At 39.9% G+C, this 72,089-nt stretch overlaps 1 protein-coding gene across 1 annotated transcript; it reads left to right on the forward strand.

Annotated features, from left to right (window-relative positions):
* The first annotated feature begins 10,011 nt into the window (after positions 1–10,011).
* PLOD2 (procollagen-lysine,2-oxoglutarate 5-dioxygenase 2) lies at positions 10,012–58,474 on the forward strand. The gene is made up of 20 exons (XM_085069495.1): positions 10,012–10,355; positions 24,617–24,708; positions 26,138–26,274; positions 31,809–31,972; positions 33,128–33,240; positions 35,169–35,232; positions 36,018–36,115; positions 37,901–38,002; positions 40,954–41,079; positions 42,661–42,782; positions 49,284–49,388; positions 49,651–49,776; positions 50,932–51,073; positions 52,269–52,331; positions 53,689–53,802; positions 54,185–54,250; positions 54,747–54,851; positions 55,708–55,854; positions 56,099–56,224; positions 57,264–58,474. The coding sequence occupies exons 1-20, from the start codon at positions 10,265–10,267 to the stop codon at positions 57,417–57,419; spliced, it is 2,259 nt and encodes a 752-aa protein (XP_084925621.1). The 5' UTR covers positions 10,012–10,264; the 3' UTR covers positions 57,420–58,474.
* Positions 58,475–72,089: the final 13,615 nt, after the last annotated feature.

The raw sequence follows: 72,089 nt of genomic DNA on the forward strand, positions 1-72,089 counted from the left end.
ACATCTGTTTTCCTCTACAATACAAAGAGGGAAAAAGCAAAAGAATGACCTAATTTAGTCACTGAGATGAATGGTGTGACAGGAGAGTGTTCCTGAAAACACACATAAAATGTAAATCCTTCTTTCCTGTGAGTGCCTGGGCAGCAGTTGGCTTCTGTGACTCACTTACCAGAAATTCCATGGGAAAAAGGTTAGGCTTTCTCTGAGATTAAAAGAACAAGAGTAAATGATATAAACGGTGATTGTAAAGCAAATTCCTGTCTGATATCCCCTGTCTGCACTATATGAAAAGCAAACACAGCCAGTAAAGTTTTGATTGCTGCAGTAGGTTCCCTGTCTTTGGAGAGGTGAAGAGGACAGACTCCACAAACAGAGCTGCTAGGCTTTGAAGGTCGACTGGAGAGTGCTGATCCCTTTCAGAAGAGAAAAGGAGTGCATCCCATCTGAGACTCCTGGTGTGCTGACTGAAAACCATGGACTTTCCACCAGCAGCTTTTTCCTCGCTCCAGTCGGTCACTGGTCTGACGTGGAATAAGCTCCAGTGGAGTCACAGCCAAAACATCTTCCCCAACTGGATGCAGGGAGAAAGAGTCAGAGTGGAAAAAGTGTGTGTGGATGGCCTACGTGCAGCTGAGTTCCAATCCACAGTCTGTTTATGGAAGCTTAGATCCAGCTACATCATCAGCTGTCTCAGTTACAGTCCTCGAGCACAGGGTGAATAAAAAGCTAGAATTATGTTTGAGGACTAGAGAATTGTTTGTAATAATTCAACAGAACAAATGCATATTGGTATACAGCAATCTGGGCTGCTCATGAACAGCAGAAGGAAGATCTGAAGAGCAGGATTAAATGGCCTACTCTCACTGAAACAACAAGAATCTTCATTTTTTTCTGATACTCATTTGGAAAGAGACACATGAGGTATCAAGAACAGAAAGAAGTTGCCACTGAGATTTTGCAGAAGCCTGACTTCAATGGTGTATGAATTTTCTCGAATATCTGTGATTTAGAGGGGAATTTTTTCTGCCTTTATGCTGTCTTTGTTATGCCTTGGAAACTGTGCTCTTTCTGGCTTTGTTATCTACTTTGAGGATGGTCCAATTTAAAGGTTATATTTTGTTTCGGAAGTGAGTGATTTCTATTCTTTAGGCTGAACAGCTGGGGAGGTTATCACTATTAACTCTTGGGGGTGAACCTTTAAACTGGGTAACATGAATAGCCTGTGGCAATAATAATACCTCACAATAGCTTTATACAGTGATTTGAGGAGTCCTGAAGGCTCAGTAAATATTTAATAACAGTCTCAACATCGTCATTCAGATTGCTAGCCCCCTGCTAGCCAAGGTGGTGCTCTGTAGGCTTTTGCAGACTGTCAGCACAATACTGTGCACAATGTATCTGACACTGCTCTGGAGTCAAACAATACCCAATTTACCAAACTGATAGCAATCATAAAATCCAATTAATAATAATCTACTAGGATTATTTAATGTTCCTGCTGAGGAAGGATCATTTCCAAGATAGAAATACTTTCTATCTTAGAAAAACTTCTGTCAAGAAGCATCTTGAAAATGAGAAGATATGAAAGGGAAATTCTATGACAATGACTGATGTAAAGGTAATCTTTTTGTTTATAATTTGTATAAAATATCTCTTGTTAGAAAGAATTTAGTCTCTTAACACAAACGTTTATGTCATTTTTCCAAGCAGAGTAACAAGAGTAGATTACTGACCTTTTCTTTCCTCAATCATGTGTACAAATCCTACTCTAGGAGCCTGAATGCAAGTAATAATCAATATTCTCACTGCATGTGGGGAGCATTATAGCTGTGAGTTCTGCAGCCGTATTTTCAGCTAAATTCTAAATTGTAGCAGGCAGAATGTAAGCACAATGGGTCAGCCACATTAATAAGACTTTCCTGTGTGTAAGGGTTTTGCAGAGGTGATAATTTGCCAGATAGCTGCCTGCCAGACTTGGATATAGGGACTATAGGTTTTTCCTTATTTCATTCTGGGTATATAAAAAATATTGTTCATGTATAATGTCTCAAAGCAAGCATAGCCTTACACTGGTACAGGGATACAAGGAAAGAGAATTTGTGTCAACCCTTTTTCTCTGCTCGGACAACAATTTGGCTTTTTTCTGGCCATTCAGGAGGAGTGTCTTGGGGATGTGTGCTCTGTGCCTACCAGGTGTCCCTGCTCCTTTAGGCACCCTGGAACAGAGGCTGCCTGCACAGTTTATCTGAGGATACTGTTCAGTTGAATATTATAATTTTCATTCTTTTAAACCCTACAAAAGTGATTTTGGCTACAGCATTATACACAACACATAACCTCTTGATGGAGTGCAGAAAGACTGAGGAAGAGAGAAAAGCAGGAGAAGACTGGGACCCAGGCTCATCAGCATGTGGTGTTTAGTTTATTTGGCCACTTTCTTAATTCTGCCTGGAATTTTTTGTGTGGTCATTCACAGTGCTGGGGCACTGTGGTGCTACCTCTGACTCCTGCTATTTATCCATCACAATTTTCTCCCCACTCTGGAGGATGTTGCTGCCTCCTTCCAATACACAGAGTAAGTTTGTTTAATATTCTTTAAATAGGAAGGTATTTCTTTCCATCACATTCCCTAATGCAGAATCAATCTGTATGTTGCCTTGAACAGTACAGGCTTTGGATTATCTGAAAATGAAGAAGTCAGATAACCTCTGAGGTTACCCTCCTGAAGCCCAGACTACAGGACCAAATGTACTGCCAATGTCAGGTTTTGCCAGCCTTGACAAGTCATCAGAATTATTTTAGACTTCATCTTCCTGACCATCCAAACTAAATAAGCACAGATTGCAGTCTCTGAATTCAAAGTAGCCATCCTCCTGCCTTCTGTTGAGTAATGTGCTAAAAAATAATTAAATTTCAAAATCTTTTGTAAAGAGCTCTCTTGAGGTTCTGTTGGAAGTTCTCAATTTATTCCAGTCATTCCATGAACAGTAGACAGGTGAGTTGTCTTGAATTCAGAGTGGATAACATTCATCAAAACTATGCTGCTGTTCACAGTTCGCCTCCTCTGTGCCCCTTTCCATGTAAGCTGAGAACAGTGAGGCTCCAAACCTTAAAAAAGGATGTGTGTTTTTGCTCCCTGGCCTAAAAAATACAATTGAGAAGAAGCATTCAGACTGGGTGTATTTCCCTTTCAGAGTACACAGCCTGTAACCTAAACCTTATTTATTCCTTTGGTAGCTCCACACAATGCAAGATGGGAGAAGAGGATAAGAAAAAACCCTCAAAGGTGTAAAGCTCCTAAATGTTTCTAAGTTTGAAAGCACACTCCCCTACTGATTGAGTCATGAGGTTTTCTTGCTTCCTTGCTGGTGCCAGGGACACTGCTCACAACCTCAGCTTTCCTGGTAACTGCACTTAAGTGTGCATTTAAATATTCTATTTTTATTCTCCTTGTTTTTATTGGCTGCCACCTTTTTTCCCTGTAAAAGGTTTTTTTGTCAAGAGGCAAAATAGCTGGGTATTGAAAAGCCATATAATATTTTGACCAGCCACTAAATTAAGAAAAATCTGTGGTTCTTAGCTTTCCCTCACCTTTCCTAAGGCTGCTCTTTCACAAACTGCTGGCTGAAAAGTGGGAGCTGAAAGGCTCTGTGCAAGGGGGACTTTGCAGCAGCAAAATAATGGCCAGTCCATCTCCTTTCTTTCTCTCTTGAATCCAGTGCTCCAGAAATGCTGCCAGAAGTTGTTTTGGGGCCAGCTGGGATTCCTCATTTAGAGCATACAGGAAGTAGGAATAAGACTAATTTAACGGCAGTTTTGTTATAAATCAAACTAAATTACTAAAAAAACCTACCTGTCAAAATTAGGACAGCAGTTTCTATTTACCTTAAACAAGTCAGCTGGAGAAAATGAGATCATTGTGGACAGAGAGAACAGACATAAAACTCCCAGAGCAGGGGAAGGAAAAGAAATTTTGACCAAAACCATTTCAGTAACAGAGGGTATGAAATCTGATGTCTTCCCATAGGGGAATACTTGGGGGACATGCTTCTCTGCTCCAGCGGTTTCCCCAAATTGCCACTCTAGAACTCTCCTCTGGTCTTCTGAAATCCCAGAAAGAGTTGGCTTTAGGGGAACTATTGTGAAACACATTGTGAGCTCCCCTCCCCTATTGGTCACACTTCAGCCTGCTCCATACCACAGGCTGACTCCAGAGGAACACTTTTCCAATGATGGGCTGTTAACAGACAGCTCCAGAAAATTTCTTAAAGGCATTTTTTCTACTAGTTTCTATTAATCCCACACAGCAAATGTTTAAAATAATTTTTATTTTTGCCAGTTTTCTTGAATGTTGCTTCCTTTTGTATTATATTCTTTTCTGTATCCCCAAACTATAACAAAAGCAACACTTTAAATTAGTCATGTTGATTAATTATGCATTTCAACATCTCTCATTTGAGGTTCTGGGAAGAATTTTATAGTTTATTGGGTGATGGGAGTGAAATCTTTACAAGATCAGCCATGATCAGCAGGGATTACTCTGCAGGATTTAATTCTCAGTTTCTTTGCCTATATAAATCACCCAAAAATGAATGCAATGGAAGTGAAAAATGGGGATCAGACCTTTGTGTCCACCAGAAGCAGTAATAGAGGTCTAATGTGTCTGGCTAAGGCCAGATCAGTAGGATTTATACTCTGATAGTGCTCACTGACTTCTGTAGCACAGGATAGACCTTTGAGGCAGAGCAATAAATGCTAAAGGACGGACCACAGACAAAAATTTAGCACAGATTTTCATGGGTACTCTTGTTTTGCTGCTCCCATCTCAGCACAAGAATGCAACTCTCCTTGTAATTTCAAAGCCACTCGTTCAATCTTTTTGAGTAATTATGGGATGACAGCCGATTATACCCTGGAAATGCTTGCTAGCCCTATTAATCTTTTGCTCATATGGGCTCTTTATAGCTATAATTATAAATGAGTGAACGAAACGGAGTAATTTCTGATTGGGTGGTTTGGGAAAGAAACCAAAAGGTTCCCTCAGTGCTCATCAGTGAAAGGTGCTGAGCATCCCCTGAAATCAGCAGGGCCTCAGCATCCTGGGGAGCATTCAGCACCTCCCGGCCACAGCTGGATCCCACCCAGAATAACAGCTCTGGGGAGCAACCCAGAGACATGTCCTCATTGGAGCTGAGGGTAAATTAAAGGGAGGCAACCAAAGAGAAACTATTTTCAGACAGTGAGACTAGAGTGTCAGTGCCATTTAGCCCAATTCTTTGGAAATAAATTGTCTATGCGAGATTTCTTATTAGGGCTGAAGTACTTAGGAGGTCCCATTACAGACTGGCATACACATACTGAGCCTGACAGTGTCATGCACATTTTAATGCCATTTATTGCCAGATGGTCTTTCACATCCATATTGATGTTTTTTTTAAACAACACAATTAATTTTTGTTTAATTCTAGTGTTTTGTTGGTTTGTAATCAAATTTAAACCAGTTCAGGTATCTAAACTAAATATATCTGAAGAAGGCTTTTTCCTATGACTGGCAAGGGATTTTTTTTTTCCCATTAATTTCAAATATCAATTTCTATTAGTATTATTCTATAACAGCAAACATCTGTTTTCAGCTACCCCCAATTCATGTAAAATACTGATATGTGTTGAATTTGTAATTCAAAAGTAGTATTTTCTTTCTAGAAATTACACAGGGTAAATAATTTAACTGGAAAAATAGGTATGATATACTCTCTCAAAGGTCTTTTACTAATCTAGTCTCAAAAATGAACTCATGTAACTACTTTGATTAATAAATTAGACCCATGATATAAGACAAAAAGCCCAAACCTTTTGTTTTATTTTATAGTTTGTATCCACTTTATCCAGGCAGTGAAATCACGGCTATGGAATTGCTGCTGCAACACAACAAGAGGACAAACTTTATGGAAGAAGAAAGACCTTTGAGAGGAAAAGCAAGAGGAGAGAAATTAATTTGTTCTTTATAACAAATGACTAATGACTGCTGCTATTGAAAAATACATGGGGAATAACTGGCTTTTGCCAAGAAAGAAACTCTATTATCTGTTAGAAAATAATGATCTTATACAAATAATTAATAAATAGAAATAATGATCACACAGAAAAATATGATCTTTATTTAGGTAAGGGACTTGGGATCCTTGCATGATGATTTTATTTTATTCTTGGAATACTCCTGCTAGGGAATTGTTGAAAATCTCTTCTGTCACGTGGCTTTCCACAGACCAATCTTTTTGTTTTTCTTTTGTTTTAATTCCTGTATAATGAATAATTTCAGTATTACTAGATTAGGGAAGGAAGTTCATGTGGTTCTCCATTTTAGCATTTGTGGACAAGATATTCTAGTGGGTCTCCAGAATAAAAGATTGGCTTTTGAGGTCTGGATGCAAGGTGAGAAGAGTTCAAGGACAGGCAGAGCACAGCAACTGCACAGACTGTTTTTTTTAAGGACAGTGGGATGAAGAGTAGTTAGAGGATGTGAACAAGGTCTCCTGAGAAGTTTCTGTGGTTTAGAAGGCTTTCTGTGACAGGACCTCCCTCCCTGTGACTGCAGTGGTGCCCTGGTACTGCAGTGAACTATCTTTGTTTCCATTCTACGTGGCACCAGCTACATGCATGCTGAAATGTAAAATTGGTGGTGGTTTGGGGAAGATGGAAGTTTCTAACCCCATGATAATTTCCTCCAGGCAATTAGGAGACAGGGGAAAGGAGGTATGGAGAGGCAGACACAGACAGGGAGTTACTGAGACCATAAAATAACTAAATATGTAGACAGAACTACTAAGGGAATCAAGATTAGAAACAATTCAGGAAGCCATTTTCTTCTGCAGAAGTCCTGTAGAATTTTGCCCAAATACCTGCCAGCTGAATTTGAGCTATTATTGCTGAGCTGTTGAAAATGTGCAGGGTCTGAAAAAAAATCAATTTGGTAACTGATTATGAGGCTAGGAAAGCACTTTTCAGAATTACTTTTGGAAGTGAGGACTGCTTGCAGTGGCTCCCATTCTTGTCTTCCTCACTGTTGCTGTAGTTTTAGGAAAGTCCTTGGGCTCCCATGTTCAAAGCACCACAACTAAAACTCTCTGCCCTCCTCCACATCTGCTTAACAAAACTGATTCATCTCTTATGAGGAAATTGCCTTGTTGGAGAGGAAAGAGAAAAAAAGGCTCAATAAAGTCAAAAAACAAAGGAACAAAGAGTGGCAATAGCAAGAATGTGAGCCTGTTTCTTAGGACATCTGTAGGAATTGCTTCAGGAGTTAACTTCTGCAGCATAACAGGCATTCTTGGACAGGTCATTACACACTGCCTATGTTATTCTTTAAAATTATTTTGGTTTGAGGGTAAGTTTCAGTGTTGCAGATATTACAACAGTAATTGAGTACTGAAGCAGCTTGCAAAAGCATCAGGAGAGCTGAAGACCCTGCTAACCACCAGCTGCCAGTTCAGGCCTTGGAGATGGTATTTGTGCACAAAAGTAGTATTTCCAACCCAAGTGTCTGTGAAGACAGGGCAAGACAGAGCCCCTGGGCACTGCACAGCTGGCACAGCTCAGTTCTGCAGTTTCACAAGCATTTTCCTTCCCATCAGCCAATGTCCGAGTGAAGCCTCTGGGGGTAGGAGATGTCTTGACCACATCTGTCACTTTGAAAGCAGTGTTTTGGGTAGCTTTCAGCTCTCTTGTCTCTCTGGGGACAAAGCTTGCATTTTCTAAGAACAGGCTAAAATTGAAATTAGCCTTCAAGAGACCATGTTAAATGACAAGAAAATGCATATATGTCTAGTCCAAGTCTGGGCTTGTATTTAAAGGTATGAGCTCTGTTTATATCACAGCTCTCTCAACTCATTTTCCTCCTCCTTTAGAAATCTGTCTTTGCCAGCTATTTCCTTTCCTTTCACTGTTGCATATTTACAGAGTTCTTTCACCAATTCTTTTCATTCTTCCCTGCTACTGTTTACTTGTACATTTTGATAACAAAATGCCTCTTAGGATTCCTCTTGGATGCTCTCTCCTCTTTATGCCTATTGGTTTCCACCTAACAGTGGTGTTCCAGGACCTGTGCATTTTCTCTGGTGAAAGTAGCTGTTTATGACTGTGATTTCCCAGAGCACTGTGTGTGTACGTGACAGTCAACCACTGATTTTACTCTCAATTCTTGGGGCTGAAGCTTTGTCTGATTCCTGTTCCATCCCTGGGAGCCATGACATCATCTCCATGGTATTCTGCAATTATACCCAATGGTCCTGTTTTCTTCCTCTCAGACTTTATTGAAGAAATCTGCAGTTTCTTTCAGGGTTGATGGTACTACGTGTGTTCTACATGTCTTTTGTGATTTATTCTCTGTGAGGTTTTAGGTTTTTTTTCAGCTTTGCAATTACACTTTCTTTCAGTCTCTCAGTACAAGTGTTACAATTCAGCTGTTCTGGATCTGAGGTGAGGTTTGATCTGTTGAGAACCTCTTTTGAAATCCTTGTTTAAACTCTTTTCTACCTTAAAACTACAGCTGTGATATATTAGCTATTTTTTTCCATCCTCATTTTCCATAAGCCAAATTTCTTGAACTTGCTCATTAGAAATCAAACCTGAAGATGGATGTACCTTCAGTATCACCCCAGTAATGGCACTGCTTGCCTTCAGCTGATGTGGTGAGCTGCTCAGCAGCAGTGGTGCTTGTTCTTGGGGGAGTGAGCAGAGGCTGTTCATGGATGTGTGCATTAATGTGGTCACACTGTCTGCATTCAAAACATATTTGCCCTCTGGTGACTCTCTGCATGCCTGGGAGAGAGGTGGGAGGAAAAAGTACACCATGAGTAATTGTCCAAGAACTGGAGGCTCTTTTTTGTTTCTCCATCAAGTGCATGATTACATTTTTAGTTCTCAACTGCTGCTTTCATGGGCCTCTATGTTGCAGGAGCTCCTTCAGACCAAGGACCCAGTCTTTTATTTGGTTTGCTCTCCATCCCTGCTGTGTGTGCTGTCTGATCCAGAAAGAATGAGCTCTCCCAATTAACCATAAAACCATCTGGGAGCATAATGCAGGCTCTGACTTCTGCTCTGGGTTCCAAAGAACAGCACACAATTCTTAGATCTGTAGTAGACCAGGTCAAGTTTTTCCTTTCTTTCCCCCTTTTTTTGCTTCTCTGTGGCTCCAGAACAGAACATCTGTTAAGCCCATAGAGACATTTAGGATAAAAAATGAGGTGTCTATTTGATGGTTATATACACGGATCTCAAATACATGAATCTTACTTTCACCACTAATTTTTGTTTTGGATTATGCCTTTGGTCTTCAAATAATATTTCCAAGGTATAAATCCACAATGATCCCAATAAGTTGACATCTGCTTTTATAATTTTATGTCACTTTTAAACATTTATGGTATTATTTTAATATACTTTGTATCACAATAAGAAAAGGCGTGAAGGTGGGTCAGTATGCCTCCTTTATCATCACTGTGCTTGCCTTCAGCGATTTTTCGGGCTACTCTTTATTGTTAAAAATGTAGTAATCTCGTGTGTTTTGATTCGACAAACGAACCGAGTCGGCTGAACGCTGAGGTGATGGAGTGCTTGACAGCGTGTCCTCGAGCAGAGCGGACGGGCAGTGCGCTCCCGATGCCATCAGGGCACGCAGGCAGAGGGTCGCGTCGTTTCATTAGCTCACGGAGCAGCGACTTCAGGTGCTCACAACCTCCCGAGCAAAACCACATTTTTGGGAAGACGTTTATCGGGCCAGAATGGCCAATGAAAGCATTGGGCAAGTGTCCGGCGGGGCAGGAAGACTCGTTAGCGCTGACACCAGCGCGGCTCTCACGGACGGACGAGAGCACAGCGCTGCCGAGCCGCTCCCCCCGCAGCCGCGCCTGTGCAGCGCCGCACCCGCGGCTGGCCGAGGCGGGGCTTGGCCGCTGGGCTGCTGGGCTGCTGGGCTGCTTGGCCGCTCGCCCCTCCCCGGCGGCACCGTGCGCCCGCAGCCGCTCCTGTTGCGCCGCCGGTGCCCTCGCAGCGCCGGCCCGCCCTGCTCCGTCCCTCCGCCTATAAAGCCCGGCGCGGGGGGCGCGCCCGCGGCTCTGCCCGCCGCTTGGGAGGAGGAGGAGCGCTGTCCGGCGGCCGCGCTGCCCAGGCGCCCCTCTCCCTTCTCCCCTCTCGCTGTGCACGGCCGCCCCTTTCCCCGCTGCCGGGGGCTGTCGGCGCGGGCAGGCCGGCGGTGCGGAGGGCGAAGATGGCGTGGAGCTGCGCCCGGTGGCTGCCGCTGCTGTCGCTGCTGGCCCTGGCGCTGCGGGCGGCAGCGGAGCGGCGCCACGGCCCCGCAGGTGAGCGCGGAGCGGGGATGGGATGGGATGGGCTGGGCTGGGATGGGATGGGATGCGGCGGCCGTGCCCGCGGGAGGTGTGCGCGGCGGCGGGGATGCGCTGCTGGCCGGGCGGCATCGGCCGCTTTGTGTCTGCCGGCTCGGCAACATCCGCCGGGAAGGGAGCGCTGGGACCCGCCGCTTGGCCGGGTTATCTATCTATCTGTCTGTCTGTCTGTCTCCCCCCGGCCCGCCCCTGCCCCGCACGGTAGCGCGGAGCGGCGCTGGGGAAGGAAGGGGTTGCGGCGCCGGCCGGGCAGCGCTCCGCAGCTTGCCGCCGGAGGAACCGCTCGGCTGAAAGTGTCCTAACCCGCACAGGAGTTCACAGATGCCTAATCCCACTGCGGGGGGAGGAAAATAAAGGGAAAGAAAAATGATTCCTTAAAGGGACTTGAGACTCCTGAAATGTCTCGTTGCCCGCTCCCCTCCCTTTTCCTTCCGTCTCCGCGAGACAAGGTGTTGATGAACATATTTTTCCAGTGCTGGGAAAAGCAATAACATCAGTCACTGCTTCTCTGGACTTGAGCAACCACTGCTGAGGTTTCCTACTTAGTGCAAAAGTCAGCTGGACTCTCCAATGCCCCTTCCCGTCCCGCAGAGCCTCCTTGCCTTTCACTCATGCTCTCTAGTGGCTTTTGCTTCAAAGAACCAGGAGGTAGAAAGAATTTTTATCTTCAGCATTAAAATAAGAAATGTATACAGGAAATTCCCTTAGAGAGAGGTGTCCAAGCACGTGTATGTCCAACAATATGCCAAAAAAATCTTTTTTCTCTAATACTGTTTAGAGTCTGTACTTCTGATTTCTATTCTAGACGTACAAAGGTATTTCATCCCACTAGATTATTACCACATGAAATCCAAAATAGTTTCATTTCTTGGCTTGTTTTCTTAAGCGTGTAATCAAGTTATTTTTAATGTCTAGCCTAATTTTCTTCTTGGGTGCACAAGGAGGATTCTTTGTTTGAGCAGCAAGTTTTGTCAGCAGGTTCTAACTTTGATATGAAAACTACTGATTTGGGTGATAAGTAGTGTAAAAAGTTAAGATAATTTTTAAAAAATTGTGTTGAAGAATACCAGACTCCACTCAATGAACTTCTAATTTCCAGTTTTCTTAATACTTTGCTACTTGTGGTCGTTCAGAGGATTTCTCTGAAGGCTCTGGTGTGGTTGCTGTGTGTTGGTGGGGTGTGAGTGTTATCCTTCAGCCTTTGCTGCCCCTCAGAGTGCATTGCACCCCCAGGGACAGTTCTGAGTAAAAAGTTGAGCTCCTGTATCCTGTTTTCAGGGCGGTGAGATTGTTATGTCAAATTTCTCTGGAAATCAGTTATGGCAAGCAGTTGTTTTCACAAACACATCTATCTATGCAAACAATGGGTTTTTTTAACTGTGAACTTGAAATGTGGGCTCTTGGTGTAAACTAATAGCTGGCATGGTAAGGATCTTTCTTTAATCCTGCTGCTTTTCAACTGTGTGCAAAGCACAGTCCCTATTCCAGACAGCACTGTATGATTCAGCAACCCAAAAATAGACTGCTCTGTCTATATCAATAATAAAAATGGTGCTACACAAATTACAGTGCAAGAAAGCACTGATAGTTTTATATATAGATGTTCACACAGGAGGACCTTAATTCTTTTGAATTTAGACATGAGTATCCTGAATTGTAGAAATCTCTAGTGTACTGAGACCACTCTGAGAGTAGTTTCTTGACCTCAGACACTGCCTGCTGTTTTAACCAGTTTTAACCCTTAAATGTCTTCCCCGAGTCTATGCTGTATTACTTGAAGAGGGGCAGACCTTATGGTGCCTCTATTTCTAGAAATCTGTTTTTTAATTTCTGGTCTCTTGATACTTCATACAATGTGGTGTAAATCAGCAGGGGAAGACACAATTTACGTGTCAGTTTTTAACGCGGTCCATTAGTGTTGCTTACTTGAGACAAAAAACTCTTAACAAGACTGTCTGGAACTGACTGCTGAGCTGCATCTTTATTTCTTAACAAGACTTTACTCAGAAAGCCTTGGAAAAGTAATGGCAGGAGAGCTGCCTGTTGCAGCCTGGCTACAGGGAGCAATCAGTGCAGCCCTGTGGCAGACTGTGTTTGCAGAAATCCCTCTGCGCTCCTTGCTTGGCCGCAGGTTTATGTTTCAGGCAGTCACAGAGAAGAGCACTGTTGAGCTCTGGAACACTGGCTCCTGTGTGGTGAAGATGCAAAAGTTTCTGTGTTAAAACATCAGCGCTGAAATATTTCCATTGCAGTCCATTTGCTGCTTGCGGATTGCTTATTGTGACACACGGAAAGTCAGTTGAAGTGACATTTGTCATTGTGTGAGAGGCAGACACTCTTGGCAGCAGATGGAAATGATGTTCTCACCTAGGGTGTTTTAGCAATCAGCTGCTTGCATGGGAAATGACTTTTCAGCCTTTCAGTCTGTTCCCCAGGGCGGCTGTGGGGACTTGGCCAGAGCTGCCCAGGTTGGAATGGTGCCGTCAGGCAGGGTGTGAGGTGAGCCCCATGGTTTGCTGCTGTCCGTGTGTGCTGCAGGGTGGGAAGGGTGGCTGGGAGGCCCCAGCAGCGTGGGTGGCTTTCCAGAGCAGCTGTACTGGGAGCTGTGGTGCTCTGCTGGCTGTGCAGTGCTCCAAGCTGCTGGGCTGTCCTCCACCCCAGTGTCCCCAATGTGCTGGTCACAGATGCTTCAAGCAGTCATTGCTGGCTGGGCTAGCTCTGCAAGGATTGCTTTGAGATACAGCATGTCTGCTGCCATTTCTGTTAATTTGGGCTCAGCCTAAATGGTCTGAGTGACGGCGATCAATAGGCCTTTCCTTCTGGGTTGCCTGTGGTGCCCAAACAAGAAAATTTAGTCATTCAACCATCCTGACATACTTATTAGGAGTACTGACAGACTCTGCATGCATGGTGGAGGGGATGCTGGAAGCACAGCACTCTGTGCCTGCCTCCATCTCTCTGCCCAGTTTTCTGTCTCTTGCCTCTTTGCTGCTGGTACCTCTGTCCCCTCTTGTCACCACAGTACCTAACACTGTACATAAACCTGGGTTTGGAAAAACCTCCTCTGGATCTCTTGGGAGCTTTGTGCCCTATTTTTGAGGACTGTATGAAAAAGCTGCCACCTGCGTCTTAGAGGAGAAGGGTAAAAGCTGAGTGTGATGAACCCAGAGCTGACCCTGCAGGAGAGAGCACTTGGGCTATGTGTGTGCACATCATGCATGTACCATCAGTGTGCAGCACTTGGATGGGAATTACCTACTCTTGGAGATATCTTTAGCCTCCAGCTTTGAAATAAATAGTGAATGACAAATGAAACAGTGTGTACTGAGGGTGTGAGTGCTTGGAAGTTGGTTGAAAGTAAGCAAACATTGCTGTAGAGGTGCAGAGCATCAAAGTTGTGCTTTCCCTGGAAAAGTTGTATATTTCCCTGGAAAATAGTCATCCTTGAAGACACCCAAGGTTTGCAGTCTGAATTCTGAGCAGCACTTGATTTAGAGGCTGTACAATGCCGGGCTCTGTGGCAAAATGAAAAAAATAAAAATTCTAGATGTGTTTTGTCAGGCTTTTCTTTCTTTCCATAGGTGGAGGGAATAATTAAGCTGTGGAAGTACAATGCAGGGTTGGATGTGACATTACTCTATGACATACAGTGGGTTTACTGTAGCTTTGACTGTAATATGCATTTCTAATTAAAGCAAGGAGAAGTAAAACAGTTGTGACCTTTATCATCAATGTTGGATGCTGTAAATTGCAGTGAAAACGCACAGTGGAATGACCACTGTGTTTATCTGAGCCAGGGGGGATTTGTGTGAAATATATTTCTGTCAAGGATCTAAACTAGCATTATTTCTCAGGGTTTTCTTTAGCTTGGTGGCATAATCTAGAGAATCATTGTTTATGTGCAAGTTTTTAGCTTTTTTCCTCACTGCTGCTTCCTTAAGCACAAGTGACTTTGTCTTTTAATGGGGAAGTGTTTATCTGTTGAATTAGCACTATTACACTGTTTAACCAAAAGCAGTATTTTTCCATTTGTGTAGAGCTGCCAGTCTGAATTACAAATTACTTGACATGCTGCTCAAGTGAGTTCCCTTGTCATGGGGAGTAAGTATGGTTGCAGTAAGGGCATTTTAGTTTTCACTTATAATGTTAATTTTTTTTATAGTTTTTGAGGGATCAGTTACAAACAAGTTGGAAAGTGAAGAGTGTTTTTGATCTCTCTTAATTTAAGCAGTAGCAGCACAAAACATGACTTGCCCAAATGGATTAGTGGCAGGTTTGTGTCTCGTGTGGTAATGTCATAGCTCTAGAGAATAAACGACACTTAACTATCAAGGAATACATGTTTGCAAGCACAGCCTGACACCACAAGTAGCTTTAGGATTAGCAGAACTGTTTCTAGATTGTTTCCTTAAGGCCAATTCAGTTTTAAAAATACATATTATAGTGGTGATAAGGAAACTATGCACATAAAGTTGCAGTTGTTTCCCAGGTATCTATTCTTGTAATGAAAGAGCAAGTATGTTTTTAAGACTGCAGTATTTGTAATTAATGCAAACAAACTGAAAGGAAACAAAGACAAATGACAAGCCTATTTTTGTTTAGCATTTTTTTAAGTGCCATTACTCTGAGAATTAATTCTGTACCTGTGGGTCTGTGTTAGTGTGCTGAATGAGCCCATTCTTGCTGCAATCAGCTGTGCATAAACTAGTCAACATCTGATAGCATTGCTCTTTTAATTTCTTTACCTTTTTTTCAAAAACAGTAAAAATAGATAATTTAGGTTTTTAGTTCACATTAAACTTTAATACGGTGTCTTTGTAAGCAGTTTATTTAATTCCATTTTATGTCACTGTAAAGCCACTGTATATGTGTTGGATCAGAACCAGGCCCATAACTTTAATGCCTGAAGCTTCTGGGTGAAATGTATGATGTTAAAAGCATCTTTAAAAATACATCATACATTGTAGGTCATGGTGTCTTGTCACAAAAAGACAGAAGTTTTTGTTTCATGATTTGAAGGACTGAGTTGTACAGGACAGGGCACAAGTGTGGAGTTTAAATTTCTTGTTCACACAGAAAGGGGAACTTTGGAAAGTATGGGTCTTTTTTTTATTTCTGGGGTAGTGTCACTTGTGTTTGCGTGAAGAATTTTACATGTCCAGTGTTTGGACACAGGGCCAGCTGTAGGGCAGCTTTTTCAAATGAACCCACTGATCCGGGTGGTAGCATCTGCTTACAGCATGAGCCACAGGGCAGGCACGAAGGACAGCTGGGGGGCTGCAGGATGGCCCCAGTTCCAGCTTCAATTTCTCTCTTTTTTTTTTTTTTTTAAGACTAGTCTAAGGAGAAACCATTATCAAAAATATTAACTGCTGAGTTTCATTGGTGGATTGATTAGCTGTCAAAAAATGGACTTTAACAGTGCCTGGTGCTGTGTGTGACCGCTTCTGTTTGAACAGCTGGATTTGTTAAACAACAGCCCAAGAAGAAGCATGCTCTTCTCCAGATACATATTTATGAGAGAGACAAGAGAGGGCAAGGCTGCAGAGAGGCAGAAGCTGAGTAAACTTTCTCACTTAGGCAGCTGATGGTAATTGTGTGCTGCTCTCAGCTGCACAGCCCCGATGACAGTTTATAGCAGGGCTGTCCAAGCTGTGCGTTCAAGCGAGACACTGCCTGTGCCATGGCTCCATCCTCTCCACTCTCAAGATTTTTGTGGTTTGATTTCTATCTGGGCACCAATAAACAGCTGTAACTTGATCTGTTCCCCACTTGTCAGGAAGTTAGGCAGCTAGGAGTTCCTTCATGCAAGGCAATGATGTCATTTACAAACAGTCGATTTTAATTTTTTTCTTAGTTAGGGAACTAAGAAACATGTCTTATCTTTGCTTTACTACAGAATAACTGGCTCAGTACATAGGGTCTCATCCAAGTCCTCTGAAGCTGATGGAAAAACACTTTACCGCTGCTTGTATTTGGCTTTGTTCAACTATCAAAACAAGGAAATATGGCATTAGAGTACAGACCTGAGCACTGGCCAGCACTGCACTCAGGCTGACGTGCGTGATTGATGAGTGCACATATAGCTCTTAATGAGCTCTTGTTGACTGTATGCTCAATACTACTAAATTAAAAGAAAGTAAGTTAAGGGCTGAGACATAATTGGCTTTCAAATGTTTCCTGAAATGAGTTGTATATTGGGAGTAACTGCTAATCTTTGAAAGTGTGTGCAGGTGTGGATAAACATATGTAGTCTGTGGGTCAGGAGTTTTTATTTCATTGGTTTTGAACTGGCTCTATCCAACATTTGATCATTTCAATGTAACTGTTTTAGATGCTGTACCAGTGTGACATCAGAAACAATGTGATAAAAGACAGCAGTGAGCAGCAGCTCAGCACACTTGCCATTTGAGTCAGTCTGCATGGAAGAGGGAAATGCCTGTTCACACCACTGCATGCTGTGAATTAAAGCCTGAGGGAATTTCAGTTTGTTGGCAAAAAAAAAGAATTTTAGTGTTCTGTCCAGAGGCTGTGTTAGCTAGTGCTAATCTAACATAGATTCTGTACTGTGAGAAAATTCAGAGCAGCTCTTGCTTAGTGTTAGGATGTGTTTCTGCTAACTCAGCTTCTTTCCTTTGGAACACATGAGAAGAGGCAGAACCCTGTAGCAGGGAGCATGTACGTGGCTGAGGAAGTTTCAACAGTACCAGCTGTTTGAAAGTAACTGAAAGTGGGAAGTGATACCTTTTGTATTTCTTTCCCTAGAGAGCTCCTGAAAGCTTCCTGCCTTTATTAGGTCTGTTCCCTGGCTTGGGAGAGTGTTGGCAGGTTTGATAGCAGTAGCTATTGCTCTGTAACTTCAGCAAGGTTTACAAATAACGGGGAAGAGCATGGGAAGGATTATCCATGGACAGCCCATGCATTGAGTGATCCTGATAACCATAAGTGCCAATTGTGGTTATAAAGTGTTTGCAACAGCTTCAAGGCAGAATAATTTTTTTTTTTTCTGCAGGTTGAACCAATATAAAATCAGGTGGTAGCTGAGGCAATAGCTGTCTACCTGTATTAGTTCTGCAATAACTTTAGAGTATCAAAAGTAAGATTTCTACAAATCTGTTAGTAGCTGGCCAAGAAGAATCGCGTAAGTTTTCGGAAATTACGTAAATAATGTTTGTGTTACTCCCTGTATTTTGCAGTAAGACATGTACGTATTGAAGTGCAGTGGTTAAAGGGAGGTTTGTCAAACAGAGAAAAACAGATCAAACTTTCAGAAGAGATCTGTACAGGAAGATCTGCTTCAAATAGTGGCTTTTAAAGGCATTGATTCTTAGAAAACCATCTCTCTCACACAAGAATTGTATTGGTAGAGAAAATCAGTATGTACTATGTGTTTGGCAATCCATGGCTGCTCTTAAATGCTATCTGTTGATTCTAATTGCATCTTTTATTTTAAATTCTATCACCTTCTGATCTTTCATGAGTTTTTCAAGCATATTTTGTTTCCCATCCAAGGAGAGTTTTTAGCATCAATCAAACCATGCTATTGAACTGCAGAGAATCTATCTTATGATGTGATCATGGCTATGGTTAGTGGCACTTTGATACCAGTCTGCTTCTCTGGGAAGCAGTGAGGTCTGGGATGAGAGGAGGCATGCAGCAGTGCAGAGCGGAAGATGACTGTATTATGTAAAAATCAGATTAAAAAAACTTCAGGACTCCCAAGTATGAAGTAGTATTGTTTTATGCCCCAGTCATCTTTCCCTCCTGCAGTGTAATGCACATTTATTTCCTGAGAAAAGAAGATGACCATGTTTGCTATTTCAGCACATTGTTGTGTTTCTAAAGAATCCTAGGGGGAAAATAAACAGCTGCCGGATGGCTCTGTCTTTTCTCTCTTTATGCCAAAAGTTTTATTTGACCAGGAACTTTTCTGTTGACTTAATGCTTTATTTGACCATATGTACATCATAACCTCACACTGGATGTGTATATACATATATATATGTTTAAAGCTGGTGTTTTTCTTCTTGTGTACTTAAGATCTTTGTTTGCTGCTGGATTACATTAACCAAGTGTATGTCTGTAGGTATAACTATAATCATGGTTACATTGTATATGATGGGTTTTTCCCATCTCCAGATGTTTGACATCTTCTCAGGGTATGTGGATTTTCAAATATTTTATTTGACACAGAATCTTAAGTTTAGGCAATAACTCCTATTCATAGCAGAAAATCCAAATTTCGAGGAGTCTAATATTGCCTTTGTGAGAGATAAGTGGAAGATTGTGTTGTCCTAAAAGATCTGGGTTTTGAAAGTGCTCTTTGATATTTTAGTTGTCTTAATGGTTCTTTGGATTTTGAACATACAGTCAGAGTCCATATAAATAGGGAAGTTGCTGTTGGCACCACTGATGACTCTCTAGTTATCTGCAGAGCTTCAGCTTGTCTTGAAAGCCTATGGAAGAATTGGTTTTTGTGCTCTTTGACAAGAGGAGTCCAGGCTGAAAACACTTTCTCAGTTGTATTGAGCTTTAGTGCATTTCTCCAGTGATAGAGAAGCATGCTCCTGTGGGGTGTCAAGGCATGCTAAATCAAATCTGGGCTTTGCTTGGAATTTGTTTGGGTTTTTCTTCTTTCTGTTTTTTTTCTTTTTCTTGTTTGTTTTTGTGGGAAACTATATCCTGTTGGTTTCCCATATTACCATAGATGCAGAAGACATAGTAGACAATTACACAGCTTAATCAATGGGCTTGGTTGCATCCATGTGCTCCTTCCAGGTATCTCTTTAATCTGTCTTCTCTTCCAGGTATCTCTCCAGCCCATGCTTTAGTACTACATGACTTTTCTTTGCCAGTGTGTGTGCATTTTTTTTTCCTTTACATCCACAGAGGTATTCCTGGTATCCTTCTAGTTTCCAGGCTTTTTCTGTGATCTCTAGCAACTTGTTTATTAGCTTGCTGTTGATTTATTTTGTATATTGTAATAACTTTGTGTATCAATGATTCCATCAAATGAGCAATCATTGCTTTGTTGAGCAGCTCTGGGTGGGATGTAATCTGCAAACAGGAAAGTGGACTGTTCTATGTAGACACTGGAATATGGATAAAAATGTATTACAAGTACCAAACATCATTTGTTTACCATTATAAGCCACTATTTTAAAGATAGAGATAGATTTTAATGTCATAATGTGGTACCACGAACAGATGTCCTTTGATCTTCTGGCTCTCTTCTACTCCAGAGAAGTCTGTAGTACTTGAATCCAAGGGCTAAATGTCAGCTTCCGTGTGGCTGTGAGCAATATCCTCAGTGCTGGCTGCTCTGAAGCTACTGTAGTAGTGCCCACAACCCCTGGTAGAAATTATGTAGTAATCTCTGAGAGTGTTCATTCAAGATAAATAAGAACCATGTGGGCGTGTGAGGAATGACTGTAGTTCTTTGCATGCTTCTTTGCCAGGATACAAGGAGAAAGGTCACGCTGCTTCAAGCAGTCCTGCCACGGCCATTCCTGCCTGAGACCTTGCCAGGCAATTCACTGAAGGCAAAGGCTCTGGCTTATTGATCTTCTTTCTGGAAATAAATATTTATGATGCAGTCCCATCCCTGAAGGTAGCAGCAAAAAAAAAAAAAAAAAAAAAAGACTGGGGGAGTGAGTTGTTTTGATAAACTTTCACTGAATTTCCCAATGTGCTCCATGTGCAGTGTTGTTGTCTTTTACAACTTATGTGCTAGAGGGTTTCTAATTTGCATGTAAAAATGAATTCTGTTTGTCACTGGATATACTTTTCTTGGCTAAACGTGTGCCCTCTCAGGCTTGTTTTCAAAAGAGAACAGCTGTTTTGTGGGTGTAAGTATCAGAAATCTGTCTGACACAATTTCATCCTAGTAACTGAACACATACCTGGCGTGGACCTCTTGGGAGAATTTTTTTCATGCCTTCCTGTTGAACTTCAGTATAGGTTTTACATTTCCTTTTCACACAAACTGACTTGTGGAAATGAATGCCAAGCTCAGCAGTCCCCTGCAGTGAGTGCCAAGGTGCCTCTGGCAGGCTGGGCTGTGTGCAGGGGAGCCAGCAGCCTGTGCCCTCTGCGGCATCTCAGCACCCTGCGAGAGGGAGGAGTGCCACCACCTGCTCTGCCTTGGCTTCCTGTGAGTTTGCACCTTGTGGATGCTGTTCTTTTTGGAAGACAGTTCCAAGATTGTGAATTTGTCCCCTTGTGCATGTGGGATAGTCAGGGCTGGACTGCAGAGCTCAAGCCTGTGTGTAAGGTCACCCAGCAGAGCTCCTTAGGGTGGACACTTCGATGGAGGGCAGGGCTTTGTGGAGGGGATGGTGAAGCAGGAACAGTGTCCTGCTGCAGCTGGAGTTCCTTGTGGCGTTTTTGCAGTGCTCTGGGCCACAGTGGTAGCTTGGGGTCTCAGTGATTGCAGACATCTTTCCACTGCTCTGCCTGGATCTTCATGGCACAGCTGGAGCCAGGACAGGGATGCTGCTCTGGGCACTCTCTCAGCCTCTGTGCAGGGAGGGCTCTGCTGCAGCCCTGAACCTCTGCACCCACAGGGCTTGTCCTGGGGCCAAAGCTGCTCTGCACAGCAGGGACACTGTGGCAGCAGCTGAAATAGCTGAGCACATCCTGAAATGGAAACGGCGCTTGGATAAACTTACTGCCTTGAGAGTGCAGTACTTGCACATTGACACTCCTGTGAGACTGTGAAAATCCCTTTGGATTCATGCTGCTAAACACAAATGGGACAAGTGTTCCAGGAGGCTGTTGTACCTAAATGTAGTGAGCAAGGAATGGATTTTTCAAAGTGAATGAAGTTTAAATAGTTAAAAAGAAATTAGCAGAAGTATTTAGGGATCAGAAGAATTCTCCTCACTCACTTCCACTGGAAGAGACAAATATCTCCCATGCTACATTTAGTGGAAGTCTGCCAGTGAAACTGTCCAAGTTGTCACAGCGAAATATAATCACAGCAACATACAGGCATTAGATTAATATTTTTTATTACCTAGAGGAGAATGGTTCTGCTTTCCTCATTTGCTCAATAATACCCTCTGTAATGTGCCAAAGTAACTATCTTTTAATGTACTTTGCATTGTCTCTCCATACATACTATATATAGAATAAAACCATGTTTGTCTACTCTTTGGTCAGACACAGCTTACTTAGAAAAAAAGAACAAACCACCCCACAAAACAAGCAAAACAAAGAAGCAAAGACTAAGTAATGTATAAAGAAACTCTAATTCTAAAGGGACTTCAAATGCTATAATTACACTTCTGCTACACTTAAAAATTATTTGACTACCACCTGCACTTAAAGTCAGTGGTGCAACAAAGACATGAAATAAAGCCTTTTAAACTTCTTCACCGCTAATTAAAAAAAAAAAGACTATGGGTAAGTATGTTAAAAAGAAAACATTTCCAATATAAATAGTACCTTTAAAATAGCTTCTTTTGTTCTGTGGCTGTTTGCAAACATGACTCAGGCAGCCTGTTTAGATTGCTTCATTATCTGTTTGTGCAGTACAGCTTTTTTTGCCATTTCATACCAAGATAAACTGCATTATTTGTCTGCTCAGCTTTCTTCATCTTGTATAGCTCAGGTTGAAATCCCTTATGATTTGGCACATTATTCTCTTTCCTCCTGTTCCACAAAAGTCAAGTAACATACCAGACTCCATAGTGAATCTTGAAATACATGAATAATGTGTATTCCATTAAGAGAGTAACAATATCCCATAAAGAACAGTAGATTATTTTTTTCTTGCCAAACTGTACTTGTATGTTACTTTAATACTTTCTTTGACTTAGTAACTGTGGAAGGAATCCGATGCAGCCCACATTTTGTCATTTACATCATGTTGTCAAGTACAAATTTTTGAAATCTTTGCTGTTAGGATTTCTTAGCAATGTGTAGGTGTGAAATATGCCTACTTCAAACCAAATTCCATGGTTATAGCCAGTGATCTGGTCACCTAGGAAACTTTTAATAATGGATTCAGGTGGCTCGATGATGCAGATCTGGTATGATCAGATTTTTCCAGTTCCCTGTAATTTGAAAATGTAGTGCTTGACCAAAAAAATAGTCATTATTTCTTTCATAGAGGAAAACCGTCCTCTGTCTTCAGTTCTGTTTTAGTCATAGTCTAAGATACCATGCTCTTTATTCATTTTGTGGTGACTTCAGTAAAATTACTGGAAATTGAATGACCTATGGAATAAACTGTTCTGAAGGTATTGAACCATTATTGCTCTGTGAGTCAGTGTGAACTCATTGCACTGTGAGGTCCTCTTGTCCTTTTGAGATATACTTGGGGGATTTTCTTCTGATTGTTTCCTACAAAAGTCTGCTAGCACTTTAGGGTTTTGGAAAAAGGTGGAACAATTCATCTTCCAAATCTGTCTTTCCAAAATTTTTGTGTGTTCAAGTTGAGTTGATGGAAGCATTTAAAATATCTCCAGTTTCTTCTTTGTTGTGTATTGTATTGCAGGAGTGTCAGTCTGGTTCAGTAGAGCCAGCAGTTCAAATTGCCTCCAGGACTGTTGAGGAAAAGGATTATCCCCCTGTTCACAGACATGCCTCCCAGCCCCCTGCTCCCCCACAATTAAAGAAAGAAAAGCAATAGCAGGATGTGAGAGAAATCCAGAAAATTGCACATGGTAGGGAGGGCAGGTAGTAATGTCTGTAGTTGAGGGTCGGTGTCAGATAAAACTGTAGGAGTGCTGCTGGAGGCACAGATTGTTTTTGGTGTAGGTACTGGGCATGAGGTGCTGTCACTGCTTAAAGGTTACAGTTGCTCTAGGAGTGACTAAGGAAGAGCAAGGTCGCGAAGCAGATCAAGTGTTTTGGAATTTATGGAAACACCACCTAAGTAAGGAGCACCAAAAAAAGTAGAGGAAGTATCAAATGTATTTGTCTTGTCCCTGTTCCTCATGTACACCAGTGCAGCTGCTGTTGAGATGGAGTAGCCAGGCCACTGTGTGACCTGGCAGGATGTTCTGGAAGTGACCTGTTGGCTAGGGCTGAGTCTAAGCTGTATTCAGTGGAAGCAGTCTGGGTGCCTCCTGAGACCAGCCTGCATAATTTGTCTGCTGTGGCTTCTTCAGACAGACTTGGGTTTCATTAGTACAAGGGGTTTTATGTTTCCCTGCAAACTATGTCTGTACTCCAACAGGTATTTTTGCCTGACTGAGCAGCAGTACACTCCAAGTACCCTGGTATTGGCTGCAGAGCATTGCATGAGTAACTTGCAGGGTGCATTTCTTCTACAAAGTGGGAAGTGGGTCATAATCTTTTGTGTTAATTTTTGCTGGTGTCACATAAAACAAAATGGCAAGTGGCGAATGATTTGAATACATTTAGGATGATGTCTTGGCTGGCTGAGGGCTGCTAAGCCTGTGGGGGTGGACAAGGCTGAAGAGTTAATAGGGATGTTTTCCATAGCAGACACTTCTAGCACATTTTATTGGACTGAGGGAGACAAATCCAGAGGATGTTTTTTTGGAAAGTAATGCAGTAGCAGGCACTGTGTCTGGAATACTCATCATTGGTGATTAATTTTATTTTATTGTAAGGATTGATCTCGTGGGCTCTGTTTACAGGGAAGCTGTTGCTTGAACTTGGGCTGAATTGGGGAGTGCATACAGGCTGGTCTGATTAAGCACTTGATTTTAGATAGGAGTAGTATCCTTCTCATAGCTTCAACTTATTTAGTTTGATTATGTAGCATATTGCATGGGGTTCTAAATGTTGTTCAGTTAATTGGGAAGCTATTTAGTGTGAATTCATGACCCCATTTGAACTGTGTTAAAAGCTGTGGAATGTGAAGAGGAAATTGGTTGCATGGTCACTTGCCTGTGTGCAGTAAGAGGGCAAAATTAGCAGTACTGTAATGTGCATATGCTCTGAGCAAAAAATACAACCAGGCAAACTCCTTGCTCCTTTGTCTCTGTCCAAAAACTTAAAAGCAGTAAATGCTGTTTGTTGGGGGACCAGAATATAATTTTAAGTGCAGCACCTTGTCTGTAGCAGTTGTTGTTTGGCAATGTCTCACACATATTGTGTGATAGCGTATTTGCCTCCTGTCTTTGAATGAGATACAGAAAGTCATGAAGGACCTGATCTAGTGTGGCTCATTGCATTTTTTGTCATAAACTGTGCCATGAAAACATATTAATACATATTCTTTCTTTTTTCTTCCTCAGATAAACTACTAGTCTTCACTGTAGCAACTAAAGAAACCGATGGCTTTCACCGTTTCATGCGAACTGCAAAGCATTTCAACTACACAGTAAAGGTATTGTATGTTCTGTACCAAATATCCGTGCTGTCCATGCTGTAGAACAGGACAATAAATGGTAGCTGACCTTGCCTGAGCTTCCTTGTGTGCTGGGACAGAGGGAAGGAGCTGCAGGGCTGGGGGCAGGCAGGGCACTTGCTGCTCTCCTGTTTCCTGCCTGCTGATGCCCCTCTGAACAGCCATGGGAAGGAGGAGCTGCTTTGGAGATCTGTAGCTCTGCTGGTCAGCATCCTCCTCGTTCACAGCTTCTGTCATGTTTTCTCACAGCCTTGTTTTGCTGGTTCTGTTTGCATGAGCACTTCTGGGAGCTGTACTGCACTCAAGGGCTTTGAATCGCTTTCCTTAGGCAAGACTGGATCACTGCTGCAAGGAAGGAGGGAGAGTCACAACTGAACATTTCACTGTGTTTCGCAGGAACCTGTAATTTCTGAGAGGACAATGTGTTTCTGTCATTCTTGCCAGCCTTTTTTGCCTTGCTCCACGCCTCCATGTGTCACGTACTTAGGCTGGCCTCTGCATGACCTTGGGGAAAAGGGAGGGCACTAATCTTCTAAACTTTCCCCACAAATTGTTTCTGCCAAGAGAAAATCCAGGAATTCAGATGCTGTTATGAAATTTTTCTGCTTACTTACCACAGTGTCTGCACTATAAATAGGAAATATTTTGGGTCTCTGAAGTTTGACTTCTACCACCGAATTTGGAGGACTGAGAGAACATTTCCTAAAATGATAAAGCTGCACTAAAGCACCTGAGCAGCCTGAGCTCTGGAAACATCTTTTAGCTTTGCAGATTTGTCCAGAACATCATGCAGTGTAGTTCTTCCAGGCTTTATACATTCCAAAAACATTATGTTCAAAACATATAAAGAGCTTTTTTTTTTTTCCTTTCCTTTTTTGACATGTAATCTGCTGTAGTGCTTGTCTGAGGAGGAGGTTTTTGTTTAGCTGATTTTTAGCAACAAGCTGGTTATTGGGAAACCTATCATTCCCTTTTTGTACAAAAAGATTGAAGCTTATAGTTTGAATTAGTTATACCCTGATCCACTAAAGTCTTTTGTTCCTCCTGTTCCTAAGTGGTTTTATTGAAGTTCAAAGGTTCCATTCAGAATGTTTTTCTAATACAAACTTTGAAACAATCCTTAGCTTTTTTTTTTTTCCCTGAAGGAGACACATTTGAGTAAATGGCAGTAGCAGATAATTGCTCAATTCTTATTTGGTTAAGAAATGTCTCTTTCATGTTTTTGCAGTGATGTCATTGTGCTGAATGCTGCTTCAGACATGGAAAACTTAAGATGCTGCAAGTGCTGGCTTGCTATGCTTTAATGTGTTGCTTCTGCTTTAGCATCTGTTTTCAATAAGGGTCTGCTTTAAAAAGGCCTCATGGGTTTGGGTACTAGCAAAATGTGCTATTTTTTTATTTATTCCAGGTTCTTGGAAAAGGTGAAGAGTGGAAAGGTGGAGAGCTGCCCAACTCTATTGGTGGAGGGCAGAAAGTTCGACTGCTGAAAGAAGGCATTGAAAGCTATGCTGATCAGGAGGACTTGGTTGTACTGTTTGTGGAATGGTGAGCAAACCTGGCTTCTTGTCTTTATATTTTAGTCTGGGTAGGCATGCAAAAGTAGCTGCTGTGGCAGGCTGAAAGTCGCATGATGCTTTTGTTCCTCGCTGTTTTATTTGAGAGAGCTGGAGTCTTTTTTTCCTTCATTCATAAAAATAGTAGATTGCTTTTGGAGCAATTGTTACTTTTTAACAGATTTACAGATGTAAGAGTTGTTCATAGTTCTGCTGCCTCCAGGGAGTGAAAAAATGTTACTGGGAGCTGACAGGCTTTTAGGCAAGCATTTGTCCTCTCCGTGCTCAGCTGCAGTGAGAGCAGGATGTGGCTGCGAGTGTGGATGGGAGGGGGAGCAAAAGCAGCTCCAGAAATAAAGTGGCCAATAGGGACCAGAGGTGTAATCTTGTTCCATGAAGTAGCAGTGATATGGAGGAAGCAGGAAAATGGGTCCCTGAGGGAAGTATTTAACAGAACTTCTTTTACGTGTTGGAGAGCTGAAATGAGAGGTTTGGTGTCAGTGAACACTGGTGCCTGTGCTCTGTGTGTGATGGAGGGATGGAGAGACAGCACTGTGCAGGTGCCAGATTATAGCTCATAGCACAGCTATGCTTCAGCACCCTCCCTGGAGGCCACATAGGTTTCTCCCTGTCACAGGAAACACTGAGCTCAAACACGTTCAAATCACACTTTCTCCATTGCTTCCTTCTGCTTTTTCCGTTCTCTGATTTTCCTCCTGTGACAGCAGCATGACCAGAGTAGCTCAGAACCCATCTTACAGCAGACACCAGGCTCTTCCATGCTCCTGTTAACCAGAGCAGGGTCACAGCTCTGCTGTAATCCCTGCAAGGAAGGTGTGGGACCAAGTCTGGAGTCAGGAACAGGAAGCTGCAATTGCAGACAGGCTGAGTGCAGGCTGGGAAAGGGTCACGGGTGAGTTCACCCTGCTGCTGTTACCCAGTCGTGTTGGAATGTCTGCTCCAGAAGTCTCTATCGGCTTTTAGCCTGCTTTATTTATTTAATATTTGACAGCTGAAGGAAGCTAGGGACACTTCTTCAAGCTTGGCAGGATTTGCACAGCAGACACCATCACAAGGCAAAGTGGCTGGACACTGGCATTTTATGGAAAGTTAATTTGTTGTTTTGCAGAAGCTAATGCTTCAGGAAAGTTGGTGTAACCTATTAAACTGTTAGCAAATTCAAATATGTTACTTAGTTTTCTGTTCCAATTTTACCTCCTGTAATGAGTAAATAAATGCCTAGAAAGCAAAAAATCTAAATTTTCAGTAATTTATAAATAAACATTATAAGGAATGTTTATTATGCTGAATATTTTCTCTTCTGCTTAGGTCTGTAAAAGTAACATAGTTTGGAGGTACACATTCAGTTTTTGAATTTCTTACTGACTTGATCCATTTTGCCTTTGCTAAGTGGAACAAATATCTTTCTAAAAGTAAATATGTATGTTTGTTCATAGTGTCCTGTTAACCATACAAGAACTGAAACTTCTTAAAGGTTAATTTGAAAGATTTCGTTCCGTAGTAAAGCTCAGATGAATCAAACATTTCTCAAATGTTTTCTGCGTAGATTGAATTTGTTTCTGAATTTCTTATTCTAATCCATAACTATTTTCTTCCTGTATGGTAAAATATGCAGATTTAGTATTGGGGTCTAGATCAAATTTCTCCATCATAATTCACTCTCTGGAGGGGCAGGCTGTCTGCTGGCACGGGTGAGAGAGTACAGAGGACCATGTGTGTCGAAGTGCAGAAGCTATAATCTTTGTTCCCATGAAAAATCACAGGATTTAAGGCCTCCCAAGTTCCTGAGGTCTGAAATCCCAAGTTCTTATTTATTTAAAGTTGGTAGAACTGATTACAGATAGGAGAGAAAAAAAACGGTTCACTGATTCTAGCATTTGAGTTTAATTCTAATGAGCTTTTTCATTTCCAGAAATCCTGGTTTGCAATTAAACGTTGATCAATGTGGCAGTAAGTTTGGAAGAGACAAATGTCATGAACTTCCTTTCTTCTTCAAGTGTTTTTTATTATATTCATTGTGAAGCATTTGGAATATTAGTCTTGGGGGTGGGGAAAGGAAATATCTGGTTTGCTTACTGTAACTAGGCAAGTAATTTCTAGGGAACTGTTTACTTAACAAACTTCGTTTCTTGTTGTTTTTTTTTTTTTTTGAACAGTTTGTTATATGGCTCAGAATTGTGGAAATAGTTTGAACTTCTGTGGACAGCTTGTGCCTATGTGTAAATAGCAAAATGCCTGCAGATGGAACACTATTTAAATTAGGCTTGTTTTTGCTCGAGCTAACTACTGGTTTATTTTGGACCATTTCAGATTGAACTGGCTAATGGCCAATGTAGACTGGATAAATTGGTTGGTGCTGTGCCTGTTCATCCAGAACTCCCACAGACACCTCTTTGTATCATGGAAGAATTTTGAAGCCTCTCAATTTGTTGTTTGTTTTGCCGTATTTTTTTTTTTTGCATTCATCAGAAAGTAAGGGATAATTATATTTTCTGTGTCTCTCAGAATGGTTGAGGTGTGATCCTGGTGGACATGCAGTGTAAATGACAAAACAGCTGTATGGCTGACATTGCCAGTCACTAACAGCCATTCTCACTTGTGTTTTGAGCTCCTGCCCTGCAGCTCCAACAGCAACATGTTCTCACTGTGAAAGCTGTGGGTGCAAAAATGGCATGGTCAGTTCTAGAGCACCTGAGTGTTCACTGCTGCTTCCCTGTGCTGCTGGGAGTGCTGGGGGCATAGCCAGGATGCTGTGCTGCTGCAAAAGAGGGGGAGGGATGGGTGGATTCCAGTCCCAAGCATCTGCCATCTGGGAGCTTCAGGAAATGGGATTAGGTTGTGGAAACATTCTGGGTTTGTTTTTTTTTCTTTTTTTCTTTTTTCCTGCCCTGCTTGCTTTCTACTTGATTGAAAGGATTTACGAAGGATAAATAAAAGAGTATCTGAGCTTTTCCTGGTTGCCAAGGAAGCCTGCTCTTTCCTGGATGTATCCACACTTTTTTTTCCCTGTTAAATTTTGAAGTCCTGCTTAAAGTAAGTCATTGCATCACCCCAAAAAACAGTATAGACTGTCAAGGACAGTCCTGGGATCTGTTTTGTGATGGTCTTAGTGATGCAGTCCTGAAGTGAATTCCCCTTACAGCAGGATGTGAGGTCTGCATAGGCCAAATATGATCTGACCTAGCAGTGAATAATTCAAGTGATGCATTCACAGTTGTTCAGAAGTTTTCCTTTTGCCTGGAGAGGATAGTGGGAGCTGCTGAGGACACTGGCAGCAAGGGTGGAAGGCTGGAGGAGGTCTGCCCAGGAAGAGGTGTGGTGACATTGTCACCTCTTGACAAAACAAGGCCTTGACCATTAATGGTTCATGCTGGAATAATGCTGCTGTATAATATCCATTGCAGTTTAGCAGCTCAGCACTGGGCTTTGGATTATAAACTCTGCTGTATTTAAGTAGCGTATCCCTTTCACAAGCAGAGCCTGTGGCTGGCCCAGCATGTTGCTGAGCTCTGGCTTTCTCTTACAGAATGACAGTTCTTGGAAGCAATGTTCAGGGTGTTTGGTTCCTTCCTGCAGCTGTAAGTCATGGCAGCAGCAGCACTAACCTGATCATAGAGGAGAAGCACAGCCTGCCACAAGCTATTCAGTTAAAGCCTCAGACAGATCTCTTTTTGTCTGTCTTCAACGTGTCTCCTGTTCCTTGTGTGTTCTGCAGGCTCAGCCTGGCATCGAGTCGGGCTGCAGAAATTGAATGGAAAAGGGAGTGAAGTGTATTCCTGTAAATTTGGGCAGAAACAGGCATTTTTTTGTGAAACTGGGGAAGGTCCAAAATGTACAGTTTCTTTCATGCGTTCTTCTGCCAAAGTTGCAGAAAAACATAACAGAGTTTTCAGAAAACCACTTACTTATATAGACTACATAACACACTTCCTCTCCAGGGTTCATACTTTGCTTTGTGGTGAAAGTCCTTTTTTTTTTACATTTGTAAGCCAGCTGTTGTTCAGTTCTCTTAGGCCAATTTAATGAAATCCTCTTAAAAGAAAAGACATCCTGAATAATTTCAGAGCTGTAATAAAGGAGTACCATATTTCAGTAATGGTTGATCTGTTGGCAGCATTGCTGGGTAATACATTGCAATGCAAAATGTTCTGTGTACTGTAGGTGGGGGTACTGCTGTCCTAGTTAGCCCAGCTCAATGGCTTTGCAAGAGAAACCTTGGTCAAGGTTAGACCTTGGTTTTTGGTACCTCTACTGTTCCTTTGCCCATTACCAGGGCTTGATGATTTTCAGTCACTAAGTACATGAATAGAATAAGAATATACCTGCGTTCAGATGGGGAAACTTCAAGGCTGGGATGCTGCCATTAAAATATTTTGCTGCCTCAGCCAGAGACTAATCTGTGATGTGACTCCAGTTTCACTGTGTCATTCTTCATGCTGTATGAAGAGAACCTTGAGTGGGTGGCACTGGCACAGGTCACCCAGAGCAGCTGTGGATGCCCAATCCCTGGCAGATTCCTGGTTCCAGGCTGGGTTGGACTGGCCTTTGAGCAGACTGGCCTGGTGTGTGACATCCCTGCCCATGCTGGGGGATTGGTTTGTTTGCTTGGTCTGGTGGGTTGTGTTCCCAACCCCCTGTGCCTGCCAGGCACTGATTTAGATATGGTTCAGCCACAAGAAACAGCCAGGCTTGGGATATTCCATTCTTACAGGACTTCTGCCAAACTCAGGCAGGTTTCTCTCTGGCTTGGCACAGTGTTGACCTTTGGCTGTGGGTGGCAGCCAAAGATGAGCCCTCCACCTTCAGGTCTTTGTCCTCAATCAGAATTGGGACTTAAATCTGATTAAGGTGCAAAGGCAGGTGAAGTTTTTAATAAATAGATATTGTGATGCTTTGAGCCTTTTAAGTCTTCAGTACATTAAAGAGGTTGAAGGAGAAATCCATGTATTGTCAGTATTCAATACACTTTCTATGGGCAACTAGACTCATTGAGATCTAACTACGTTCTTGGTAAGACTTTTCAGAAGAGTCAGTGCTGTTGTGTTTTGGAACAAGATCATCTAGATTCTCCCAGTCATCTTTCATTCCACTCTTTCATCTGTTAAGGTTTTGGTTTTTTCTTTTTTAAATTGTTAAAAACATAAGAAGTTTTCTAAAGGGGAAAAAATACTTTTTTTTTTTTTTTTTTTTTACTCAAAATACCTGAAACAGGAAAATCGATTTCAGGTAGACAAAATGTGGAAAAAAAAAAAGAATGTCCAAAATGTGAAAGACTAAAAAGCAGAAAGGGAAACTACTTTGGATAAATAATATTGATTGAAGTTTCTCTCCTAGAAAGGTGTAGAATTTTTACATGGTGGTTAAATATGGTTTCATTGAGTCATTTCTAAGAATAGAAGGGCTGTTCCATTTTTAAAAATTTGAATAGTCCAAAGACTTGTTGTTTTGACCACAGAAACATTAAAATTAAACCAACCTAATGGATATATTTTCTTTACTTTTAAGCTATGATGTTATCTTTGCTGGAGGCCCTGAAGAACTGCTGAAGAAATTTCAGGAAGCTAATCATAAAGTGGTGTTTGCAGCAGATGGACTAATTTGGCCAGATAAAAGGCTGGCTGACAAGTATCCTGTTGTCCAGAGTGGGAAACGATTCCTGAGCTCAGGAGGCAAGTGTGATCCTCAGACACTTGAACTTGAACATGACCAACCTCTGTTACCTGTTCAGTGTGCTTGTTGTGTGTGGAACTGTCCCTGAATTCCCCAAGTATAAAATTGAGGACTTCCCCCTCCCCTCTCTGCTTGAATTGCTCCTGCTCTGTGCTCAAGCATAGTTTTCATTCAAATTTGCAGTGTGTGTGTTTGGCAGTAACTTGTAAAAAGCAGATAAATACAGTAAGGGCCTAGCAAGCAAGTGTGCATGGCAGAGAAACGCTGTGCAAGGATGACCCCATTGCTGCAGAAACAATGCAGTGCACAAGCCCTGGCAGACCAGCACGTGCTATTTATAGGCACAGTTTTTCCTGGTCACAGCATTCCCTGCCTGCTGCCTGGAGATCTCTGCACATGGGGTGGATGTGCTGGCAGCCCTGCCTGGCCTCTCAGCAGGGCTCACACAGGGCCTTCAAAAAAAGGGGGAGCTACTCCTGTTAATCCCAACGATGGATTAATTCTGGAATCCTCCTTTAAATGCCAGCTTTGGTAATAATTTTGCCCTTGATTAATACATGCACTGGTACAGATACTGTGCTCTGTGGAAGCTATTGAGTGTGTCATTTCTGGGGCACCCTTCTGCAGCGTGCAGATCTGGAAGTGTCCCTGTTTCTTTCCCTCACCTATCTGCCCTATCTTTTTTGATTTTGGTGTATATTGGTTTTGAGTTGAATTCTCATTGTATTTCTTTCTGGCAGAGTTAGATTCAGGCATCTCTGCCAGTAAGAAGTGATTGATGAAAATGAAACGTTTTCTACACATGGGCTTCTTGGGAAAAGTGATTGTCTGATATCATGCTTTGGCATTCTCAGGTCCATCCTAGATAGATCGGATTTATTTTTTTTTCCCTTAAAATACCATTAGTATAAAAATAAAAAATAGTATAAAAAGTATAAAAAAATACCATTAGTGTAAAAAGAGTCATTCATTATTAACTCTCTGAAACAGAACTGTTACATACCTAAGGAAGAAAACTGAATTTTGAGTCAAGTTGAATGATTTTCACACTTTTTCTTTACTGGCACCACTCAGAATGAAGTCCCTGATTGGTGGACAGCATTGGCAGGGTAGTGCTTTCCATGGAAATAACCTCTGTGTGTGTGATGTTGCAGGATTTATTGGTTATGCTCCATCTATAAATCGTATTGTGCAGCAGTGGAATCTGCAGGACAATGATGATGACCAGCTGTTTTACACCAAAATCTATGTTGACCCACTGGCAAGGGTAGGTAGTAACTTGCATCCTCATTTCTTTCTGCTTGAAACAGCATGCTGTTCCTCATAAAACACCAGGAGATTAAAAGGAAAGGAATGCTGTCTCTTCACACTGGAGTGCCATGTTGACAGTTGTGTTTGTTCTCCTGAGGTTCCTACTGCCAGAATGATGAACAGGCTCCCAAAGGGTCAGAACTTGATATATTATTTCAGGCTGTCTTCAGATCCAGGCAGGTTGTGCTTCACTGTTAGAAATAACAGCTCTGAGGTATATGATCAGACACATTCATCTCCATGAAGGTCCCATGAACTTGGCAGTTTGATGGCCAGAGAATGTGGCATTTTTCCAGGGTGTCACTGAACTACTTGCTGATCCAGTGTTTCATATTTTGGCTTGCTGCCATTTCAGATCCTGCCTCCAGCTTTTTGTGCAAATATGTTCAATAAAGCTGCATCATAAATTTTTGGTGAAGACCTTTCTGTGCTCTGACTTAAAGTTCTCTGCTGAGAAGCAGCGTTAAAGCATGGTAGATGTCAGAGACATGTCCCTGATGCTGGAAAAAGAGGGATAAGGGAAGTTAACAATGCATTGCTGCAAAAATACTTTAGGAGCTGATATAGCAGAATTTTGAGAAGGATTTTGATAATTTGTATGCTTAAGGCAGATGCGAAGTTTTTGAAATACATACATGTTGTTTCTGGCATAACTTAATGGAAAGTCAGGTCTGTTTGGACACAGGTTCAGAAATAGAATATTTCTGTTGGAAGGGATCTATAGTGATCATCTAGTCCAACTGGCTGACCAGTATGGGACTGACCAAAAGCTGAGGCATGTTGTTAAGGTCATTACCCAAAGGCCTTGTAAGCACTTGGTGGGCTGGAGGTACTGACAGCCTCTCTAGGAACTGATCCAGGGTTTGGCCACCCTCTTCATCAAGAAATGCTTCTTAATGTTCTTAATGCTTCTTAATGAACCTTCCCTGGTGCAGCTTTGGACCATTCCCACCAGCTCAGCACCTCCCTGTGCCCTTGCCCTCCCCAGGAAGCTGTGGGGAGTGGAGCTGTGGGGAGCAGAGAGCCTGCTCCTCTAAACCAGACAAACCTCAGCTGTTCCTCCTAGGAAATTCCTTCCAGACTTTCATGTTTGAATGCTTTTATGTAACTTAAGTCAGATGCCAGGTATGCAATTGAAAATATGGAGCGTAGAGATACTAAAGCTGATTCTGCATCCAAGTCAGGAGTTAGATAATTAGGTGTCTAAATAGATTATCTTCTAGATAAGAGCTGTGTATCTGTGCAGAGCACTGCTGCACCATGATTTAAAACACTTCCATGGTGCTTCCTATACATCACCACCAATTCTTTGTATAATAATAATATATCCAGTGCTGTAGAATATGTAAGAAAATCTTGGAAGAACAAAACAAATCATGTTATCTGTAGAGGGGTTTTTAAGTGTGTTTTAAATGTTACATACTTGAATTAACATTTTAAAAATGGCAAAACATTGTATTTAAAGTAAGAATCTAGCTAGGATTAGTGATACAAAATTAGGAGCATGTTTTAAAAGCACCAGTGTTTTCTATTCTGGCATGATACTTAAATTTGGCTTTTGTATTTTTGTGACTCTGAAACACAGTGTGTTTTGTTTCTTGGCCAAGACTTGTTAATTTTTTTTTTAAGACAAATTTTCTTTGGCTTGTACTGCTAAATTGCAGTTCCTGTGGAGAGCTGTGACCTTTATCCTTCAAGTTTAAAGTTTCTGCATTTGCATAACTGATTGCTGCACAGCTTGGGTATACAGAAAAATGTAACAATGTAAAGAACATGTAGGGTGATTTTCCCTAATTATTTGCTGCCACTGTGGTATAAGTGCAACATTTCTGTAAAAACTGTGGCTTTCAGAATGCCTCAATATCTTTGGTACTTTGATTTCAGGAGCGAATTAACATTACTTTGGACCACAAATGTGCAATTTTCCAGACCCTGAATGGAGCTGTTGGTAAGTGTATGATTTACACATTTTGTGTTTTATTAACTGTTATTTTTTTTTTTTTTTGCTTAACCATGAAAGTAGTTCTTTAAACATATGCTTATTTTAAGGAAATATTTGGATGGGTAAACCTGATCATCAGATTAGTTACAGGTGTTTTGGGTTGATTATTAATTGAATTCTTTCATTGATAAAACATTTGGTCTAAAATAGAAACAATAGTTTTAAATAAATTAAGTTGGCAGTAAATACAGAGTTAAAGATCATTTTTCCATCTGCCTTTTAAAAACTTAATTACAGGAGTGGAATTAGTAATTAAAATTGCATTTTAGAGGTTCTCAGGCAAATGGCTATACATAATGAAGTAGAATGTGGAATGATGTAGAATTTCCTTTATTTAACTGTCATGAATTTAAATGGAAAAATGTGTCTGTGCACACTTCCTTTCTTATATTTGACATCCAATTATGAAACAACATTTTGTAGTCAGAGCATATCTGAAATAACTATGATTTCTTTATAAATAGCATTTGCACTAAATTAAAATTTTTTAAAGCAGATTTTATTCCAACACTGGAGCTGCTTATGAGAAACTATGAAGTTTGATGTCACCTTATTTATCATAAGGAACTTAGAATTCAAGTCTAGTTAAATAAAAATGAACAAAAGCTTCTAAATAAATAATACTGACAATGATAGCAACAGCAAGGTATATTGTATCAGCAAGGATTTAAAGAAGTCTGGAATTTTAGCTTTTATTTATGAACTTACTGTACTGCTTTGTTGATTTGCAGATGAAGTCCTTTTGAAATTTGAAGAAGGAAAAGTAAGAGCAAGGAATTCAGTGTATGACACACTACCAGTCACAATTCATGGAAATGGTCCAACTAAAGTGAGTGACAGCTTGGTTTTATTTTTGTGTAAAACCACAACATTATTGGAGGAAAAAAACAATGATAGAAGAGCATGAAACAATCATAGCACACCACCCCTGCACATTTCCATTTAATGTTATTAGGAATTGAGAGGATAAAAACCCCATTCTAATTCATGTTATTCTGTTGTCACTGTAAATTGATATTGCTGCTGAAACAACTCATTCTGCTCCCAAATTCATTGTAGCATGGGATATTAGAAACAAGTAAGCTTTTTTTTAATTTATTCACTAACACGAAACAGTTCTTGAAGCTGGTGAAGAATGTCTATCTGGTTATTAAATGGTAATCAGAAAAACAGTGGGGAGGATAATCTAGCCAAGAGTGACAGGCTGGGATACAAAACAGCAACACATCTGTTCCCACCCTAGACCCAGGTGTGTGTGTATATATATATATATATACACATATATAAAATATAATGTATTTAGGCAAAAGGAAAAGCCTCTATATATGTGTATATATATATATATATATGTATAGGTACACATGTGGCTGGCTCTTGCTGCTGTGTTCAGTGTCACTGATCACTGCCATCCAAGTGCCCATGGCTTGTCAGCTTTGGGTCCATGCTAGAGCACTGTCAGCCCTGTGAAATAGCTCTTTTGACAGGTTCTGTTCATGTGTGAAGATCCAGGTCTAGAGGAGCCTGCACAGTTTCTCTGAGAGAAATGGCTGTGTTTTGGTAATGAGGCCATTGGAATTTTTTGTTCAATGCCAAAGAAGTGTAAAACTGTATCATTTATAGTAGTGTCTGTTGGCTGAAGCATTGGGCATGGCTGCTCTCTAATTACTTCTGAATAAATTTTCCTTACTGTAGCTCCTTATTTTCAGAAAAATGCCTTTCAGGAGAGCAAAGTAAAGTTTGGAACTCATTGATATCCCAGGAGCTGCTGGTTCTTTGTTTTTGCTCTTGTATTTTGTCTTTGGAATTAGTGAATGCCTTTATCTGTTTGGCTTATAACTACTCAGCAGTGCTGAAATGTATGACCAATTCCTTCCGTATTGCTATTTTTGCCTCAATTAAATCCTCAAATTCTGTCATCACTGGCTTTGCCGACATGTTGCCAATGAAAAGAAAGGTTCTGTATTTTACAGTTGGGCAAACAGCTTAGGATGGAACTTCTTGTACTAATCCATGAGTTATGCTACTTTAATCGAAACTCAACCTCTGCCTGTAGTTATGTTTTAAAAACAAAGAGGAAACTCTTGATATGCATCACTTTGTCAATGCAGGTAAATTCTTCTGTTTTAAACACAGGATAGAATCAAAAGGACAATTATATATTAGAAAAAAGTTTTCACTAGTTGGGAAATAAACTAGCATAAAAAAATTCCCATAATTAACTCCAAATAGTTAAAAGTTTTTTTATTTATAAGATACTCCTGCTTTGTACTTAATCTCTCTAATCTGCAGATTAGTAAATTGCTTTGGTTAGATACACTTTTTGAAATGGACACCAAATTATTCTCACATTCACACATAATATTTCTGTTTTTCACCTGAAGTGCATGTCATTTTTATGAAATACTCGTTTTGTGGACTTTATGGTACATATATAAACTGTTTTGTCAACAAAAATAATAAGAAAAAGTTTTTACCTCCTATTTTTGTATGTCTGTTTCTTGTCAGCTGCCTTTAGTTACAAGTGATTAGATGAGTGAACCTGAATAGTTTGAAAGGTACAGTTCACCCTTTGCATGCATCTGCCATTAATTTGAATTGTTCATTTATTTGCCAGATTCACCTGAATTATTTGGGAAACTATATTCCTAATGCTTGGACACGGGAAACTGGTTGCACTGTTTGTGATTTAGACTTACTAGACCTGTCAGCAGTAAAGGTAAGAAGACTCTTTCCTGGAACAAACCCCTTTTGGGTACAGCTGAAAGGTGTTTTGTGATTTCTCAGGCCATGGCTTCCTTATGCAATATTATGTTTTACTACTTTCAGGAATATTTTTATGCATGTGTTTTAATACAGGTTTGCACAGCATTACTGAAGGTGATGCCATTCCTAAAAGTCTTCCAGATCTTTACCTCTGTTCAGTGAAGGTCAATCAATAATTTTCAAATCATGCAGGGTTCGAGAGTATAATTAGAACTTTGGGGGAGGTAGAAAAACTCTTTAGATATTTCAGATTTTTAGCAGCAGATCTCCAGAACATTAAATATGCATCAGCTTAATGATTTCTGTTACAGAGTTTAAAAGTTAACTAACATGGTTACTATGACTAATTTTCTGAGATTAAACAATCGAAACTGCTTTACCTTGTAGAGGACAACATAGATACTTGTATTGTGTAATCAAATGTCTTTCTGTAGAAAAAAACCTGATGTAATGATGTTACTGGATTTCAGTGGAGTTTTGAGAATTCTTGCAGGACAAACACACACATACACGTGGCATGTGTGCATATCCAGTACTTGGAAGCTTTGGCTCTTTCACTCCAAGCGTGATGTCTTTCATGTCTCTATAAATATTTCAGCTTGTACACAGTAAATTTGAGGCAGAGTAAATACTAAGCTTTACCATGTGGAATTGTAAGGCTTGGATGAAAAAGTAAATTCTGATTATTCCTAATTGGCTGTTTCCAGCAGCTGTTTCATTTCTGCTCTGTATTGAAGTTTTGAATGAGAACAGGTCTTAGAAGGTTGTGTTGAGGAGAGCATGAAAGAAATAGTTGCTTGTTATCTTTATAATGAAAGGAAAAAGTGAAAGAATTTCTGGGCAATAAGTAGCTAATGGGCTGGAATATAAATGAAAGAAGTTATTGCTGGAATTGTAATAACCTTCTGATTCTTGCTATATTTTTAAATTTTATTTTTGATTTTAAGATAAACATTTGACTAGTATTCTAATAAGATAATGTTGACACTCCTATCATAAAGTTTACCTGAGGAAAAGATGTTGTCAAAGTTTTGTTTTCTAATGCTGTTGGTAATTAAGACATGGTTTTGGAGCACTTAAATCTTAAAGCCAAAAAGGAGGATGCAGTGATTTACTGGATAGCTTTCTATAGTTTATGTACATCTACTTGGAATGTGTCTTCTTTACTGTAATGCATTCTTTGGACTCCATACCTCACTCACTCTGCCACCAGAAATAACAAGGCTTTGCCTTGGCCTCAGTGTTTATTTCAGGCATTTCTAAGTACCAGCAGTATTTCATTTTCTGAACGTGCTCTCTGTTCAGGCCTGTCTGGTTGCTACAGAACAAGAAATTTTCAGTGAAAAGAGCAGTACACACTCTGTGCCTCTAATAATTTTCTTCATGTTTTATTTAACTGCTTTGAGGCGTTTACAGGAATTTTTACTCCTAATTTTCAAACACTTTTGCTTTGGTGACACTCCTGAGATTTTAGTGTAGAGCCAAGTGGTTCACATTTCAGTGCACTGAAGTAGTGTCAGTAATTCCTCACTGTCTCTATAGCCTTTGCACATCCAGCCTGAACCTCTTCCTCTTTCCCGTGGAGAATAAGGGGAGAATGACTTAGAATCAGAAAAATGCACAAAATACAATTACTGCAGCAGTTCTAGCACTGGGCGACAGCTCTAGCCATCAGTGGGACTAATTCCTGTGCCAGCCTCAGAGCAGTGGCCACCAGAGAGTGTCACAGGGGCTTTGCTGGAGACCCAGCAGTGCATCCTCCACCAGCTGCTTTGAAGCTCTCAGGGTCTCTGGGTGGGTACACTGTGATGCCAGCCCTTATGAGGTTTGCAGATGCAGCAGGGCAGAGGAGGTAGTCAGGGTAAACACTGGCTGTTTCCAAGCTGGGCATTTTGCCAGGATGTTCCTGGGTTCCGATGCAGACGGTGACACTGTGAAATCTCAGCATGTGTTGATGGCTTATCCAGACGCTTTTCAAGAGGGTGTTGGCCTCCTTAAAAAGCTAACTTGGCAGCCCTTTATACTCATATAAGGTTTCTCTCTGAGCCTTGTAATGCATTATATTTTTATAGTAATTGTCTGGTTTAGAGATGGACATAATTCTTAGTCAGTGTATTTCTTTGTGTAGGAGTTGAGGCCTTTGAAGGTTAAATTTCTTTGTCTTGCATAGTGCAATAATTCACTTTGGGACTACAAAAAAATGCTGTCTGGGTTTCTTTTAGTGGTCATGATCTCATGATCTCTATCAAGCATGTACAAAGCAGCTAAATACCATCAAAATATGTGAATTCACATTAAAATAAGGCCCATAAAAGTTCAGTATTCTTGGATGTAAGGAGAGAAGCTCTGTTAGTTTATCAAAGGTCTTTGTAAAATCAGTGAGTGGGAAAGTAAGGCAGAGCCCGTTGACTGGGGAGAAATAGTGCAGATACATTTATGGAAGGATTTTGGAGTCTTTGGCTTAAAGTACAACTGAGTAAAATACTTTGTGGTATTTATTTTTCAACTGTTTTTAAAAACTGGTCTCTCCCTGTATGTACCTTGTTTACAAAAAGAGGAATTTGCCATTCTGTTCTATTGTATTTCCTCAAATGATTGTTTTGCTGTTTTAGTGGTTTTTTTAAAGTAAGAATTTTAGAAACCACAGTACGTTATTTTCTACTTCTGGTCTTTGTTACTGAATTCAAAGAATTTTCTATCAATATTAAATCCATTATCTTTGCTTATTTTGTGAAGCCAGTGAAAATAAACGTGTGCATAGCACTTCTGAGCTCTCTGGTTCTGTTTGTTTGAAAGCTGTGTGGACTGAGTTTACTGTGACATGACATTAGTTGCTCTTTACTATAACTAATCTCAGAAAAGAGGCAAGTCTTATTGGTTGTGTCAAAATATCATTTCTTTTAGGAATATCCAAGAGTAAAAATTGGTGTTTTCATTGAACAACCCACTCCTTTCCTACCTAAATTTTTAGACAGACTGTTGACTCTGGACTACCCACGGGAGGCACTCAGTATCTTCGTTCATAATAATGTAAGTATGGCTTTATTGTTGTACAAAGCTTCCATTTTGGAAATTATGCCATGAATCAAAGTGTGGAGTATATGGATTTGATATAAGAACACAGTTAAAATGCATAGGAAGAGATAATCCTTCAGAGTTTATTATGCAGAGCTGGAAAAATTAAATGAAATTGTGTCAGGGCTTACTGAAGTCTATTTAAAGAAACTGCTTAGATTCTTTTACTAATGAAAAAAATGTATCCTGAAGTGTATGCTTCTGGAGGAAGTACTGATTGACATAAAGCAACAGAGTAAAACAAGAATAGAACAGTTCCAGTCAGAAGGGGCCTGCAATGATCATCCAGGCCAGCTGCTGGTCACTGCAGGACTGACCAACAGTGATACCACAGTGTTGATAAATGTCACCTAATAACTGACGCAGGATGTGCTTTTCATCTTGTTGATTCCCCAGTGCATTTGTGTTTCTTTTGGCACTCCTGCTGGCTCCCATGGAAAGACTGGTGTGTTCAGATAAATTTTGACTGGCACTGCAGATAAGTTGCTTTTGAATACTCTCTGTTAATTACCTAATTAGCATTGCTGATACTTCCCCAGTGGCTTCAGTCAGTATTTTTATTTTGAGCAGCCGGGTCCAATGGAAGCTGTCCCTGTCCATAGCAGGGGGCTTGGAAGCAGATGATCCTTAAAGTCCCTTCCAACCCAAACCATGCTGTGATTCTATGGTTTTAGTGAGTGAACTGTCAGATGTGTGCAATTATTTTGGAAAAAAATGGGACTGGGAGAGAAATGGGAGTTAAATTTAATTGTACCGTTTTTCAGTGTGCCTGCATTGCTGTTGGCACTGTGGCACAAAGGGGTAAGTAATAGAAGTAGAGCTTATCTCTAAAGTCTTCTTTGTGGTTTTGTAAGGGGATGTTGAGGTGTGAATGTAATGTGCACATGGGAATTGTAGGCTGTGTAGGTTTGGTTGCTTCAGCCAGAAGTTTTCTTGTATTTGAAATGAATGTAAAGACTAAATAGCTTTTTATTCTAAATGGAGAAAACCCTCCCCAATATTTCAATTATTCTAATGTCAGCCATAATAGGCAAAAGCCACAATGAGGGCACTGGTTTGGGAGTGTTGCATGCAGCTGAGAGCTCTTAAATAGAGGGAGGACAAAAAGAAATTAAAGGAACAATCAGTGTGACTTTTTAAAAAAACATTGACTGTGCCTGCACACTTGGGTACAGGTGCAGCTCCCTCTCTGAAGTGATTCTGCAGTGGCATAAAAAGCTCCTGTGTGCCACTGAGGTTGTAGGATGGGCTGTAAAAGTTGTAACATAAATATTCTGAAAAATGCTGCATAGATAGTTTGTTAATCTTGCATCATTATACAGCTTCTGATTAATATTGCTGATGTGTTGGATTATTTTCCTAAAATTTTGGACAGAGTAGGTTCATTTTAATGACAGATATACTGGAATATCTTCAAACACTGTTTGGCATCTGTTTCCTTAGGAGAGAATACAGTGTGTTCTTGGACACTATGTTTATGATTTCATAGTAATTTGTACCTTATACTTACCATAAAAAATGTTGACATGATTACAGGAGGTTTACCATGAAAAGCACATAAAGAAATTCTGGGAAAAAGCCAAGAACATTATCAGAAATATTAAAATTGTTGGACCTGAAGAAAACTTGAGTCAAGCAGAAGCCCGGAACATGGGAATGTGAGTTCTAATTTATAAATCTGTTTTATTGATGCATACACTCACATTTTTTCATCTTGCATGTATTAGTTTGCATCTTTAACTTTACATCTTCAGATATGAAAATGGGAGCTTTTGTGGTAGAAAAGATCTAGACATAAGATATGAACTGTGGAGAGTTTTATGATTGCTGTCTAATAGAAAAAGCTGTTGATCATTGTGAAAAAATATCTCTGGTTTGGGCTACTTCAGTAGTCTGTCATCTTGTCTTCTGATGATGCTGTAGACAATACATAGGATTTATTTTATTTTCTAGCTACCTTACTGCAGATTTTTTACATTTTTGCATTGAATATGCTTTTTTAAAAATTGCACTTTTGATGTCCTTGTGCCTACTCTTCTTTCTTCCTAAGTGACATTCTATTTAAGTAAACATATGCTTAAAGCTTGACCTGGGTATACGGGTGACTGAATTATATTTCTTCCTGTGGCCCAAAGAGGCATGAATATCCTTTGGAAGTGCTCTAGCAGAAGTTTCTCACAAAGGCAACTGACTTTTTCTTACGCTTGGTCTTGCTTTTTTCTTTTGTTCTTACTAGAGTATCCAAAACCTTAGCTTTTGGGTCCTACCACAGAGGTGCTTGTGGCTCTCTCAGTACTTCACTCATATTATGGAGCTTTTCAGCCCAGGATCCCACCATAGTCAGGACCACCTTGCTGACCCTTGAGCAGGCTTCATCCTTTGATAGTTCTTTCACTCACTCTTCTGCCTAATCTTCCCTGAGTGTCAGAGCAGAGAAGTTAATTTCAAAAGGCCATTTTCTGTTCAAAACTTAAGAACATAGGCTGTTCATAGCCTCAGCTGAAGGAATAAAGGTCTTGAGTCTCTGTGTTTTTCTTGGAAATTTGTTTCAATGGTGTTTTGTTGTGCTGAAGCCACTGGAAACCTGATCTCTGGCTGAGGTCCAAGCCTCTCCCCTCTCCTTTCTAGGAAATGCTGCAGATGTCCAGTGTTAGTCTAAGCACCCATTCACATGTTTCTAAATCATTCTTTCTTTATTTTTACTACTTTCTAAAGCAAATGTACCATGTTGGCAAACTTTTTGTAGTGTATGTTATGTGTGACTGAGGTGGAGTTTTGGGAGTTGCCTTTTCCTCTTTGTTGTTATATAGACAACATAAGACAGAATCTTCAGTGTAATCAATATCTATAGTATTACTAAATCTCACCCAAAGACCTTGAAAGCTGTTATCTTTTGATAGAACCTACTGACTTACAATGTGACAGAGCTTTTGATGTATGGTCCTTGCTCGATCTGTGGGAAAAAAAATAGTAATTTACATGTATATTTGCACAAAGTAATTTCAAATCCCATTTGAAAGGCAGGGAGATAACCATATGTGTGATGTGCTATCCATGGTATGGATGTAATTTGACCCATGTTGGTCCTGTTTTGAAAGGTCCCTTTGATAAACATTCTGTCCTGAAGAGATACACAGAGAAAAGCTGAAGTACAATGTGCATGGAATGAGACCATGGCAAAACACTGAATCATCCAAAAAACATGAATGTTGGTAGTAGGCTCTTCCAAGTAAACAATGTAGATGTAATTCAATGGCTCCTTTCAATGTGTCTGAAGCAGATTCAATTAATCTGCTGCTCCCTTTGCACACCTGGTGTGCTTGGCTGACCTTGTGAACATCACCGACTTCACTGGAACAAACACATTTTTCATTTCTTTAAAAAGTCTAGCTTGGAACTCTGCGATGTTCAAGGTGAAGGCAGTTACTGTAAAAAATTATTTGCTTTCAGCCCTTCATCTGGCTTTGATCATCATAACCTCATTTATTTCTCACTAATACAGCAATGGGAATAACTTGAGAAGAGTGATTCTTCAGACTAGTTTATTGTTCTGATTTAAAGATTGATATATTCAGTCTTCTGATTCACTTTCTCCTGCCTCTGTCTGCATTATTGACAGATAGTTTTGTTCTACCTCAAATACTTGCTTTCTCTCCTTTTCCAAATCTGCTGCTTTTAACGTCTCTGTTACTTTCCAGTAGATTTAGAATTAATTTGGTCTTCTTGTTTGCACATTTCATACAGAGTCTATTTAGTCAAAGAAGCAAAACAGGGTTCAGTTAATACAAAGAGGAGGCATTTAAGCATTGAAGGTCTAGTTTGTTTTCAGCAGAATACTTTGGACTATACAATGAGGTTTGATCAGTTTTCTCCTCACCTCTTTTTCTTGTTTTGGCTCAGTAAAAAGTGGTGATAAATCACAATGAGATTCTCAGTAAATGACACTCTCATGTCAGTATAAATGGGAGAAAATAACATTTATTCATTTTCAACCACAGTCATGCAGCAAACCTTGGTCTACTTTTTTATTCACATAATAAAGAATAATTGAAGCATTTAATTTCTTGCTTCCTCCTGTCATGGAAAGCCCTCTCCTGTGTTTGTGAAAGTTGGATAGGTATTGGAAACGACCCAAAATTGTGCAGTTGGCAAAACTTCTTAGAATTCAACAATACTGGGAAAGAGGAGTGCGTAGCTTTCCTTGTTGTGGGCTAAATCAAGATTAGAAAGAAGGAAAACTAAGTAGAATAAAGAGAAGGAAAGTTAGCTGCATGTTGTCTGATTTTTCTCTGCATTTACATCACCTGAAACACTTAAGTGGCATTTCCATTTGTGTATAAGCTACGAGTTCTTACAGTTGGTTCTTTTTTTCTTTAAGAAAATATCATCTGTGGTTTTGCCTTGGTTGCACATGAGATTTCAGCCAGCTGTTACAGAATTTATTATGACAGAAAACATAAAAAGCAATTAAATATGTTCAAGTAATAACAGAAAGTTGGGAAATATTTGTCTCATTCACTTCTGAAGTTTTATTTATTAAAAGAGTATTTTCCATAATATCTTTTCTCCTAGAACTGACAGACTTCAGGGTTTCTCTTTTGGGGGAGTTGGTTCTTTTTTGGTTCTCACTTAAAAGTATCAGTAACAGAACTGGGTAGGAATTTTCCAAAACGTCATAGAAAACGTCATTTATCTGTTGAATTTGGAGCCAAGTTTGGTGTCTCCTGTGTGTTTCTTGAAGGAGGATATGAAGTCATTGTCTCTGAGTGCCCATTTGTGTTGATAAACGACACAGCCTTGGAGTAGGGCAAGAATCTTGGCTGGGGGGGAAGGAAGAGTGGGAATTAAGTCTTTGTGACCCAGATGTCAAGTGTTTGCTGTTAGAGACTTGGATTTCCTGGAGCTGCTTCTCCTGAGCACTTCAGCAGTTTTGGGTTTCCATCTCAGGTGGAGAAGGAACACTTTGAGTGTTGCTGAAAAAGGTGTTTTCCACCCATACCTGTTTTCTGGCTACATTTGTTTGCTTTTAGTGATGGTTGGTATGAAGGTCTTTATGCTGTCTGGAGAGATGCACAATGTAACCCTGAATGGCAGATGAAATCACCCAGGCTTTTGGTTGCACACTTTTATCTGGAGCACCTTCCAGAGGTTCATCAGATGGTTTAAGTGCTCTCCCCTTGGTCTTGCAGTCCACATTAGGAATTGTATTTCCAAACTGAGAGGTCTAGATATGATAACTTGATTAACTGCAAGTTCAAACTATGTCTTAAAAACCAAAAAAGGTTGCTCAGTTAAAGAAATTGGTTAGACTCTGTCTCTGTTATAAACAAGTAGCCCCTTGGAATATCTCAGTGGAAAGTGTGATGAAGGGAAGAGCTGTGACACTTCCCCATTTTCAGATGAGGTCACTGTTCCAGCTGGGCTTGTGGTTTGTAAATGCAGTCAAACATCACTCTGATTGCAAAATACTTTAAACTGATCTGTTGAGCTTCACTTCATGCTTCCAGCCAAAAAATCTTGGCTGCCTTCTAAATTTTTGTTAATCACTGAAATTTCTCCAAGTTATGTACAAGAACATAGTTAGCTTTGCAACATTTGATCTTAGTTTGAGTAGGTGGAGTGTAAACCAAGTAGATGGAAGGGTTTAGCCATTGAATTTATATATACATAACAAATAGTTATTTTATATATATATATACATATATACTTAACAAATAGTTTTACATATAATCTGGGATTTCAATATCTGGAGAGGTTAACATTTACTGTAAGAATGTTAGACCTTAAAGCATGAGAATATGAAGGGTTACATTTATTTCCTTGGGTAAAGCTGCTGGGCAACACTGAAAGCCTAAAGAGGAGCTGTATAAATTTCTTGAGATTGTGCTTGCTTTATTAATTTTGACTGAAACTTAGATCACTTTCTTTCTCTCCCTCTGAAATCTGTAGTATTTTGAGAACATTTTTGTTAGTGACTTTTAAGTGCAAAGGATGGCAAAAGGATGGTAGAGGAGGGTTTCTAAGGCTAAACATGTGGGACCAGCTGTAATAGAATTCTCTGGTTCTGGATTTAAAGGGGGTGGGGAACAAAAAAAAAGTTAATGCATTTTGTTATGCATTTTGCTATTATGAAATTAAATTTCCAGTCATGTTTGCCTACTACAAAATATAAATCTGTTCCACTTTATCACATTTTATAATTAAAAGCATTAATTCCATTCATATTTTTGTTAGTAGCAAAAGTTTGTCTGCTAAAAACCCAAAAGGTTTACCTGCTTTTGGGGCAGTGCTGGCCCATGTTGTGGCTGGAACCCTGGACTGGCATCAAGTCTGTTGGTCTCTCAGGTCTATTTTCCTCACTAGACTAATGATAAAAGAAGTGACTGTTTTTGGAAGCAATTTAACATCTAATGCCAAGTGCAATATAAAAGTCAGGTTACTATGAATAATTGTAATTAAGTTAATGGTAAAGCTACATGTGAGTTGTGTTCAGTGGTTGTAAAGCTTTGAACAGAATGGGTTAGTAATGGAAAATACCATTAAGACTGAATTGCAGGACCATGTTATGCCCAAAATAAAACCTGCTGGTTTCAGCTGGGGCAATTATGTGAGAAAATGCTGATTAAGGAATTTGTCATGAAAATGTATACATGAGAGAGAAAATTGTCAGTGAAGGAGATGTCAGTTAAGGCAAAACCAGACTTACCAGAGATTTAACTGTGAGTGTGTGTCCAAACACAGTGATTTTAGCAGCAGTGGGAAGACCATTTCTGACATACAAGAATTTTGTATGAAGTCGTTGCTACATCTTTACTGATCAAGTTTGAAGTGGAGGGATTACTTAAAGTTACAGAATAAAAATACTCTGCCTTTTACTGTGGTTCCAACAAAGTCACACCTCTTGAGTCCTTTGAGCAGAAGAAAGTTTGAACAGAAAGACCCAAAAGGTATTGATAAGTAGTGATCCTGATGGAAAATTTAGAGCTAGGTTTGGAGGGGATGTAAGGGGATCAGGCAGGAAGCCATGCCAGCCCTTACCTGGACTTGTATGTAACCTGTCACATCCACCCTTTTTCAGATCTTCTAAAGTGACAGAGATCTTTGCCTTTGTGGAAAACAGTCACAGTCAATCAAATCAAGTGGAACTTAAACTAAAGCAGTATTTATAGAGATTTTAAAAGAAGAAAGTTAAATAATGTCAGGCTGTTACGATGGAATTAAAATAGGGTTTCAATTCAATAATACCACCTGCATGATAGGAAGCTACACTGACTTGAGAAAATTGTTCCACTTTCACTAAAAGTATATTTAATTTGCTACAATCTCCTACTATTCTGATGGCATAGGAGATCTGAATGCACTATACCAGGTCTCAGTCTAGCAAGTGCACCCTGCCAGAAACATGCAAACATAGCCTGTTTGTATCTTCTATATTTACATTAGAATGTGTTTTCTGCTTTGTCTGTCTCTTGAAGGCATGGGAATTTGTGCAAGCAGTTTATTCTTCTGAGATCAAAATCACTACTGATAGGAATAGTGTATGGACATATTCAATTACTTTCTTGAGAATTAATTCACTGTCTTTGCAATTGGTTTATATTTCTCTTTACCAACTCAGTTGTTCTTATAGGTCACAAAAAGATGAGGAAAAGGTCTTAAAATATATATTTCTTTACACTTTTTGTCTTATGCTCTCCATAAGGTTTCAATTACCATTCAGATCAGCAGATTGCATCTGTGGAATCTTTTTCCAAAGACAGCATTACAGCCACATGCAGTTACTTGCTAGAGGAGCTTACTAAATAAGGTCATACTCACTATTAAGTGATTGCAGCCATACCAAGCTGTATAAATTAGAGGCATTTTCCCCCTGCCTCATTTTCCATTAGGACACTGTGTAGAAGCTATTACTGGACTTGGCAAAAGCTAGAGAGCACTTAGTTTATTAAGAGAAAAATATAAGGCACCTGCTGCATGTACTTTAATCTCTTAGTTAATAACACTATTGTAATCTAAAGACACTTTTCTTTACTGTGCAATGCAATTTAATGCAATGAATCAGTTGAGTACTTAGTTGTGGTTTGGGGTTTTTTTTATCTGTTTGTTTGTGAATTTTTTCTGGACATGTGTGAGATAATCATTATTTTGTGTCTCTGTAGGGACCTTTGTCGCCAGGATAAAACATGTGAATATTACTTAAGCATAGATGCAGATGTCGTGCTGACAAACCCAAAAACCTTAAGAATACTGATAGAACAGAACAGGTATAGTAAATCTCTTATTCTGTAGAATTTCTTCTAAATTGAAAGGATTCCCTGGGGTCTGTCCAGAGAAAATAAGATCCTCTTTGTTTTTGCAGAGTCAAATCCTCTTTGTTTGCTTGTGGTATTTTATTGCCATGGTTCATAACGGCCTTGGAGGGCAACAATTCACAAAGCATTTTGTTCCTGTCAAACAGCAGTTCCTGATGTGAATTTCAAATGCTTCAAAGTTGCATATTTTCTTATTCAATATGTCACTTCACAGAAAGATAATTGCTCCACTCGTAACTCGCCATGGGAAGCTTTGGTCCAATTTCTGGGGTGCTTTGAGCCCAGATGGTTATTATGCTCGATCAGAAGATTATGTGGATATTGTCCAAGGGAACAGAGTGTAAGTAATTTTAAGCTAATTGTTAAAGTCAAGGCACGAGTATGATTATTAGCAACATATTGCATGAAAATATAGGAATATGGTATTATTCCTGAAGGGCTTAGGTTAGTTACATTGTTTTGTGTTTTCTACTTCATAGAAATACATTGTTTTTTTATCCAGTCACAGCTTGGAAAAAAGAAAGCAAAGTGTTTAATGTGATGAGCTGGTAATACTGGCCACAGACATTACTGGTCCTGTCTGGTTGCTCTAGCAGTGCATAGCAAATAGGAAACCCAAAACTCTATATCCCTGGAATCTCAGCCAAAAGGAATCGTTGTTGTATTCATCAAATGACTTTGTCATCTCTTCAGGGCAGATGCTTCATCAATCGAATAGCTATAATTTCTTTATCATGCGTATTATGTCAGGTATATCTTAAGGAGTTCTTCAGCCATACTTTTCTCAAGGATAAACTTCTGGGTTTATCCCTCCTTTAAATGAGTGTGATGTAAGTTGTTCTAAGCTCGACTGTCCCATATTGTGATGCCTTTTCATTGCCCTGGAAGAACAGAAAGGTCTGAAACAGGCTGACAGCTTGAGCAGGACTGGCTTGTTTTCAGCCCTCCTGTACTGAAAGATGTGCTCGTGGCACCAAGAGGGAGGCGATCTGCAGAGGGAGTGTTCTGAGAGCAATGCCTTTGTGTTGATGTTGGCCTTACTCACATAAACACATGGCCTGCTGGGGTCTGTGGGTATTTGTGTGAGGAGGTCACACCAGCTGTGTGAAGTCTCAGTGAAGTCTTTAAACTCATCTCAAAATCTCTTGGAGTTACTTTCTCCATCTGGTAGTGTAGAATAATATTGAAAAACGTTTGACTGATTGCCTTAACTATGGAAACATGAAGTACATGTGTAGTTAAAACTCCATAGAGAATTTGACCTTTTTATATTTTTACAACAGTATTTCATAAAAATTGAATTACTGCCTACGCCTACGTTTGAGATGTCCAGATGTAGTTTTTCAAGTGTCTTGGGAACGTTTCAGCTTCTCCTTGCAACTTGCTCTATCTTGTCAGCAAATACAGAGATGCTGATTTAATAGAATAGGCAACAAATCAGTTTTCATAGCTTTAAACTATTTTTGTGTTTTTTTTTTTTTTTAATTTTCAACAGAGGAGTATGGAATATCCCTTATATGGCTAATATATACTTAATTAAGGGACAGACTCTCAGATCAGAGATGAAAGAAAAGAACTACTTCATGCGTGATAAGTTGGATCCTGATATGGCACTCTGCAGGAATGCCAGGGAAATGGTAAGGTGTATCTATAACAGCTTGCTTTCAAAGACACACATTTCTTTGTGTCCTGCTGTACTCATAGGCTGCTTTACTTGATTGATCTTGGATATTATATTTTACCTCTAATTCAAAGTACTGGCCAATTTTTGTGTCATAGAACACTTCAGGTGTATTTCTTTAAACTGTTGAGAACAGAGTTTTTTTTCAAGACCAGTGCACTGATGCACTGACTGCATGGTGGTATCTAGTTAAATTCCATGAAAATTTCTGCTGAGGTTAAAATACCTTTCTCCTTGGCACAACCTCAGCAGATGAAGAAGGGCTCAATTTCTCTCCTGTGTACGACTTAAAACTTAAGGTATTTGGACTGTCTCTACTGTGCACATTTTTGTGCAGTGTCATACTTCTAAGCAGACTAAGTTGGGATATTTTGCTTTTTTTTATTAAGTAGATATATATTGAAACTATTGATGGGCAGTGTTATATAAAAACCTAAGTGATTTAAGAAATGGTAGGAATTTCCTTAGGGAGCATGAATTACTCATTAATTTTTTCAGCTAGATTAAAATGTATCAGACGTGTTACTTGCATTAATCTGGAAGTAATGAGAGAACTTATTTGTACTGTAAAGTTATGACTCTGTAAATCCATCTTTCTACTGATATTTACACTAGTTTCAGCACAGAAACAAATAAGACCTAAACCAGACCTATTTCCAGACACTATAGCATTGAAAAATAATTTTGCTGAATTGAACAAGAAAAGTTGGCAAGTATTAATTTTTTTATTCCCTCATAACAAGGCATGATCTCCTTTGTTTGTACTGATTCTTCAGAATGTGCCCGTCCAACCCCCTTATATTCAAACCTCCTCAGCATCAGTTCCTGCAAACTTGTGCTTTCCATGTGCTCAATCAACTAATCTGACTGGCTCATCAGAGAATTGCTTCCTCTTCTCCTCTCTGTCAGTCTGGGCTGTAGGAGGGTTTGGTCCATGCTTGTTCTTGTACTGCAGCAGATAAGAAGGGGCTGGTGGAAACAGCTTTGACATGTGTGTGGAGAGCTTTGCTTGGAGATGCATGTTGTCTGTAAAGGCCTGTCAGCTTCAGAGCAAAGGCTGCCCTTGCCCTGATGTAACTCTGGAAACCTGAAAGTGGTCAGAAAAAGACATTGTGTCAGAAAACTGATGTGATGATTCTCCTTCATTTTAGACTTTACAAAGGGAAAAAGACTCCCCTTCTCCGGAAACATTCCATATGCTCAGAGCCCCAAAGGTGTTACTTTATTTTTTTTTTTATTACTTATTTCATGCAGTAATATTCTACCACAAGAAGATACTTCTCCTCTGTCCACTTATTCTGATGAAATACTGCTCAAGCTTTCTCTTCAGTCTTCTAAGGCTCAGGTTTTGCCAGGGACAGGCTTTTCATGACCAGCTCAAAGCATCTCAGAGAGGCTCTTGGTTTCCTCAGGGGGTTTCTCTGCTTCTAGGGTCCAAGGTGTGCTGACACTGCTTCTGTAGCTAAAATGGAAAAAGCAATCCTAGAAGGAGTAAAGCTCAAATGACCATAGGTCTGCCAGGCCCCTCAGTGACCACATTGTCACTTTAAGCTGTTTTTCTTGACCCAGGCCCTCCTTATTCTCCCTGCTGCAGCTATTTTATGATTTGGTAAGTGCCCAGAAATGGGCATGTTTAACATAATCATTATCTTTCTAACAGTTTAACTCTTTTTCAGACAAAAACATAGAAGTACCAAAATACCCAAATGGTGATGTCTTCATCTCCTCCAAGTCCAAAAGTCACAAACATTTCAGAAGTAAAGTTTTAGTCTGAAAAGCCTTAAACTAAAAAAAAACCCACAGAACCTAAGCTTCTTTTTAAAAATACTATTTTCTCCTACTATTTCTAATCAAGAGAGTTCTGTTAATACCTTCTGTTAATAGCTTGATAATAAAGCTGATTCTTACCACACTTGATATCTTGCACATAATTACATGAACAGACTTTAGAGTGCTCAGCTCTTTTGGATGCTGATCTGAATATTCTTGTGTGCTATATTTGCCAATATCTTTTTATTTCAGGCCAATTCACCAGACGGATCATGTAGTGAATACTCTGAAATAAGTTTCTTGTTCTGACTTTCATGAACCCTTTGATTGTTAGCTTATTCTTTCAGTTTTTAATTTGAAACTAAACCCTAGGTGTTGGTTTTCTTGTGTGAGCTTTTTCAGTTTGAGAACAGATGCTTTCAGTGTGTCTGCTTAGGTTTTCTGGAAACAAATCAATCCCTCTTCTGTTTTTTCCTTTCTATAGCTCTACATATGTTCTCAACAATATATGTTTTGGCTTAATGTGTTTAGAAAATAAATGCAGGTAAATGCTTGTAAATGACAAGATATGAAGAGTAATTGGTGGTTAGAGTCAATGACTTGAAAATTAGGATGCTAAATTAACATTACATTCATAATATATGTGTACATATATATGTACACATATATTAACATATATATATAACAGCACGTTTATAATACATGAGTTATTTTTTTTGAATGTGAAATCATTAACAGACCTTTCTAAAACTTTTGTAAGGTGGATTTTTTTGCTAATGACACTTTCTCTACTTGGTATAGGGTGTTTTCATGTACATTACCAACAGACATGAGTTTGGAAGACTTCTTTCTACAGCCAATTACAATACCTCCCACTACAACAACGACCTCTGGCAGATATTTGAGAATCCTGTGGTATGCATCTGATTATTGATGAAACAGTTATTTTATGTTTAAAAAAGTATAAATTTATATATATAAGGGGCTTGGAATTTAAAGACTTTACATGGAGAACATTTCTTTACTATATACTAAATATTGATTATGAACTAAAAGGTGTTCTCACCCATCTAAGCAAATGACAATATATCATATCTGTAAGCAGCTGATGGGCAGAGTACGGAGATATGGCCCCAGGTTTTGTGATTTTTTACATGATGAGAACCACTTTGTTTATAAGAAATTGTTAAATTGTTTCCAGTGCTTTCAGTCAAGCAAATGAATAGAATATAAATTATTTTGTGTCACTTATAAATGTATTTGTTCTGTTGTAATGTTTTAAAATCATGTTTTTTAGGACTGGAAGGAAACTTACATAAATGCAAACTACTCAAAAATCTTCACTGATAACATAGTAGAACAGGTGGGTATAAGTAGTTTTCTAAAAATTTGTGGGATGGACTGGTAATAAATTGGTATGCAGTAACTGTTTCCATGCAAATGCTGTTTTGGTCTGTGACTAAACAGTTTTTTGATGTTTTGGATCAGAGCTGAATTTTTGCCATTTGACATAGGCTGCTTGCTTTCACTCAATGGATCTGAACAGAACACTTGTGTTGGATGATCAGTTGTGACAATTAAGAGCAATGATGTAATGAAATTTGCCTCCCTAAGAAGTGGGGATAAGTTGTTTCTGTGTTTAAAGCAATGTTCAGTTTTAAGCTGTTTCCCACAATAACCTATAATATGAAGAGCAGAGTTGTTGTTTAGAGCCATAAAGCACATAAGATGTGTGTGTGCTCTGACACATTCCTAGGGCTGGGTCAGGCCTTAGGACATAGCTTGTGTTTTTTGCTTTTGTGAGGATGTGCTTGAGCATCAAGATTTTAATTTTACGTTTTTTATTTTTTTTTTTGTAGCCATGTCCAGATGTGTTTTGGTTTCCCATATTTTCTGACGCTGCCTGTGATGAATTAGTAGAAGAAATGGAGCATTTTGGGCAATGGTCTGGTGGAAAACACCAAGTAAGTGTCAGCCTATATAAGCATGATCTTAATGAGTGATCTTTACTACTTTTACAACAGTAAGTCACTGTGTGCTGCAACAAACAAACATCCCAACAATTGCCAGTGACCTGAAACATCTGCTTTGTGGTATAAAGTGCTTAGTTTAGTCTACCATGTAGCTACTTCTTCAGTAGATTCAGAGACATTCTTCAACTAATGCTGTGGTGTGCTGACCCTGGCTGGCTGCCAGGCACCTACCAAGTCACTCTGTCACTGCCCTCAGCTGGACAGGGGAGAGAAAGTGTAAAAAAGGGTTTATGAGTTGAGAGAGAAGGACAGGGAGAGATCATTCAATTGCCATCACAGGCAAAACAGACTCAATTGAGGAAATTGCTTTACTTTCTACTCTGGTTCAACTGGTAATATAATGAGCAAAGAAAACACATCTTAAAAACACCTTTTCCCCACTCCTCCTGTCCTCCCAGGCTAAAATTTACTCCCCATTCTCTCTAGCTCCTCCTCCCCAGCAGCACACAGCGATGGGAAAACGGGAGATGTGGTCATCAAACGTTCTCTACCACTCCTTCCTCCTCAGGTGGAGGACTCCTCACATTCTTCCCCTGCTCCTGTGTGGATCTTTTCCATGGTGTGCAGTTCTACAGGAACAGAATTTCCAATTTTTGCTCACTGATATCTCAGCACACTCTTTTCCACAGCAGTGTGCAGTGGAATTGCAGTACAGCAAGCTTACTTGTCCCACTGAAGCATTGCTTTGTTGCAGTTCTGTGATTCCGCAGATTTCAAGCAGTATTTGTAGAAATGCCAGAAACATTCCATGTTCCTATTTCCCAGCTATCTGTGGTGTTTTCATTAGGACAGCCGCATTTCTGGAGGTTATGAAAATGTCCCAACTGATGACATTCATATGAAGCAAATAGGACTGGATAATGAATGGCTGCACTTCATACGAGAGTTCATTGCCCCAGTAACACTGAAAGTCTTTGCTGGCTATTATACCAAGGTATGGGTTCAAAGCTTTTGCAGATAATTACTCCATGGTGTGACTAAATTTCAGTATTTTAATGAATATATCCTTTTTGGTTTGGTTGGGGAGTTTATGCGTGACAAAACAGTAGTTAAAGATGATTGTTGTTGAGATTTTTTTTTTTTAAACTGAGCTTTAAACAAAAAAAAAAAATTCCCAAGAATCCTGTGCATGAGTTGGCACTTCATAGCTGGAAGTCTGACTGTATATTTTGTTGCAGGGCTTTGCTCTGTTGAACTTTGTTGTAAAATACAGCCCTGACAGACAGCGGTCACTCAGACCTCACCATGACTCCTCCACATTCACAATCAACATTGCTCTCAACAAAGTAGGAGAGGACTTTCAAGTAAGTTACTGACTAAGAAATGTTGTCCTTGGAGTATCTAATATTATTTCTAAACTAGAGCCCAAACACAGAGGCCCAATTGAGAAGGGAAAGATGCCCATCCCAAATTGATTCTTTGTGTTTTTTTGACAAGTACTAAATTTGCTTAATTCTGGGATCCAGAGCTGTTGATTCAGTCAGGCTGAATTGATCAAACTGGTTTCAGATGATGGGAGAGAAGGGGTTTGAAGAAAAACTTAGGAAATGTCAGTAATTTCATTTTTAACATTTCTGAAATACTTCATTCCTAAACAGCGAAAACCAGTTTTTCAAAAGAGTTTAAATTGTGCCAAGTTGACTCAAATGGCTTCTTTTCTGTAGAATTTCTTTAATGATTCTTTTTTAGATCAGCCACAAAATGAAAATTTTTAACTCTTGTACCTGTTTGGGTTTTTCTGCGATGAATTGCTTTCTAGTCTGCTATTGATTCAAATAAAACAGTCCCTAGAGTATGGAGCTAGACAGAGCAGTGGAGTAATATCCAACTTTGACTTATAGAGAAATTTAACCTGTTGTGTTTATAAGTCTGCATCATTCACAGACCTTAACCCTGATAAATGTGCTTGCTGCACTTACTGCTCTAGAGAGCACACCTTGAGTTTGAAAGCAGCAGGCAGATAAATTCATTGAGGATTTAAATAAATGTTATGCTGGATTAGGGGTGCACTCCTGAAACAAGGCCTGTGAACACAATTTGCTTCTCTCTGGGAGAATCTACAGTAAAGTTGTTGAAGATCTATTTGTCAGAGTCGCTGCTTGTATGAGTTGTTATCTAGTGAATTGTAAAGCAAAACAAGGGGAAATCTCATTGCAAATGCATGTCTGTTAATTAATGCTCTAAGATGGTGTCATGTAAACCACCTTGCTCAGGGGTGGTAAGAGAAAAAAACCAGCCTGTTAATAAGAGTAAATAATTTGAAGTCATGAATATATGAAAAGGAATTTATTAAACCACAAGATAAATGTTTGGGGTTTCACTGTGTTTGTGTTTTTACCACAGGGAGGTGGATGTAAATTCCTTAGGTACAACTGCTCCATTGAGTCTCCCAGGAAAGGATGGAGCTTCATGCACCCAGGAAGACTCACACATTTACATGAAGGACTTCCTATCTTGAATGGCACAAGATACATTGCAGTATCGTTTATTGATCCTTAATTTTATTTTTTTTTGTCCTCTTCAACAGCAGTGTTCTTACATAAACATTTATTTATAGATCTCTCCTGGAAGATGGTGATAAAAGAAACTTTAAGTTACTGTTCCTACACAGCAGAGGTACTTTGGGCTAAAAGGAGAAAAACTAGAAAATGTTTAATATTTTTGAAGATTTCTTGATATCTGCTCTGAGCCTTGAGTCCCAAAATAAACATGTCCTACTTGTTTTTCCATTCTGCTGTCCTAAAGAGTGGGTAAGGAGAGAAAATGGAAAAGCACAGTGAACCCATTTCTTCGTTGAAAAAACCCCAAACCCAAGCAACGCTAAATACAAAATCGTCGGAAAAATTTATTGTGGTTTTCATTCAGTAAAATGACACGACTAAAGTTTGTGTGGTCTGTATATTTGGTACCAACAAATGAAAAATCACAGCAGAAAAAAATCAAATTAATCTTGTTTACAGTTGTTTCTGGTAAGCAATAACTCCATATGCTGGTTTATACTGAAGGGAAAACGTCTCCATAGCCTGTTCTCTTAATTCATTGTCAATTCTGAAATGTACACCTTTAGAAGAAAAAAAAAATAAATTAATTGCAGAGATGGAAGAGGGATTAAATCCTTTATCTAAGGAGAACATGGTTTACCATTTGTTCTGAGAACTCATCGTGTTGAAAGCTTACTTTTCTTCAGCAAGTGACCTTTGTTCAAAGTGAGTTATTTTTCTAATTGTGTAGTTGCACCCAATTGAAACTGGAAATTTGATGCTTATTTTCAGAACGCTGGTAAATTTTAATAATAGGATGTTTTATAGGGACAGTTTTCTACTCTTAAAATTACTTGAATTTTATATCAGGAAAATGAAATGGTGGCAGTCTCTCTTTAAAGCTAAGGGTCTTAACTTGACATTTATTTTAAAGAAATTGGTTTAAGATATTCCTACTGTATCTACTGTTTGTAATTTAAAGAAACTTGAAGCTAACTGTTTCAAAGTCTACCGTGCCAAAATGCACGACATGTTGGAAAACCTTGTGAAAAATAAAGGGTAATTTTAAATTAATGGAGCAGCTGTTACTTGACTGTATCAGGTAATTTCTTTGCATTGGGCACTGTTCTTACAGAAACTAGGTTTTCTGATGAATATTTTCTAACTATCTGTAGATATATTCAGATGGGAGTGACAGGTTTTGGGTTGTTTGCTATTGAAATTATTTCAGTTATTGCCTGCGTACCAAGCCTTGTGTTACACTTTCAAAATGACCCCAGCAGGAATGATGGTTCTTGGGTTTGTTTTTATATAGAGGCTATTTGATGATCTAAACAGTATTTTGCTTTTTATCTGTGTGTCTTTGAAGAAGCTTTGTATCACATTTTCTAAACAGAAACTTTATTTGCAGCTGACAGGATTAGGGGAGAGTTTAAAAAAAATCTTTTACTGAAAATAAGGACATCTGCTTATTTCCCTGTTCTGCAGTTTTGAGGAATGAGTTGAAGCCATATTTCAAGTTATGCTGAAGCAAATACATCAAAGTGAGTTAACCGCAATAATGTATTAAAATTGGCTGGCTTGAAAAGGAATGGCTTTTGACAGGAACTTTTTTACTTTCTTTTAATTTCTCTTTATACTGTCAATTTTTTCCTTTTCAGGCTAGTATTTGGGGATTGATATCTCTCAACTTTTTTCTAGGCCTGGAACAGCTGTCTCAGTGTCTCTTTCTTCAGGCATTCAAAATGAAAGCAGCCTTTGTTAAACATCTTTTTCTGAGCATTTGTCTGTGTTCTCTTAGGCTAACTTAGAACAGAACAATATTTTTTAGCATTGGATCAGTTACAGACAGTTTGTTGTTTTGGGGTGATTTCTGAGGAAAAAACTAACAAAAATACAATCCTGTAACATGGGAGGTTTTGCAGAACTCTTTTCCCCCCACAACGTGTATTTTAACTACGTATTCTGTAATCCTCAGCCATATTTCTTTTTTTAATGTATATTTTGCCCTCAAGAAAGCCCTGAGAGCTTTATTTACTGTTAAATTTTTGTGCTTGCAACTCTCAGTTGACTCTGTCACATAGTGACATGTAATGCTGTGTTTACTGTGCTGCACATTTGTTAGAAGGGAAAATGCATCTGCCATGCTTGAGTTACTAAGCTTCTCTCATTTCTTCTTTAAATAAAATATTTGCAGAGGGTGGCAGATGCCTTTCAGGTGGACAGCAACATGTATGGAAGTGTTCTCAGTGACCTCTTAGGAACTGACACGTGCCAGGAAAAGAAATTTGTTCTGAACAGTTCACCTGAATTAGTTACAAGAGCTTTGCTGTGCTGTTGGCATTGTGAGTCTATAAGCTCACACAGGCTAAACAGAGGTGCCACTGTTGGAAAATCCTTTTTATATTTCATTACTTTAAAAAGCATTTAGACTCTTGTGTCTCTTTAACAAAGTTTGTTTTGGAGCACAGGAGATACATGCATCAGGCGGAAAGCAGCAACCTAAACTGCAGCAGTGTTTGAGAAACCTCGGGAGTACAGGGCTATAAGGGTGCTCTGCTACAGATGAGACATTTGTAAAGTATTTTGTTTGTTCTGCTTTCCTCTAGCTTTACTTTCCAGTGTTAAGTGCTTGGAGGAACTGTGGTGTGGGTAAGAAAGTGGTATAAAGGCAATAGATTTCTGAAGTCTCCTTTTGGTTAAAAATCCTGAGTATAGCTTGGTTTTATTTCATATTTGTGAACTATTCCAGCTCTACTCCTAAGAAATGTTCAGTGCTTTTGGTCTTATTTTACACATTTAATCTTCTTTAACATCACTGTTCAACAAGTAATTCCAATATCTATTTGTCAGTTCATTTTTTTGCTCCCAAAGGATTACTGTTTCATGCTTACTGTGAGTGGGAAGGAGTAAGACTATGACAAGCCCCAAGAGAATATAGATTTTGTCAGTGAGGCAATAATAATGAAATCTATTTGATTGTGTCTGTTTCTTTATAATGACTTTTCCCCCACATCTGCTGTATTCATGCACTAAATGCTAATTCAATGCAGGAATTCCACAGCAGCTTCTCTTTTGCAGCAGATAGAGCTATTAAAGAGACAGAAATGTCTAGAAAGGACCCCTTTTACTTCTTTCCTTCCATGTGCATGTAACTAGTTTTGCCTTTCTTTTTTTTTCTACTTGAAAGAGCTGGTTTAGATTTTGCTTTTCAGCTACTGCAATGAGCTTTTTGAAGAACTTCAGTTTCATTTGATTTATTTCTGATATAGTCTTCAGTGGATTATGAGTATTTTTTTTAAATCTTGGCCTCCCTGAATCCTTACTGTCTTGCATGGCAGAGTAGGCTGCTCTGCTATTTTTGTGAGTGAAAAGGAAGGCAATACCTGTCTCAGCAGCCCCTGTGACTGAGGTGTCAAATAAATTACTTGACTATTACTTTTTTTAATTATGGGATTTTTTTGATTCTACAGCAGAGTATCTTTGGAGGGCAGAGTTTTCATAAAACACATTTTTAGAATTGATATTGATAGTTCATAGGGATGATATTTGTACTAGTAGTGTTAACGGTAGTGTTGCAAGAATAAGTAATTAATTTTTGACTGCCAGGATTTTGTTGTATCTAGATCATGGAAGTGTCATTAAATGGCTTTCCAACATGGTTTCCCAAGTACTTTCTGTATTTTAATCTAAGTCATTACTTGGAATTTGATAAAGCTGATAGCTTTGCTCAACACTCAACCTTGGTCCAAAGCTTAAATACAAATGGGAAGAGAAGTTTATTTTCTTCAGTGAAATATTTGGCAACTTCCCACTTTTTTCCTTTTTTTTTTTTTTTTTTTTTTTTTTTTTTTTTTTTTTTTTTTTTTCCTTCTCTCCCAGTGTGTAATTCTGTGTTATTTCAAGACTGGGGGAAGGCAGAATGAGGAAGGGATGGGTGAAAGTTCAGAATTCACCCCACACAATTGCTTCTCTCTGCAGCTGTCCATACAGAGCTGTGTTCCCACAGCACCTCAATCCTGGACCAGCAGAAGGAGGTCTGAGAAGCAGCTGATATCCTGGCATGATGCTAAGTCTGTTAAATGCAGGATCATCTTCTTCTGGTAATTCACTGCTCCTGGAAACTTAGTTTTCTGGATTAAGCTTCACTTCAGAAAAGCTGTTTTGGCTGTGTTAAAGCAATGCCCCTCAGGAGTATTTTGCACAAGGATCAAATGTAGGATCATCTCTCTGATAAAATCATATTAGTCTTAAGATATTTAATAGAGTATGGCAACAGTTCAAAAGCAGGATTTCAGTCAGCATGATTACAGCCTGTATTGGCATCAGTGCAGCTGCAGAAGTAGCAAAGCTGAGAGGCTGGCCAGAGGGAAGGGTATTGGCCTGGGGTGATGCTGTGCTGCTTAGGCAGTGGAGAAAACTGCTTTCTTGAAAAAACTTGCTTGTGTTTTAGGTCCTGAATATTGACTTCTTTGCACTTGGCCTGCTCCACCTACTTCTGGTGTATGGTAGTTGAATGTCTGAGTGCCTGAGGTTGGCAAGGGAGATGTATAGTCATATACTGACAGACTTAGTCAGGAACTAGTCTTCTGGCCTCAAACCAGAATTCTTCCCTTTCCGAGAATTTTACTTAGTTGTGGAAGGAGTTGCTCAACTCCCAACGACTCTGCACCATTTTGGGTCTGCACTCTGTTGAGAGAAGGGAGTGGGGAGAGGAGGAAGGGAGCAGAATGAATTTATTGTAAGTTACATCCTTGCTACAACGTCTGTAGTGTAGACAGGGCATGAAAGCACTGCGTTTTCACAGCCTGACTTGGAAAGATAATTAGTGTGAGCAGGAATGTAAGCCCGTGAGGTGGTTTGCCACACTTAATACTGTGAAACATCAGGACCTACCCTGCAGAGTGGGCTGGACTAACACAGCTGGCTTTAGGCTTTCTCAGACATCAGTTACTGATCTCTCACAATGTATGACCATTCACCGTGTGAAGAGGAGGTTTGCAGCCTTGCTGGCTTTCCACTTCTCCATGTCTCTAGCAGCAGAACTAGCAGAATAACTGCTCAGGTCTTTGCTCCTGAAAGTAAATTGCTGACTGATAACAGTTGTCACTCTGCTGTAGGGAGAAGGTGGGTTCAACTTGTGATGTTAATATTTGATGATAGGTCTTTCTCCACCTCTGGTAGCAGTCAGGATGGAGATGGAGCTGGTGAGGGTACCAGGGAGAGCAGCTGCAGCCTGCTCTAGTCCCACAGTAAGCACCCTGATTACAGAGAATCCAGGGTTTGCTGATGCAGTTTGATCCAACTTAGTTGCCCCTAGGATGTGTATAAAGAGCTTAGAGAAAATGGAGTGGGCTTTGTAAGGATTAACTCCTCTGATGTTTTAGCTCCTAAATTCTGTCAGAGCTTATAAGAGATGAAGATTTGGGGGGGGTTAACTTGCTTTTTCCTCAGAGACTTCGAACTTAGGCATGGTGTAATTAAGGCATTTCTGTAAGAAGTGCCCTCTAAAGGAAGATACTCCAGCATGAATTAAATAGAATGCCTGAGAAGTTTGGGCAGAAAGTATTAAGTATAAGCTACTAGACATGAGCTTTCTTTGGCAGTGCTGGGAGAATGCATGAGGTGAGCAGGTATGCAGTGCAACAATGAACTTCTGGCGCAGTCAAATTTAGAGACTCATCTTCTCTGAATGGCTTTTGTACACTGTGATCACCCAGGGAGCCATTTCAAGCATTTGGTCATTCTTTAAAACATGTACCATGTAAAGTAGGAGAGGTCCTGGTATAGCAAATAGTGATTTGCCTTAGAATTTCTAGATCCAGCTGTCTCAGTCTTGTCTTTGCTGTGCCATCACGAATTGTAAATTGAAGATTTTGATAGTGTTACTTGAAAATAGAGGAAATGCTGGTTTTTTTCATCAATCACGTGTTAATCTGCATGAGAGCATTTTGGCCACATGTGCTATGAACTTCTAGTTCTTAGACTCCTTGCCTGTGTCCCCATCACTCAGGCACACAGTGCACGTCTCCTTCTATCCAAACCATGTCCCCTTCACATCTCATGTGTTTGCCAGATGTCAGCTTTCCAGGGACAAAAAAAACCCATGGGTGGCTTTTGCATGAATGCAAGCAGAAGCAAGGAAGACAGAGACAAGGGATCTTTATTCTGAAGTGTTCTTGAAGTGTAAATTTTCAAACTGTTTCTTCTGTGGTAATGAAAGATGCCTTAGGATCAGAACTAAGGAGCTATTATATATCAGAGGTATAACTGAGCTGTGCTCTGTAAAAAAGCACAGACGATGTTTGCTGACTTTTTTCTAGTAGTCTGTGCAGCCAGTGGGATGAGATGGACATAGAGGGCTCCAGGCAAGAGCAGTTTGTGGGATCTCACAGCAAATCCTTCATCCTGAGCAGTGGCATTGCTCATGGCTGCTGGAGCAGGTGACCAGTGCCATATTTCACTGCTGGAGTCTGTATTTGCTGAGGGCTTTTTAGTCTTCATCTCATTATCCATCAGTGTATGTGTATGAACACAAACCCATGCTTGGTTTTTTCTATAGCCTGGTGATACCTTGGCCTTGTTCTGCAAACAGGATGTTTTCATTGTGCAGCTCAGACTGGGAAAAAATTAATCCCTTTTGAATATTAGGACACAGGGAAGAGTACAGAGGCAGGGCTTGGTTTTTATCAACTATTACTGACAAAAAGGGAACATGAACTTTGCATGAATTAATTGATCCATATTAGTTTTTCAAATAGCAAAAGTCAGAAAAATGAGATCTTCTTTAGCTTAAACATAGCGGTACGGGAAATGCTCTGTGTTTTCCATCATTAGGTAAACATAATCTACCTGAAGTTTCACAAACAGGAAAGGCTGGATGGTCATCTCAGTGTGTTTCCAAAATAGCTGTGCAGGTGTTCTTGAAATGTTATTTGAGCAAATAAATGGATCTGTTCTTGGCAAGTTGTTCCTAGTTTTATTTACTTTTAGTCTGAAGGGAACAAAAGCACATTAATGTACTGCTATAGCAGCATTCAAATGCTGGGAATCAGAAGCTCGAAAAGAAATAAAGAGAGATTATACTGCAGAGGAGAGAAAAACTTTGCAGCCATTAAGACAACAAAAATATTCCCTACATGGAGTATTTTATGACCAGAACCCTGAGACAGCACTTGAGGAATTTCATCAAAATACCACAGCTTGAAGAGCTGCTTTTTTTTTTTTTTTGGTACAATTTTAACCCTTTAAAAAGAGCTTCTAGTTGCCAACTTGCCACCTTTATTTCTGAAGGGTCTTCTGTACAACCAAAATGAGAGATGCATTCAGATAACGTGTATTCAGAAATAAAGCCAAACTAGCACCCAGTCATGATTGCAATGCTCCATGGATTTCTTATACCTACGCAGTCTCATGCTTGGCATTAAAATTCCATGGCAAGTTCTGCACAGCTAGGAGGCAAAAAGTAGTGAAAGGGACAGGTTCTGTTTTTGACAGATTTCATGCAGAACTGACACTGGTTGCATTTGTGGCTGCAGGTTGCTGATGGAAGGATTGATTTGAGCTAGAGCAAGCTTTTGCACATGGCTTCAAAGTGTCCTTTGCTCACAGGTACATAAGAGCTGGTAAGAAGTTTGCAAAATACTTGTGCCTAAAGTGCTATTTTATCTATTTCCTGCAAAGCAGGAGGTGTAATTTGATAGTGAGACCACAGAGGCCAAGAGTTGGGAGACCACAGGTCCACCATTCTGGTCTCTTGGACAAGCTTTGCATTTAGGATAAATAAGACAATTGTTGAATGAAAGGATGCTCATCTCAAAGGATGCTGAAATCTCACCTGACTCTTACAGCTGGGAATTAAAGATACTCTTTCCTTGAGGATAGGAGCAACTGAAGATTTCCTGTCTTGGTAATTAGGAAATCCAACTAGAGCTCTTTCTGTTTTTTTGTCTTGTGGATCTGTGGGAGCAGAATGGCAATTGCAGAGCAGCACCAGGGCTTGATGGGTGTCTGAGCAGAGGCACTGACACAGAGCAAAGCCTCTGGAAGAGGGAAGGCTGATACCATACTCAGGGTTTTCTCCATGACACTGATTAGGGCTGTTTTTCTACACCCTTTTTATTTGTTTGCTTGTTTGTTTTCAACTGGGGGATGAAGGAAGCCAATACAGTTCTTGAGCAATGTAAATCACTTGAACTATAGAAATGTATTAACGTATGAGAAGTGAACACTTCTTTCTTGCAGACAAATAGTAAAAATACACAATCTGACTGTTTAAATATAAAGAAATTCTGGTTGAACAAAGTGTAGGAGATCTGCAGTAAGCAAATCTTGTTCTTTTTGCTGGAGATGCATAACCGAGTTATTGATTTCTGCAGATAATGGAGTAAAATATGCACAAAGTAAAACTGCAGCTCCTTGCCAATGCAAAAGGAATTGGTCTCATAAGGCTGAAAAATATTTTTTCGCTTCACAAAGAAACTTTACAAGAGGCTACTCTAATATTTGTAACTCATGTATAAATTCTGCTTCTGTATGGCTCTTTTGTAAATATTCCCAGCTGCTTTCACCCTTTTGTTTCTGATGTGTTTATCTCCAAGCTGAAGATTTTATGTGCAGCATGCTGTATTGCAGTGCTGCTGCTTTACTTCAAAGGCAAGCCAAGGAAGCTCTTCTGGGCTGAATATCTTCCACAGAAAATATGCTCATGATAAAAACTCACAGCAAACTTTACTAGATCTTTATCTTTTCTCTTTTAAATCTCTAAGAAGTGATGAGTGTTTGTTGCTAATGATAAGAATGTTTTCCTTTCACTACTGAAGCTTGCAGATTCAAAAAAAAAGCCTTGCTAAAGAAAACTGATTTGGGATTCAGTTTGTTGGGGTTTTTTTTTGGTTTGTTTTTTTTTTAAGGAAAGAAATAAGTTTGTGGTTTTGGTTTTTTGGGTTAGTTTTTGTTTGGTTTTTTTTTTTTTAATAATGGAACCAAGTATTTGCATATGAAGTAAAGTTATAAATTTTAGTCCATAGGAAATTAATTTAGAAAAAGTGCCAGGCAGTGGAATTGAGTGAGCAAGTGACAACATTGCTTGTCATGGTCTATCCTTCATGCAAAAGATAGCATGAAGTGTCTTATTTCAATTCACTTGCCAAGCTGTAATGGAGAGTGGAATCTACTGATCATGTCAGAAGTTAACAGATCCTCTGTTGTCTTTCATTTTCTGTTCTAAGGGGCTGAATTCCCAGTAGGCATCTCTGCTGTCATTTCTCACATTTGGCCAGCTGAAACAACAATTATTTATAAAGGCCACTAATTGGAACTCCTACATTCCCCTACCCCATCTTAAGTTTACTCCTTGTTTCCTTGCCAACAGCTGTTAGATAAATTTAATTCATTATTTTTTGAGTTTACTGCCTTCTGTGTGTGTTGCTTGGTGCAATGTCTCCTGGTACAGGCAGAGCACTAAGGCATGACGTTTCTCCATCCCTTGTGCCAACTTCTTTCTTGAATCCAGTATTTTCCTAAATGCCTGTGGTCCACTGGTAAAGTGATTACAGAGATGCCTGCAGTCCTTCCTTACTGTTTTATGGAACATTTCACTAGTTCTCTTGGATTCCTGGAAGGTGGTTGTAGATACAGAGCTGCTTTCTGTGCTCCCACCTGGCTTGAGTTCAGCATGCTGATAGCACTCTGTATGAAGTGAATCTTGATAAAGAGAATGTTCTTCCTTTTCATCTAGCTTTCCAACTGCCTAACTTTTGAATTATGAATGTTTTTCTTTGTAGCAGAGTGGTGTGGGAAAGCAGAAAAGAGTCCAACAACACAGCCAATACCATTGGCAGTAAAAATGTTACTTAAATGTGAAGCATGGTTTCTTCATGGTATGCTTCTCCAGGCTCCAGTTCCTCTCTGTCTTCATCCCTCCTTCAGTTCAGAAATAAATATATTCAAACCAAAGGCCAGAATTAAACTTTCCTTTTTAGACTAGCAATAGATGCAGGACTGTCTAAAGACTTGCATAGATAGTGGACTAACTGCTTTGCACAGTGTCAATTTTGTATTTATCATTCAGGAAATTATTTGAAGGTGTGATAAAACTCTGAACTGAACTGCTGCCCTCTGCAAGCTGAAGTGCATTATATTTTGGTTAAATGATAACATATGAAGCTCAAAGAAGGCCCTCTGAATATTTAATGGTGCTTTCTGTGCTCATTTTCATAAGAAGTTGGGGCAGAAGGCTACTAGAATTCTCAAATTCAAACTAAGAACTAAACTAAACTCAAACCAAGAATAACAACAGCATGAAAAAATGCTTAAAATTCAGGAGTGAGTTTTGTATAGTCCTACAATAGCCTCCTGTCTGCTAAGCTTCTGGTCATTTATTCTGCTATCTTGGGCACGTATTTCATAAATATACCACAAGAACATAATTTAATTTATTTGGTGGTTACTTAAGGCTGCTCACAAGAATACTCTTTAAACTCTGATAAATAGAGACTAAACAAGCATAATTTTGAAACAAAATAGCACTATATATGAACAATAAAATAGTGAGACCTGTTTTGGGGCCATGACTGCAAACTGCTGAATTGCTGCACATTTGACTTAAGCTTCTTCTCGGAAATGACCTTTTTAATTTTGTTTCATGATCTGTGTGTTCTATAAACTCTCTTCTGTAATTTGCTGGGGAGGTTAAAGTATTTAACCTAGTTAATAAAAGTATAAGCAAACAGAGACAGTGGGAGGAAGAAAAAGGCTTTGTCTTATCTATGTGCTTTTTCTCTGGTGAGTAGAAGTTGTAGATAAAGTTGTGCCTTTATACTCTCTCTGCCATCCTGCGGCCAAAATTGAATTTTACAGATGCTTGGTAAAACCAGGATGGGGTCTGGATAATAGAAATTAGGACAGAAATAAAAGCTGCTAAAATACTTCAACATGATACTTAAGGTACAGTTATAGGATTCAAGTCAAGCAATATGGTCATATTTGGACAGAAGTGTGCATTTGTCCACATGAACATAAAAATGTCAGGAATAATACTTGCATCCCCACATTTTTAGGTGGAAGTTGCAATTTATAACCTCGGAGAGGATGAAATAGTGTCTGGTAACAGAGCAGCACTCGCATAGCCTTTCATCTAAGTGCGTCAAAGCACTTGATGGGAAAATTGTGGCTCAGAAGAGCTGATTTGTTCATTCCATTTGGCAGCAAATCTGGGAAGAGGCTCAGTTTGCAGGCTTGGCTGTGGCCCCAGCTGAGTGCCTCAGTGTCCAGGTGAGTGTCCATGATTCCTGTGAGCTCTTCCCAGCAGCCTGGGGTGGAATGGGATGGGGTGGGAGAAGGCTCTGAGCAGGGATGTGCTTCAAACACCAGCCACAGCCCTTTGCCAGCTCCACGTGCACAGCAAGCAGGGAAAGACAAAACTTTCCCAACAAGCTGATGTCTGCTGCAGTATCACTTCCCTGGTCCTATTCTGTTACTTTCTAAAAATGTCTTCTGGTAGGAACCCAAAATCTGCTGGAGTGCAGGAGCCAAGAGCAACAGCAGCCAGTGCAATGCCGTGGGAGCATCTCTTCCCTTCCCTCATCTCCTCAGCAGAGAGGCCTCCTCCTCCTCCCTGCTCTGTGCTCAGGCTTTCCTGTACCTGTTTTACATCCCATGGAAATGCTGCCTCTGCTGTTGGTTGAGTGTTCATATGTAGGGGTTGTGGTAATGCATGATGGGGCTAATAATTTGGTTAATGTTTTCCTGGATGGTGGCTGAATGTGCCATTTCCATATGCTGCATGAGGTAAGTATGAAGATACCTGGAGAGGTGTGACTTACTCTTCAAGCTTTTCTGTGAATTATTTGGATAAGAGGAAATAACAGTTACATCCCAGAAGTAAAATTTCATTGTTTCTTTGAAATTATTTACTGTTCCAAATATTGAAACCGTAATTTTTTTTCATTTTTGTTTGCTTGTTGTTTTTGGTATTTTTCTTTGTTTTCTTCTCTCCTAACCAAAACACTGTCAAATATTTCAGGTGACCTCTGACATATATGTTTAACTGTACATTTTCAAAGCCAGGTTAGAAAAATAGTACAGAGCTTTAAACCATATTTAAAAAAAGATATTTGCCCAGAACCATTTTTTAACAGGTAGCTGGATAGAGCCATTTTTATTAACTCTAATTTGATGGATTTGCCTACTGAGTCAAGTCAGGAAAATTTAAATGGAAACTCTTTGTATGCTTCAGTGAATGCATTAACCAGTTATGTGGTTTGTGTGCTTCAGAGAAAAATACAAAAAGGAAAAAATCTGTTCATTTTCCACCTTAAAACTTTAAAATGCTTGGGCTATTATTTTTTATAAATATTGATCATTAATTTGTTTTCTTTACCTGCTCTAGACTAGATCTTGAGCTGCTGACTAATAGAATGTGAAATCATTGTGTTACCTCATAATTTCTCTGTTGACAAAGTTCAATTGCTTCAATGTAATTTTATTGTCAAAGGAAGTCATTATAAGAAGAGGCAATTTCCTTGTGAGTAAAACCGTTTGAAGTTTTTGGATTGGCTTTTGGTTTCATGGGTGTGGCAGATCAGACAATACCTCTGCAATTTTTTCTTACTGGAGATTGTTGATTTCCTTTCTATGTGAGCTCAAAAGTTACAGTTTTGAACCACATGGAGCTTTTTCAAAAAAATACCTGGAAAATAAGAAATTCCTAAACTGGACTGAAAGACCAAAAAAAATCCTTATCTTGTTTGGGGTTTGCTTAATGTTTTGCTCCTTCTAAATGCACCAAAGTACCATAATGGGTTAAGAACCTTTTTTCTATAAGAATGGAAAATGTCACAAGTATCTTCAAATATCATGGGATTTCTGTGGTTGCTTGTATTGAGTCAGGTTAAAGCAGACTGATGGGGCAAGGGGGAAAGAACAACTTTACAAGAGAGCAGGAACTCCGAAGGTGTTGGAAATCCGGCGGTGCATGGAGTCACTCTCGTGCCACGTGTCAGCACTGCTGCACTAACACCACAGTGCTGGTCTTCAGCGTCCCGCTGGATGCCCTGGTTATCCTGCAGCACTGTGCAACCACAGCTGGGCTGTCAGCTGGGTAAGTCATGCTGTGTTTATCCTGAGAGGTCATTCTTGGCCAGGGATGAATACAGATCTGGCAGTCCCAGAGAGTTTTGAAAGAACGGAGCAGTGCTGCAGAGCTGAGGCTTTCATCACATCGGTGGAAAGTTCCGAGATGCAGAGAGGGTTCAGGCTGTGCTTTGGGCTGTGGGGATCGCTGGGAGCCCTGTTTGTTCTCCTGGCTCTGCTTTCCCTCGACAGCCATGCTCGCTGCAGGAGCACAGGAGGAGTGAGGATGCAAGAGCTGGGGCTGCTGTGCCTCTGCCAGGGCGTCTGCTTCCTCCATCACCCATCAGCTTCGCTGGGCTCAGGTGACGAGGCTGGGAAGCGACACCAGAAATCTCCTCTTGCCATTTTTACTCCTGACTGACATTTATAGCATCAGGCACAGAAGATGTTCCTCAGCTCTGAGTGAATGAAGCCTCTAAATCAAGAACTGTATGGCTGCTAATAAAGCAGCTGCTTGCTCATCGGATCTCGCATCCTCGCGAATTCTTCACATCTCTGGTCAGGTTTCATTTCCTGGATGTATGGAAAGTATATATCCATCAAGGAAGGTGCTATTAAGGACAAATAAATGTGTGTAGTATATTTTATTGGAATTGTCATTTGGATGAAGGCGCTTTCAGAAATGGCTTTTTAACTGGAAGACTTTCAGAGCTGAAGTGATTCAGAGGAAGAATAAAGCCTGTGAAACTCACTTCAAGCAGGGGTGGAAAGAGGCAGTGGTTTGTCTCTTGCTCCATTATATAATTTGACAGTAGGTTAAAAGTGCTTTCAGCTGCAAAACCAGGTCTTCTAGAAGCAGTTTGTACTGACAACAGATTTTTCTGTGTCCTGACACTGAGACTCCTGTGTTTGCAGCCCATGAGGAGGAAGCTCAGCTCAAAGGCTTGTGCCAAAGCTTATTCCTGAGGACAGAGCATGAGCCCTGCCAGGCTGGGAGCTTTCCCCACCCTGCTGGGAGCTTCAGCCTCCTGCAGAGAGCCACTGGGACCTGGGAAGTGGAAACCTTGGGTGCTTTTGGCAACATGCATCTCTCTCTCTCTCTCTCTATGAGACAGCTAACCTGGGTGTTGCTGCCCCTCATTTCATCCTTCCTAGAAAAGAGTAAATATTTGTCCTGAATGTCTGTCTACCTCCTAGTATTTGGAAATCTGCTCTGAAGGTGTGTGGGTATAAGGACTGGACAGGGAATAAAGAGGAATGTTCCTGTTAAAGATGTTGCAGAAGAGAGAAAAGTAGCTTTTTTTTTTTTTTTCCCCTCCCTCCTCCTCCTCAGAAACAAGATCCAGCAAAATTACCTTTTCAGGAAATCCACAGATTTGCTTAAAAAATTTCCTTCTGCTTCAATGTGTTTTCTTTGCCATCTGGTCTCTGGAATTTATTTGAATTCATTGTGTCAGCAGTCACTGTAGTCTAAACACTACTGTAAAAGTTTTCAGGGGATTTTATTAATTTTACTCTTTGTGTTATGCTGATGCCTAATCAATGAATTGATTGTGGCAAGAAAGATTTCAGAAAATTGACTTTGTTTGCCAGCGCATGGTAAATTCTGATTTAA

This window comes from Lichenostomus cassidix, chromosome 9 (assembly GCF_008360975.1).
Source record: "Lichenostomus cassidix isolate B80296 chromosome 9, HeHo_3.0, whole genome shotgun sequence".
In the NCBI taxonomy this organism is placed as follows: Eukaryota; Metazoa; Chordata; class Aves; order Passeriformes; family Meliphagidae; genus Lichenostomus; species Lichenostomus cassidix.

Bases quoted from the DNA above. Each gene is read 5' to 3' on its own strand.
- PLOD2 (XM_085069495.1), top strand. From the start codon at position 10,265: ATGGCGTGGAGCTGCGCCCGGTGGCTGCCGCTGCTGTCGCTGCTGGCC. The intron at 51,074-52,268 runs GTAAGGTGTATC...CCTTCATTTTAG, and splicing joins GCAGGAATGCCAGGGAAATG to ACTTTACAAAGGGAAAAAGA. The intron at 56,225-57,263 runs GTAAGTTACTGA...TTTTTACCACAG, and splicing joins AAGTAGGAGAGGACTTTCAA to GGAGGTGGATGTAAATTCCT.